Source organism: the organism of the source record quoted next, unplaced genomic scaffold (assembly GCF_019419815.1).
Source record: "Pyrus x bretschneideri cultivar Hongxiangsu unplaced genomic scaffold, Pyrus_bretschneideri_v1 Contig49, whole genome shotgun sequence".
Classification (NCBI taxonomy): Eukaryota; Viridiplantae; Streptophyta; class Magnoliopsida; order Rosales; family Rosaceae; genus Pyrus; species Pyrus x bretschneideri.
The window spans coordinates 2,661,676-2,714,462 of record NW_025999786.1 but is presented as its reverse complement, the minus strand read 5'-3'; the positions used below and the strand labels follow the sequence as shown (position 1 = coordinate 2,714,462).

At 37.4% G+C, this 52,787-nt stretch overlaps 2 protein-coding genes and 1 long non-coding RNA gene across 3 annotated transcripts in view; all 3 read left to right on the top strand.

Moving 5' to 3' along the window:
• Positions 1-18,097: 18,097 nt before the first annotated feature.
• Positions 18,098-22,882, top strand: LOC103946218 (26S proteasome regulatory subunit 6B homolog). The gene is made up of 7 exons (XM_048568769.1): positions 18,098-18,256; positions 18,919-19,456; positions 20,395-20,625; positions 20,824-20,982; positions 21,180-21,332; positions 21,743-21,826; positions 22,386-22,882. The coding sequence occupies exons 2-7, from the start codon at positions 18,956-18,958 to the stop codon at positions 22,518-22,520; spliced, it is 1,263 nt and encodes a 420-aa protein (XP_048424726.1). The 5' UTR covers positions 18,098-18,256; positions 18,919-18,955; the 3' UTR covers positions 22,521-22,882.
• Positions 22,883-46,768: 23,886 nt separating this feature from the next.
• Positions 46,769-47,913, top strand: LOC125470175. Its single transcript, XR_007252423.1, has 2 exons — positions 46,769-47,038; positions 47,367-47,913. It is a non-coding gene; the product is annotated as an uncharacterized LOC125470175 (long non-coding RNA).
• A 3,859-nt stretch (positions 47,914-51,772) lies between these two features.
• LOC103941469 (histone-lysine N-methyltransferase ASHH1) overlaps positions 51,773-52,787 on the top strand; it is an 11,839-nt gene continuing 10,824 nt past the window's right edge. Inside the window, 2 exon segments of the mRNA XM_009351663.3 lie at positions 51,773-52,064; positions 52,529-52,685. Coding sequence (XP_009349938.2) covers positions 51,919-52,064; positions 52,529-52,685 — 303 coding nt within the window. The 5' untranslated portion in view covers positions 51,773-51,918.

Below are 52,787 nucleotides of genomic sequence, written 5' to 3'. Positions count from 1 at the left end.
AGAAGATCGTGCCCTTTGTAGGGACTCATCGCAGGAATTGTGCCCCTCGAGGGACCAATCATGCTCTCCAATGCAAGAGGGTAAACCAATTCCCCAACATCATATGAGACAGCTCTCCAAAACGAGAGGATGAACTTTTCACTCCAAATATCCAGACGTGGATGAGCCTGGCTGCTCTAGTATAACTAGATACATGATGGCTTGCGCCGGGATTCCTAGAAGTAGACACAATGGCCTTTTTCAAGACTTAGCTAACTGAAGGATTTTGGGTCTCTTAGCCTAATCCGTGGGGAACCGGACCCTAGAGACGGTGGGGGCACATTACGCAGTACATCTAATGAACGGCTACCCTGGAACCCTAAAGTTGCTATCGAGTGCACTAAGGTAGCCTACAGTTTCCAGAAGACTACCTATGGCTTGCCCTTCGAGCAGTAAAGCCATGCTAGACTTTTACAACTGCACATTCTTGTGAAAGGTTAAACAAGCTAGCGTGGATATACGAAGCTTTATCCAATGCCGACATGCTATGTAGTCAATAAGCTTCACCTCTACCAAGCGCGGAACAACTTACACCAAGTCCTAAAGTGTGTTGTGATACTTGCTACACAACCTACGGAATTGGAAAAAACCAAGGTTAATAGCCTAGTGGTTACGCGGATTTGTCTGCTTCTGTAAGTAAGACATTCACTTGCCAACCCTATGGCTAACAACTTTGCAAAGTTCTATACCAACACATACGGCTGCATAGACTACGCGGGCCGGTCTGCTTATAGAAAAGTAGCACGTCTGCCACTGGTCTATAAAGTCTAAAGGTTAGGGCATGAACAAAAGAAGCGAAGGAATGATGTTTATAAACAACGTGAAAATGCCAATGGAGTTTAAGAAAAACAAGAGCTACAAAGAAAAACAAAGAAAATCCTAAAAGCTACTTAGAAGACTACACTTCAGCAATTTGGACATCCCACGACTACTTGGTCGTCACACCTTGAGTAACCGCGACGCTTTCAGCAGCAGCATCTTCCAGCACTTCACCCCCGGCTGCCCTAGCCTAGGCACTAACTTCTTCAACTACTTCACCAATGGAAGCCTCAAAAGTAAAAGCAACCAAGTCTTCCAAAGAAATAAAGAAGGTCTTGAAACCTTGAGCTCATCCTTCTCACCCTGCAGCTGCTCATTCTTTTCGAGCAGACCAACACAGATGCGCTGCAGCTCATCCACTTCCTTCTTTAAACTTTCATTGATCTTCAGTACACCTTGAAGTTCCAACACTTGGGATTCAAGCTTATCGACTATTCTTTTGAAATTGATCACTTGATTATATGCAGCAATCAACTCTTCATGCTTTGCAAAAACAACAAAATAAAGCTCAGAAACTGCAAACTCAAGATCTTGAATCAGAGGTATGTAACATCCAATCTCCTTCTCTGCACTTTCATACTTAACTCGAATTGCGTCAAGCCTAGTCTTCAAGACAACGATCTTTTGGCAAGCGGTCTCAAGCTGCAGAGAATTGGGGGCAAAAATATTAGACCCTTTCAAAGCAACGACTTCAAAGTCCAATCTCTTGATCTCCTCGGACAAGGAATAAGCTTCAGCTGCCATAGTCTTCACCACCTCATTGGCAGCCTTGTTATATATGCATCATAGCAAGCAGAACAGTCCTTTTATATTAGGTCGTATACTTCACAAATGAACTTGGGCAAACAAACTTTTTTAACGCCATCAACTAACTTGGCACAAATGTCCATGTCTTCAAGTAAATCTGGTTTCAAGAACACACATATCTCAGCAGCCTTCCTAGAAGCAAGCTTAATGGATTTCTCAAAGCTGCCCACGTGAGCAGTCTCCTCCTTCCTAACAGGCGAATCAGTCTCAGCAGCGGATGGAGTGGGCCTTAGCGCCACTTTAGCAGCAAAGTCCACCTTATCGCTCTTCATAATAGCAAGCCTTTCTGAATGAGATTCGGACTTAGCTTTCAACAGATGTCTTGGCATAGACCTCGGCACTAGGGGCATGACAAGACCTCTACACTGAGCAATACTATCAACAATTGAATTAGCCATTCTCAACATAGCAGGTGCCACAGGCTCAGATCTAGCAGCCTTATTTTTCTTCCCATTGGAAGAAGTCATGTCAATCACAGGCCTTTCGATAACAGGTGGACCCTCACGAGCAATGGAGGAAGTTTTCAGTTTTTTCTTAACTAGCATCTCTTGAGCAGACGGGAAAGACCTCTTCTTTCCACCTTTATTCACAGTAGGCTCCACGATAGCAATCAGATGAGCCAAAGAATCCGTCTTGATCTTCTTGACCTTTTCTAGAGAGAACAACCCACATTTCTCTCAGTGAAGAGAACTAAATAGCCAATGATATTCACGGTCCTAAGCAGGGGAACTCAACCCATACTGGTTTTTCCTTATTTTTTCTCTTAATCGCCAGCCTAGCCCGTGTCAAGTCCAACAGCCTAAAGGACATAAGCCATGCAACTCGCCTAGCACTGCGCCCTAGCGCCACAATTCGACACCACAGCCGCACAAGCTGCCCTTTGCTCTAGCCAAGCCGAGCAGCCTAAAGCAGTGGTCCCTGCCACAACACCTCCTAGCCCCTGCCAGTCGACGTACTGCACCACCCCGACGACTGCCCCACGACAACACTATCCAAGAAGAAGACAAGAAGAAATTAAGTTTTTATTACATTGGTGCGGCATGGAAAAGACGAAGAAAGCAACGAAAGACGGTCCTTTGCATGAGCAAGATGTAAAAGATTGCTAGAGAAGGGGGAACAAATATCCTCTAAGCTCTCTCTCTCTCTCTCTCTCTCTCTCTCTCTTGTAGGGTAGAATAAATCACTCTCCAAAGTTAATTTAATAACCCACTTAAGGTGGACTTAAATAGGTTTTGAGAGAAATTTATTTCCCTTTCCTAGAATGATCTAATTTCTTATTAAAGAAGGAATCTATATCAAAATAGGAAGCAGTCCAAAGTTTCCTAAAGCAAGAAAATCTCTACACCTGTTGCCCTTTTCTGCGAGCAGCCTAACAGGTGTGGGGGCATTTGTGGAGCCAATAATAATCACAAGGCAACACGTGGATTTTTGGACGTAAGAGGACAAAAATACCCTTGAGACATAACAGGATTCCTACGCGCGAGCAGCGGACAATCATACTTCAACCAAGTCAAAAGTGCCCAAAGTAGGCAACAATTCAAAGCATATCTCATCAAATCCCTTCTACAAGGTAACTCCGAAAACCTATTTCATTCTATATATTTTTTACCTCACTTTCCCCTTTTTAGCTAATAAATTAGCTATTTATTTAATTCATTCCATAACCTCCAAAATTATTCCTTCTAAAATGTGTTAATTGACTAATTAATGGATTAATTACCTAATTAATATTAATCCATTAATTGCCAAATAAATCACCCATTAACCACAAAATGCACCCAAAAACATCCCAAAGGCCGGCCACTTTTTCTCCAAAGGGGACCGGCCATGCCCTATATATACTACCAATTTTCTCTAAAAACAAGAGTCTTCACTCTTGCTAAAATTCTCCAAAACTCTCAAACACTTTTCTCTCTAAATTCTAATTTTGGCATCGAAAGTTCTTCGGCCAAAGCCCCCCCCCCCCCCAAAAAAAAAAATCATAGGCGCGTGAGATTATTGGCCTTGACCTAAGGTTTTATTTGTTTTGTAGGTACAATTTTGTTTAAGATCAAGGAGGAAGAAATTTTCATCCACAATTATCACGTTGTTCAGGAACGTGTTCAAATGGGTACTCCTAGTTTATTTCATTTGTTGATCCACCTGATTGTGTCCTTAACAAAGGCCTATCCCCAGCTCGGTTCATCTTCCTTCGGACCAAACTTGTCTTTCCACAGCCATCAAGTTTGAGGAGGGATGTTAGGAAAGAAAATAAAATTTGGATTCTCCTTGCCTTTAAAAATTGATTTGGAAATTACATTTCTTGATTTTATATTTATTATTCTTGTATCAAAAGGAATGTTACTTGTACTCCAAATCTATAACTTGTATATATTGTACCCTACACATATCAATGAAATCATTCGATTCAAACTTTCTACACCACACTTTATCATAGATATGGAGATATGAGTGGCTTAGTAACTTTACCTTAATTTACATTTTATGCACATTTAAGCCAATATTCAGCTTATGCACATTCGAACTCATGTTGAGTTATATGCATCATGACGAGTGAGATGTGCTTCAGTCAATCTCATTGGACGATTGGTGTTGTTGAAATATCTCACATCGACCATGTTTCTAAGAAAAGAAAAGTTTAAATATCTTAACCCCACTACAACTAATACCGAGGCCTTTTGTGATAAAACCATACACCTGACAGATTATGTAGGTGGTAATTACCAAGTTGGGGACAATATCAGTGATGTTGGAAGTGGACTTTGACTCGTTTCTCTGATAATTCCATATGGTATCAGAGCCAGGAAGCAGGCTCATACTACCACGTGATGGGTGGGTCCTCTTAGCCCCGCGCGATGATGGTGGGTCCCTTGGCCCCTCGTGTAAGGTAAGTCTCCTTGGCTCCATGTGGTTGTTAATGTGTAGATCTTTCACGTGTGACCCACTAATTAGGTCCCACGTGAGGGAGCATGTTGAAATATCTCACATCAAACGTATCTCTGAGAAAATAGGAATTTAAGTATCCTAACTCCACTCCAACTAATATTGAGGCCTTTTGTAATAAAACCTCACACCAGACGGATTGTGCAAGTGGTAATTAGCCAATTAGAAACAATATCGGTGTTGTCGGAAGTGGACCTTTAACCCATCTCTTTGATAATTCCACAGGCTTGCGGTTATTATGTGGTAGTTAAATTAGTAAACAGTTATAGGCATATAAGGTTTGCTATATCGATCATTGCTTCGTCCTCTTTCATTTTTGTTACAAGGGAGGTCAATGCTCTCAGTCATTATTGTTACAGCGCTCCATGCACGTACATTTTTTTTTATTTAGTTCAGCACTCACTAAGATCCTTGTAGTTATGTATAATTAATTAAGAGTCTAGTGATGGAGCCAGATACCTAGTAACTGAATAGTGATGGTGTATCCAATGTTGTTATACAACTTGACCAACTGGAGTCTGGTGGATATTGTAGTAGGAAGCTTCACCCCATTAGAACTCAATGCTTTCTCACATACACCGATGTCGTCGGAGACCCTTGCGACGGTATAGTTGGCCATGGTGTCCTCTTCCTCTACCTCATCTTGTGTGCCTCGGAAACACGAAGCAACTGATCCGTACGATTGCGCACACTGTTGAATTCCTTTGGTTTCTTTGCTGCTCTTGATCATGGGTTGATAACTGTTAAGCAACTGTTGGGCGTCTTTAGCAGTTTCTGCTGCTACCTCAAGAATATTTATAGCAAGTTCTTTGAGATTATTGGATGCAGCTGACGATCGAATTCTAGCATCTGACCAGAGAGTTTTTACGCATAGAGTGTAGTTTTGACTGAAAGAGTCTCGGGTTGCCTTGCAAACACTCCGAACTAATGGAGACGCTCTTGCATCTGCCGGTGTAGGAGAAGAAGAGATAAATATCCCGAGGAAGCAAGCGAAGAGCAATACATAATTAGAAAGTGGGGACTCCATTTTTCAAGACTAGCTAGTTAATTGAAAAGGCTAAATAAATTTGTAATTAATTGTTTACTTTGGTGAAGCAATGAATGAATGGAGTAGTACATATATAAGAACCCTAGGCTGGTATGTGACTAAAAATAGAAGGGTACGTAGAAGGTGGGGAACCATCTAATTTTTTTCTACTAAAGTTGATGATCGGTTTTTGGTTTTTTTTTTTTTTTTTTTTTTTTTCCTTTGTTATTTTTGTTATGAAAGCTCGTTTATTGTTACTGAAGCTTCGATTTCATATTTACCAAAAGAGAGAGAGAAGCTTCAGTTAATAGAAACCAACGTAGTCAAATTTCTGTTTCAAATTGTTTCTTTTGTGTGTTCTCGTGTGCATATATAGGGTGTAAGTTGTAACTTTCCCACGCCCCATTGGCTTTGTTCACGGTCTACCTATACATCTCAAAATATAGTCTATGACCCTTTTGCTGCAATCCATACTACACAACTGATTCAAAGACCACTTATATTTCAATCTGCACTTTGTAACAGTATGATGTATTTGGTAGAACAAAACCAAAATCGAATTGCTTCCAATCATCTAGGGCAAATTTAACATAATCAGGCATTACCTTGTGTTTTGATTTACCTTTATGACACAACTTGATTAACTTAAAATACCAGTATGCCTTCACGGTAAATTATGATCGAAATTATTTTCCTAAACCAAAAGCTAGGTTGTTTAAAGTATGGGTGAAAAAAATACTGAAAATTCTGAAACAAGTCGAAGCAGTATTAAAAAAAAAAACCAAAAAAGGCCAAACCAAAAGTACCCAAAAATTCGGTACCCAACCAGACTGATACCGAAATTTTTAGTGCGTAATTCAGTGTGAAACTTGGGTTTGTTCGGTAAGACTGAACCGACTCACCTCATTTAGATGCTCACTTGACTTTCTGCCCAACCTTGGATCTCTCCTCCTTCCCGATCTCCCTCTCTTCTCTCTCTCCTCCACACACACAGTGGGCTCTTTCTTTTCGTTGCAAAAAAACCCTCAATCATAATCTCACTTTCTCTCTCTAGAAACCAAAGAAAACGGGGCTAAAACCATTTTCGTAGTTCTCGACTGGAGCACCACTCCCGACTCCTGCAAAGTAGCCGTTGCGTTCCTCGAATCGGTGTTCTCTCTTTTATTTCACTCTCTAGAAAACTTTACCTTGTGCTTTATTAAAACTATTAGTTGTTTTTCTCTCTCTAGATGTGGGGATTAAAGGGTGGAATTAAGATTTGAAAATCCCTAATTTTAATTACGGCTTGATTTCTTTGTATCTGGTTTCAATTTTCTGCTTTTGATTGAGGGGATTCTTCGACCTTCGTATTCGATTGCCGACTATCTGATTTTTGGGATACAGAACTGAAAAATCAAAATAATTTTGGTACGGAATTTCGGGAAAACCAAAATTTAGGCGTCGAGAATCGGAGTGATGTATATTTGCTGCTGATTTACGTTGTAAATTAAAATAATAATTAAACTTTCTACAAAACTTTGAACTAAAATTAAAATATAAATAAAACTTACTTGAAATTTTTTGCTCTGGAAATGAGTGCACTGCCACTGCCACTCGCCTACCTCTCGAAACTCCTTAGGTAGACTTGTAGGAGCTGCATCAAGAGAAAGTCTTGTAGTAGCAGTACAACTTGTACTTCCACTCCTTATATCGCTCCCTCCATATCCGATTTATGTATTTAGCGGTCCCCTTGTCTTGCAGGTGATCTTGAAGTTGCCTTGAATTAGGAAAAAAATAATAATAATAATCGAAACCAAATTATTAAACCACATTAATTAAACTAGCCTTCATGCATGCGCTCATGTGCATGCAGAAGACATTTTTTGAATCATGACTTGCTACTTGCGATTTATACGTTTTAAATGTATTTATATGCGTAAATTGACAAAAGGAAAGTCAAATATTTGAAGTAAATGAATAATTTTAGATCATGCTAGAAGAAATCCCTCATAAACCAATTAAAGTAGCTGAATTTACATAATAAAATCGGTATCTGTAGAATTTACATTAAGAATAGAGAAAATAATCTCTACTAAATAATAAAACACTAATTGTCAATCAAAACCCTATGAAATTACTAGTTTAACCCTCTAATTAAAACAGAACATGAATAAGAAATATAGGCAAAAATGTAATTTCACACAACCAAATTTTACCTTTTTTTTTTTCAAAGCCTCACTTACATGTAATCCTAACATATCTCTAATTAAAAAAAAAAACAAAAAAAAAAAACTTTCACTCCCACATTCTCTATCATTCTCTTCCTCTCTCCTTCTATTTCAAAAACAAAAATAAAAAAATTTCTCACACACTTTGTGTGTACCCATATGCTAGTATTATCTACACTAAGGGGGAGGAGATGGGTTTAGCCTATTGTGAGGCTAAACCCACCCCCTACCCCTTAGTGTAGATAATATCGTTTATTTAAAAAAAAATCATTTGACAATTAATTTAATCACATTATTATCCATGTGTGAAAAAATCTTTTTTATAACCAGCATTACACACCTCTTAAAATGTTTTAAACATGTTTAAAAATAGAGAAAATAATATTTAATAAATAACTGATTGAATCAAATTATTGATAGTCATTGTGAGGCTAAGCTCATCCCCTTCCCTTAGTGTAGTTAATATCGTTTGTTAAAAAAAAAATTATCATTTGATAACTTATTTAATCACATTGTTATCCGCGTGTGAAAAATCTTTTTTATAATCGGCATTACATGCCATTTAAGATGTTTTGAACGTGTTAAAAAAAAAATTGAATATTATTGCTAGCTTATTGTGAGGTACAGTTGACCTTAAAAACTACTAAGTCTACGCGGCGCGTAGGCCAAGTAATCAATAAGCTAACTACGTCATTCGGTTGTGTGCGGGGGGTGCCAACTCGTTAACCTAGCTCGGCCGAGGAGTAAAATGTGTTGATGTTGCGTTGAGCACGTTGCTGACTTCTTAATCTTGCGACTGCGGCCAAGGAAGGAACACATCTTGGCCTTCAAGTTCTAGAGCATGAAGACAAGGTTACGAGTCTTGCAAAGTTCACGAATCGTCGGTGCTAGGTTCAGGTCACGGTGATTATATTCATAAAAGTATAAGCACGTTGAACCGACACCAAACTATATGACACAAATACTTAAAGGAGATGTATGTCTTGATGGTAAATGTGGTTCATCCATCAAAATGCCAAACTCTAAAGCTTACTTGTGAATATCCAATCATGAAACAACTCGGCGTTCAATGTGTCAAGCCTAAGTAATGTTTAACACCTCACTTCGCCAAGAAGACTAATGAGATGACCTTTGCCAATAAGATTTGAAAATCCTTCTCGACCGAGACTTGGATAGATAACCAGTCGATCTCGACCAAGTGCTGTTTATCCAAACTGTAGGTGCTCCGCGGTCGGCTGATTCTACGGCAACAGTGCTTGTTTATCCAAACTAAAGATGTTCACCGATTGCTTTCATAGTGCTGTTTATCCAAACTGAAAATGTGTTGGCGGAAAAAGAAAATAAAAATTTCAAGGTTTTTGAGAGGTTTCGCGTAGAGCAAGAGTTTGCGCAGGGCAGTTTGTGTGTTGAATTAGAGAGCGTCAATGTTGCCTGCGACTCTGTATTTATAGTGGCTATAAACCCATTGGATGATGTGCTTTTTTTCCAACCAAAACTTTGTCTGTCGAGTTGTATGCGCAGACGCATCTATGCAATTCTATAAAGAATTGCAATTCAATTACAATTCTTCCCTCAACCCATCGTCTAGTCGCTCATCTCCTCCAATGCACGCATAATATTTCATGATGAGGCCACATGCTTGCTTGATGAGATGTATTCTATCTCAAATGGAACTCTAGGTTGATAATAAAGAGCCACGTGGGCTTGTCTCTACCTCAGATGTTGCATGCATGGCTATCTCCATGCAATCTTTATTAATTCAAATAGAAAATCACAAACCAACTCAATTTGATTGTGAATCAATCCAATCATCACGTGCTACATGCTTCTCAAATCAGATATGCTTAGTTCAATCCCTTATCCAAGCAAAAAAGACATGTTAATCCCATTCATAATCCATCCCGATCTCTTCAAACTCAAAACATCTCTCTCAAGATAATTACCATGATAAAATTGATAGTAATATCAAGAAAAATCTGTTTAGTTTTGGAGTCATTTAATGGTTTCAATGCAATGGGTCGATAGTGTAAAATCGGGATCCAAACAAGTACAAATTAAAAAAAAAAAAAAGCACCAAAAAGTAAATTATTAAAGAAATACTGTTAAAATGATGAAAATGCTCCTACCTTATTTGATGTATTATTTTGGAACGCGTTTGAAGTTTTTTGTTTTGGGGGCATTTTTGTCCAAATTTTTTGTTGAAGCATGGTGACACCAAATCACTATTCACCTTTCCATTCACTTTATATATAACTAGCCTTCATGCACGAGCTCATGCGCATGCATAAGGCTTTTTTTTTTAATCACAGCGTACTACGCACGATTTACACATTTTAAATGTATTTATATGTGTAAATTGATAAAAGAAAAGTCAAATATTTGAAGTAAATGAATAATTTTAGATCATGCCAGAAGAAATCTCTTATAAACCAATTAAAGCAGCTGAATTCATATAATAAAATTGATCTCTATAGAATTTACATTAAGAGTAAAGAAAATAATATTTAATAAACAATTGATTGAATTATATTATTGCTAGCCTATTGTGAGGTTAAGGCCACCTCATTCCCTCTTAGTGTAGATAACATCGTTTATTTAAAAAAAAAAAAACAATCATTTGACAATTAATTTAATCACATTATTATTCGTGTGTGACATACCTTTTTTATAATCGGCATTACACGCCTTTTAAGATGTTTTGAACGTGTTTAAAAATAGAGAAAATAATATTTAATAAATAACTGATTGAATCACATTATAGCTAGCTCATTGTGGGTCTAAGCCGACCCCCTCCTCCTTAGTGTAGATAATATCATTTGTTAAACCAAAAAAAAAAAAAAAACAAAGAATCATTTGACAACTTATTTAATCACATCGTTATCCGCATGCAAAAAAACCTTTTTCATTCTTTTCTCTCTTCCCATTTATATTTATATTATATTTTATGATAATCAAATTACCAAATTACCCCTGCATTATTTGATATATTACATTGGGCTGCTTTTGGATTTTTTTTGGTTGAGGGGCAACTTTGTTGTAATATTTTTGTTGAATGGCGTGACTCCAAATTTTTGTCAGCATGCATGAGCCTCCAACTTCCTATTATATAGATAGATAAGTAAAACATTAAATAAGTAAAGGTAAACAAAATAATAAATTAAGAAAGTTCTATATTTATTGAAATATGTCTCAAATCTCAGCAAGGACCTGGGGTGTGTGGTCTTCCCCCAATCATTGACCATGGGGCACTTGGTGCTGTGATGGCACCCATGTTGTGAGTCAACAAGCTGTTGACTTTATGCTCGCTTGTTGATGACTATGGTAATCAACCTGGATTTGAGACTGTGATACTTGGATAATCAAGTTGCTCACCAACCCTTTACAGATCCCCTATACTTTGCTTTTCAGCCAGGTGGGAGGTTCCCCGTCTCCCACCTACTACACAACTGCATAATCAGCCTCTACGCAAGCAACAGGGTGGGCTAGAGCTGTCACAGGTTCTTAGCAGCTACGGCTATGAGGCCACTTAGCAAATTGGGCCACCTGCCCTCGATGACGCATAACTATTGGTACTAGCTGTCAACTCAGTTATGGTCGCTGAGGTGGCGCTAAGGGCCGAATGCTCATCCTGATTAAAAGCAGAGGCAAGGCGACAACCATTGGTGATCAAGCGCAATGACTTCTATAAAATATATATATATATATATATATAATTTCATAAATTTCCTACAATTTAAATTATTTCTAGAATTTTACCAAATTTTCATTTTTTTTTTCCACAAATTTTCACATATTTCTAAAATTTTACCAAACTTAATCATATTTCCTACATTTTTCACATATTTCTACAATTTCACAAATTTCAAACTTCCACAATTTTATCAAATTTTCACATATTCAACTTTCTCAATTGTATGACATAAATCATAAATACCAATTTAACAATTTAACAATGTCATAATTTCATGATTTAATAATTTCACAATTTCACAGTTTTACCACATAAAACTACCTAAAACTTCTACAATTTTACAACCTAAAATAACTACCTCGAAACGCCCACTATCCCCACAACTCGTCCCCTTAACGTCCTTACACCCAACCACCACGGTCCCCACAGTCCACCACCACCATACCCACATCCTAACAACAGTCCTAATAACAAAGGGAGTATTTTTGCTCACCACCATTTAGTGTGGTGTATGTTCATCATCCTATTTATCACTGTTATATGAGTTTGAATTTCGAGATTCGTATAGTAGATAGGCACAAATCTCAAAATTCAAACTCATCTAATGGTGATAAATAAAGTGGTGAGCATACACCACACTAAATGGGGGTGAGCAAAAATGCACACAATCCTAACAACAATCTTAAATATCACACAAATCACACATCACACAATCCTAATAACAAATCACACAATCCTAAATTCAAAAATAAAATTAAAATAGAGAGAGAGAGAGAGAGAGAGAGAGAGAAAGAGAGAAAGAGAGAGAGAGAGATAGAGAGAAAAAACATGAAGTGGTGGTGGTGGCGGCTCACGGGTGAGAGAGATCGAGTTGAGAAAGAGATTTGAGAGAGAAAAAGAGAATAAAGATCAAGAGGGATGTGTTAGAGAGCAAAGGTTTGTGAGTTCGCTGTGCGAAAAGGAAGAAAGAAGAAGGCTCTGCAGTTATGACATTTCAGGAATTTGTCCAACAGAAGGTTCATTGGGCAAAGGTTTCTAAAATTTTGACAGGTGCTAAAAAACCCCAAAATTTCATTGGGCAAACCCTAAGGGTTTGTCCGGCAAAGGTTGCCTGAAATATTTTATTTTGACAAAAAAATGATGGGAGATAAATCATCAAAATCGGAGTTAAAACGACATGAACTTTCGTTTCTAACCTTCGAAGGATTTCGCTCCGTTATCTAATCTTAGAACACTTGTTTTTGATAACTTTTGACGTATCAGATCTCAAAGTATATACAAACAAGTTTGATCGTTGAATCGTAGAAACAAGTTTAATAGTTAGCAAGTGAATAATTGCTCTCTACATTTAAAGAGTCATTATCCCTTTTGATATTATAGAAAATCTTTTACATCATCTCTTGGAGATGCAGTTTTTAATCTTGGTTCTTTACTATGTAATTTTGGTTGCTTTATAGAGATTGGAGATGCTCTACCTCCATATGCATTCCCTTTATCCACTGTAAAGTAGTTTTTTTAATTGGCTAGTAATAGGGTAAGGATGTTAATGTTCATTGAAATTGAAGTTATTGAGCTTTGAGTCGTAACTGTATGAGTTACCAAACTTTAAGTTTATTATCATGTTGGATCTGAAGATGATACGATGTTAAAATAAAAAAATTAAGCAAATTACGGATTAGTTGTCATCATAATTAGGTCCAACAAAAAAATTTAGGAAATTTTAACGAAAAGTTCCTAGTACAGTTCATTTTAACAAAAAATCACATTTTTACGCTAAAAAATCAATCCTGGTACTATTCACTTTACCATTTATTTTGTCCTTATCGTTAAAACTTAAAGTTTTCAAACATTTTTTTTATTAGTTTTTCTAAAAATGTATTGTAATTGGGCTAAAAAGTTGAAAAAATGGACAAGAAAAATAGACACTGCGCACAGTAAAAATAAACTGTGTGTACAGTAGGACTAAACTACTAGAATCAAACTGTTCATTGTTGGTTTGGTTTGGTTCAAGTTCCATAAGTAGTCAAAATCGAACCAAACCATTACATTGTGATTGGTTTGGAATGTTTTGCTGAAGTAATCCATTCTAAATGTGCCCACACTTTATGATAGACTAGCCTTCATGCACGCGCGTAATGCACACGCTCACGTATGTGCATAAGATATTTTTTAAATCACGACGTGTTACGCGCGACTTACACATTTTAAATGTATTTATATAACTGAATTGCTTCATAATTTTTTTATGACAAAAAAAAAGTCAAATATTTGAAGTAAATAAATAATATTAGATCATACTAGAATAAACCCCTCATAAACCAATCAAAGCAGTTGAATCCATATAATAAAATTGGTCTTTCAATTTCCATCTACATTCTATTAAGTTTACAAAATAGAGAAAAATAATATTTAATAAACAACTGATTGAAGTACATTCTTGCTAACCCATTGTGAGGCTAAACCCACTTCCTCTTAGTGTAGATAACATCGTTTGTTAAAAAAAAAAAAAGATCAACTGACAACTAATTGAATCACATTATTATGCGTGTGCGAAATACCTTTTTTATAATTGGCACTATGTGCCTCTTAAGTGTTTAAAAATAGAGAAAATAATACAACTGATTGAATCACATTATTGTGCGTGTGCGAAAGATTTTTTTTATCACCAACGGTACGTGTCTCTTAAGATGTTTTCAACATGTTTAAAAATAGAGAAAATAATATTTAATAAACAACTGATTGAATCACATTATTCCTAGCCTATTGTGAGGTTAAGCCCACCCCTCCCCTCAGTGTAGATAATATCGTTTGTTCAAAAAAAAAAAAATCATTTGACAACTAATTGAATCATATTATTATGCGCGTGCGAAATACCTTTTTTATAACTGACACTACGCGCATCTTAAGATGTTTTAAACATGTTTAAAAATAGAGAAAATAATATTTAATAAATAACTAATTGAATCACATTATCGCTAGGGCCGTTTCTGAGATTTTGGGGTCCCTGTGCGAAATTTATAAAAGGGCCCATTTTTAAGATAGTTTTTAATTTTTTTTTAAGTAGGACAATATATTGGTTCTAGAAAATAATAACTTAAATCAAAACAACATTTAGGACTCACTCATTGTAAGTTTACAAATGTCATTAAATAAGTAAAAAGAATTACAAACATAACCTTCACTAAACAATAAAAAACTATTCAATCTTAAGCAACCAAATAAAGAAAAAAAAAGCTTCAAATACTCTAACTTTAAAGTTTCACTTGAATATATAACATTATTATATAATAAAATTGAAAAGAAAATCGTTTTTTAAGGTGTTATTATTGGCACTCCTATTATCTCATTGTGCACTTCAAATTTTTACATTTAGAAAGAAAAAAAAATTTACTTATAAAAAGTACACTATAAGATTTTAAAGCACTAATAAAAGTATATTTTTAATATATAACAATATTACATATAAATATAAGATACCAAAAGTTTTTGGGGGCCCTGTGTGACTGTACCTTTCACTCCCCTCAACGCCGCCTTTGATTCTCGCTAGTCCATTGTAAGGGTAAGCCTAACCCCTCCCTCTTAGTGTAGATAATATCGTTTGTTCAAAAACAATAAAAAAACAATCATTTGACAACTAATTGAATTACATTATTGCTAGCCCATTGTGAGGTACTAATTATAAAAATTAAAAAAAAGACTGTACAAAAGAATTAATTATTAAAAAAAAAACATTGTATATATGACAAAAATACCTCTGCATTATTAGTGCATTATTTTGGGATGCTTTTGAACTTTTTTGTTTTGGGGGTATTTTTATTCGAATTTTTTTGGTGAAGCAGTGACCCCAAAAGGGACCTGCTGGCTTTATATATACAGATATGTAGATACGGGTGGGTTAATCACCAATTCACCTTAATTAACACTTTATACATATTTAAGCCCATATTCAACTTATGCACATCCGAACTCATGTTGAGTCAATTATGTCCTTCAAACAAGTGAGATGTGATTCAGTTCTCATCGGATGATTGGTTTGAAGTTATTATGAAGACATACAGATACGTATGCTGTATCGATCATTGTTTCTTCCTCTTTCATATTTGTTACAAGGGAGGTCGATGCTCTCATCAGTCATTATTGTTACAACACTTCATGCATGCACGTACATCTTTTTCATTTATTTCAGTACCTTCTAAGATCCTTGTAGTAGTTAAATTAGTAATCAGTTATAGACATAAATGGTTTGCTATATCAATTATTATTTCGTCCTCTTTCATTTTTGTTACAGGGGAGGTCAATGCTCTCAGTCATTATTGTTACAGCGCTCCATGCACGTACATTTTTTTTATTTAGTTCAGTACCCCCTAAGATCCTCGTAGTTATGTATAATTAATTAGGTTTCTAGTGGTGGAGCCAGATACTTAGTAACTGAATAGTGATGGTGTAACCAATGTAGTTATACAACTTCACCAACTGGAGTCTGGTAGATATTGTAGTAGGAAGCTTCACCCCATCAGAACTCAATGCTTTCTCACAAACACCGATGTCGTCGGAGACCCTTGCGACGGTATAGTTGGCCATGGTGTCCTCTTCCTTTACCTCATCTTGTGTGCCTCGGAAACACGAAGCAACTGATCCGTACGATTGCGCACACTGTTGAATTGCTTTGGTTTCTTTGCTGCTCTTGATCATGGGCTGATAACTGTTGAGCAACCCTTGGGCATCCTGTGCAGTTTCTCCTGCTACCTCAAGAATATTTATAGCAAGTTCTTTGAGATCATTGGATGCTGCTGACGATCGAATTCGAGCATCTGACCAGAGAGTTTTTACGCATAGAGTGTAGTTTTGACTGAAAGAGTCTCGGGTTGCCTTGCAAACACTCCGAACTAATGGAGACGCTCTTGCATCTGCCGGTGTAGGAGAAGAAGAGAGAAATAATATGAGGAAGCAAGCGAGGAGCAATAAATGATGAGAAAGTGGGGACTCCATTTGCCAAGACCGGCTAAATAAATTTGTAATTAAATATTTACTTGGGTGAAGCAATGGATGAAAAGAGTAGTACATATATAAGAACCCTAGTCGGGTATATCTGACTAAAAATAGGAGGTTACGTAGAAGGTGGGGAACCATCTCTTTGTTATTCTTCTAAAGTTGTTGATCAGGTTTTGTTTTCCTTTCATGTTTTTGTTCTGAAACCTCAATTTACTGTTCCTGAACTTCAATTACATATTTACCACACAGAAAAAGAGAGAGAAGCTTCAATTAATAGAAACCAACGTAGCCAAATCTCGACCTGTTTCAGTTTCATATTGTTTGTTGTGTATGTATATTTTACGGTGTAAAGTTGTAATTTCCACATGTTCATAACTGAATACCATGAGTAGTTATATGTTAATAGTTACATGCCCAATTGGTTATTTTTATTTTTATTTATTATTTATATTTTTATTTCTTTATTTCTTTTCACAATATACCTATACTTCTAAAAAAATATAAAATCTACATACCTTTTGATGCAATCCATACTACAGAACTGATTCGAAGACCAATTATATTCAATCTGCACTTTGTAACAGTGTGATGTATTTGGTAAAACAAAACCAAAATCGAATTGCTTTCGCTCATGCCGCAGCACGAGCATAGTAAATAGAATACAAGTGTAAACCTAAGAATTGGAAAGCTGGTATCCACCAGTTTAATTCTTGAATGTTTATTAGGCAAAAGGCTTAATCTGACTTAAACTCACTTCTGCAAAGCTCAGAGGTCTTATTGGCATTGAATGACATAAATCAGATGAAATTTGGAAAAGTTCGATTTTTATTACAAACTTTAAAATTTGGTTTTGAAAGTCTAAACTATCGACCTCGGATGGCTAAAATCCATCATACTTCACAGCAAAGTGATGTGTTTGAACCGAGACATCTTTTCGGAAAAGTATTATGCGCTCGAAAAAGAGTTTGACTCCAAATCTGTAATATCTCCCCACATCCTTGTGCCTTTCTTCGGTCATTTCGTCCTCAATCCACTCGGCTATCTATTCTACATCAACTCATCTGTGCCAAACTTAAGATAATCCTGCATTATTTTGTGTTTTAATTTTGATACATGACATAATGTGATTAACCTGAAATACTACTACATCTCCATGCTGAATTATGAGGGAAATTATTTTCCTAAACTAAAAGCTAGGTTGTTTAAACCTTTCCATCTTTATATTCCAATCGTGCTTGTAGTTACAATTGTAAGAAACACTTTCTTTTACAAGCACAAATGTTTTTTTATTTTTTTTTAAATAGATCCAACGTGTTTTTGCAAAATTCATCACAATTTTTTATTAAAAATTTAAATGCATTTGTGACCGAAAAATATTTTAAATTTTTGAACCAAACGTAGTCAGAAACATTTTGATTATAAAAAAAATTTGTCTCCAAAAGAGGTTGAAATTTTTGGACAAATTTTTTTAAATGATGGGCCTAGTGTAATACCAATTAAAAAATGTTTTGGGCTGGTTTATGAGCCTAGCGGTGGCGAAACACAGGAAAACGTCGTCGTCTTTCTAACTGGCAGTTAAATCGCAGTCGGAAGTTTACTTTCGTGAGGCTCACTCCTTCTCTCTCTTCTGTCTCTCCTCGATCTCCTCCGCGCTCTCAATCTTGGCTCTCCTCCCCCACCATCTTCACCGTCTCTCTCAGACTCATTCAGACAAAGAAAGCTGCCAGAAAGGTATGATGTTAATTTTGGGGTAAAATTTAAATTAGGGTTTATTCAATTAGATTTGGGTTGATTTTCTTATTTGTGCCCTTTTGAAATTAGGTAGCGCTTTGCTGCATAAAAATTGAAGGGACATTGCAAAATTCATCAATTAGAACTTTTGATTTGAACACTTTTTTATGTTTGTCTTTACCTGGGAACTGGAACCCTAATTGTCAATGATCATTTCAATTTCTAATGTAGTGTATTATATTTGGCTTTCAAATACAATTTATTAATTATTTATGTCCAAATCAGTAGCCAATATGCCCTGTAACATTGTTTGATGAACTAAAAATTGGTTAATGACAAACGTAGTCCTGTTAATAATCCCAGTTGGTCTGCAATCCTCGGTGTGTTGGGGATTACTCGTCAACTTCAAGACCTGCTAACCATGCCAGTTCGTATCAGTCGCTTATTAGAGTGTATAGGGTGTACTCTATTTGTATAAGTATAAAATGGTGATTTTTTTTGTTTAATGTTCTTTTTAAATCAGTAAATTGTATTTAATTGCTGTCATTGAATTTTACCCGATGAATGGTGTATATTTGCTGATGTAAGCTATCCTGTAAATAGATCGGAGTCGAAATTTTTAATTAACCTCCCTTTCTCTCTCTCTCTTCGCTTCTCCCCAGAGCGAACCAGAAGAATCGAAACTCCGAGAGTGCAACAATGTCAGGATCAGCCATGGTGTTGGATCCGAAACCTTTGACTGAGCCACCAGCTTCAATCCCCTCCATAAGATTGGACCTTCAGGGCTACACCGACCAAAACCAGGCCTCCGATGAGGACGATCTCTACAGCCGCCTCAAGTCCTATCAGCGACAGCTCGAGTTCATCGACATCCAGGAGGAGTACGTCAAGGACGAGCAGAAGAATCTGAAGCGTGAGCTCCTCCGCGCCCAGGAAGAAGTCAAGAGGATCCAATCGGTGCCGCTCGTCATCGGGCAATTCATGGAGATGGTCGACCAGAACAACGGGATTGTGGGCTCCACCACTGGCTCCAATTACTATGTTAGGATTCTCAGCACCATTAATCGGGAGCTCCTCAAGCCTTCTGCTTCCGTTGCCTTGCACCGCCACTCCAATGCCCTCGTCGACGTTTTGCCTCCGGAGGCCGACTCAAGTATTTCCCTCCTCAGCCAGTCTGAGAAGCCCGATGTCACCTACTCTGTAAGTTATGCCCAATTGAGTGATTAGGGTTACGACTGAATTAGGGTTTTTTTTTCATGTGTTTGACACCTACTATCAATTGTTGCAACAAATGCTTAATTGGAATCAATAGATTACCATTAGGGTTTTGGATTTATGGAATTTAACGATATTCTGGCGCCACTTCTTGAGGATAAAGTTAGCTATTCTGAAAAACTCACTCTATCGGTGCCATTTGAGTGTGTGGATAACTGATTCTCTTTACTCAATGGTCTTTATGTTACTCAATTTGCCATGCTTAGCGCCGAAATTCTGAAGCTTTAGGCTTTATAAAGTCTTTTCAAGCAGGAGATGTACAGCCTATTATATAATTGATCCTATTTGACGGTTTGTTGTCTAAACTAGGAAACTCATTAATCTTTTCTAATTTATACCTGGAAAGAACTGGTTGCTATTGTTGTCTAAACTAGTTGGTTCTGAGAATTAACCAATTAGGTTTAGTTTGCTTTTATTGGTTGGTAGCCAATTTCAACACAACAAGAATGCTATGGTGTGTAATATGCTTTAATTTTCTTATTAAGTGTCATGGGGACACGTAACATTTCAAGTATTGGCTCACCACCCCCACCCTGATTTTATAATGTCTAATTCTTGAATACATTGCCTATTATTATTTCTTATAGGAATTGGCTCGTCAAAGTTAGTGTCCTATTTTGTTGAGGATTGTATTAGGAAAGAAGTAAGTTTCCTTATACAATTAGCTATGTAATAGAAGCAATTCGCTATGTGTTTTGCTCTGTCAAATGCAATCAAGTCGGTTATTCAGTGAAGCTTTTTGTGCATGTGATTAATCTGTTTGCCTCTGCCTCTGAGCTAAATACCCATAGGCACATTGACTTAATTATAATCTATATGTTAATCCCTTTTCTTTTTTTTTTTTTTGGGTTGTGGTGCATCAGGATATTGGAGGATGTGACATTCAGAAGCAAGAAATCCGTGAAGCAGTAGAACTGCCACTTACCCATCACGAGTTGTACAAACAGATTGGAATAGATCCCCCACGTGGTGTATTGCTTTATGGTCCACCTGGAACTGGTAAAACCATGTTAGCAAAGGCCGTGGCTAATCATACAACTGCTGCCTTCATCAGAGTTGTTGGTTCAGAATTTGTTCAGAAGTATTTGGGAGAGGTATATAACATAGTCCTATTTTTTGTGTGTTATCTTTTTCTTACATTCAACAGATCCTTATTGTTTTTTGGAATAACAAATATTGTGGGCAAGTGTTGCAAGGGCACTGTGATATTTTCTTGTTGCCTCACGCTCTGTTTTATTGACTAAGTTAGAAACAGTGTGAGTTCTTAATTCTTTTTGTTTTCTTTGTCAAAGGGTCCACGAATGGTTCGTGATGTTTTCCGTCTTGCCAAGGAGAATGCACCTGCCATCATCTTTATTGATGAGGTGGATGCTATTGCTACTGCAAGGTTTGATGCTCAAACTGGAGCTGACAGAGAAGTTCAGAGAATCCTTATGGAGCTCCTTAATCAGGTAGGCCTGGAAGTTTTGACTTGAAATAATTTGTAATCTGAATGAACTAAAACTGTAAATAAACCAGAACTTGGATGTTCAATGCATCGCTGTGGGGGTGGAGAAAATATTTCAACAGACGTCGGAAAGTTTAACCCTGAAACGTTCCTTTTCTGCTTTCTGTTCTCAACGTTGTTTTTTGCTTAATATCTTTTCAGATGGATGGGTTTGACCAGACAGTGAATGTTAAGGTTATTATGGCTACTAACCGAGCAGACACCTTGGATCCTGCACTTGTGCGTCCTGGAAGGCTTGATCGGAAGATTGAGTTTCCTTTGCCTGATAGGAGGCAGAAAAGACTTGTTTTTCAGGTAAATAACATGATTAAAGTATCTTTCAATGAAAGAATTGTTATTGGTGAAATGTTGTTTGTAAGCTGTGAGGTATTCATTTTTCTCATAATCACAAGTTTTGTAGCTTGTGCTATGTCCATTCAGTGCCATCCATATTAGTGGACCTGTTACTTACCCCCTATGTCTGAGATTCGGACTGCACAGAAGTCGGACACCTCAAAACACATCTGCACCCAATTTCTACTATGAGATTATCCCATTCAGCCCTCTGTTATCCTTATGTCTTATGATATTTATCAAACTTGGCACCAGTTTATTATATACCCTTTCTTCTATATTTTCTTTTGCAATCATGATTTCTTACTCTTGTGGACTTTTGACAAGCTAATGCAATTACTATAATGTCAATGGACCTACCTGTTCTGCAGGTTTGCACCGCTAAAATGAACTTGAGTGATGAGGTAGACTTGGAAGATTATGTCTCTCGGCCAGACAAAATCAGTGCTGCTGAGGTGAGACACTAATTTCTTTTGGGAGAGAATATGCTTATCGTTCTCATTCTTCTACCAATGTTAAATCCTGTTAGTATTATGTTGTGTTTTTTAATTCTCTATTTTAATTTAATTCGGGGTTTTGGTTGGGGCGCTGTTGGGCTTGTGCTATGATCTTGAAATACTAAGAAATATTTGCTTAAAGCTCTTGGTTAGAACAACAGTCACGATGTTAGACATGTACATGTATGTTTGTTTAGAAGAATTATGGCTTTAAGAATATACATGTCTTATATGGGACGGATCTGTAAATAATGCCAGCATTGGGGACAGTAACATCGTCAAATGGGGTTGAATTTAGCCTTTTAATGATCGATAACAAAGACCTTCTCATAGTGAATCTCCAGTAAAATTTGTTCTGACGAATGTGAGTTCTCGTATTTGACGTCAGCTGTAGTATTCTGTGTCTGATTGCTAATATCATCGGGGCTCTGCTGGTGGTCTCAGATCTTTTATCGTTTTATATAAAAAAAAAAATTGATTGTGTAGTAACTGTCGTAAATGGTTTGGGTTTGTACAGATTTCAGCTATATGTCAAGAAGCAGGAATGCATGCAGTTCGGAAGAACCGATATGTCATACTCCCAAAGGACTTTGAGAAGGGTTACCAAACCAACGTGAAGAAGCCCGACACTGACTTTGAATTCTACAAATGATGGGTGCTGGAAGCTCGTATACTACAGACTGGTCTTTTATGTTTAATTTGGTCTTATTGCGCAAGCTCGCATCCGAAGGTATGGTATCTTTGAACAATTTAATAGGTCAATCGAGGGATGTTATTGTAGGTGATGACGTATGATGTGAAACCGTATGGCCTCAACTCGAAAAGGTTTATTTCTTTGTAACACATGAACTATGTCAACTGGGGCATGGGTTCATAGGGATGTTCCATCGAGGGCTAAAGGTCTTTATCAAGAATCACACACATGTATCTATCTGTTGTCTGTAAGACTGACCACAAGGTGTTTGTCCTTTTGGGGTTCATGGATCGTTCAATACATCAGTTCATCAAACATGATTCAACTGCCTCTTTTAATAGACATATTTCAAAATTTAAACTCACGTAATAATAGGATGGTAATTTGTTGTAAGGATAACCTATAAATGATATTTGCAATAAATAGACAAACTCAAAATCACTAAGACATTCATTTGAAGTGAAGAAAGATGAACGAATACGATTCTACAAGTAAACTCAAAATCCTTAATCCCATGGTTATATGGTTCTAGTTTTTGGGGGTGTTTTTGTTGATATAACTTTGAAGAAAGATCCAAAAGATAGATGTTTCAGATCGTTGAAATATGTTACAGAATGAACTCACAAAATCATCTGCGTACAAAAGTGGTGTTACTGATTCGTCACCTTTTAAGCATACATAAAAAGGTTGTACCTTTGCTAATTAGTTACTATTAGGACCATATTTTGTCAGGAACATATAACAAAAACCTTATATATCTGTTGACCCTACAAAACTACCAAACCCATGTAACGTGCGGTTGAATAGCTAATGAGTTATCCTTCGGTTGAATGTGGGGCATGCCAACTTGGCAATTGAGCTTAGTCGGTGAGTAGATGAATGTGGCATTGGTGTCAAATGTGTTGTTGACTTTTTATCTGAGTGATTGGAGTTGAGGAAGGAACTCGTTTGGAGCTGAGAAAGGAACTCGTCTCGGCCTTTGGGTTCTACAGCCTAAAGGTAAGATTGCTAGTTTCTGCGAAGTTCAACAAATGTTCAACTTTTAAAGTGTCGAATGATGTAACTTGATAACACCTCACTTCGTCGAAAAGGTTGATGAGATGACCTCTTTCAACAAATCCTCAAAAAACCCTCATTGATAAAGACTTAGATAGGTAGTCAACTGAACTTGGAGTAGAGATGTTAACACAAACTGAGAGATGTTCCTCGATCGCCTGGCTCTACGGCTCCAGAGTTGCTTAACACAAATTAAGAGATGTCGCTAGTTGTCAATTACAGAGCTGTTTAACACAAGCTGAGAGGTATGCTTGATGAAGTTAGGGCGGTCAGTTGGATTTCATACAGAGCGAGAAATTGGGTAGGGCAAATTTGTGTATTTCCTCAGCATATCTTGATCCAATAACAAATCATCCTATCATCTGGGTTGGGCTCGGTCACTCCCACCAGACTTGGGATTCTAAACCTAATCATTCCTTTGTATTTAGTTCATTCCTTGTGCTGATCAAATTCACACTTCAATCTTTGGAATATTACAAATCTTATTATGCAGTCCTGATCTTTGAAGACTTCTAATTAAATCAGGACTTAGCCGAATCCAATCTCAATCCTTATGGAATCCAGCATTTATTCAAATTCGGCTTTTCCACCTTGGGTTGGCCTTCTATCTAAACAGACAGGGAATTAGGATTGTCTAACTCTGGGCTGAGCCCATAACAATACTCGGCCCAAATCCATTATTTTGGGTACAAACAATATCCAAGCACAAATTATTTATATCGTTGACAAGTCTATCATTTGCTGTTTCTTTCGTATATTTTTACGTCCATCGTGTTGAAAGTGTGTAAAGCTGCACCACTTTGTGTTATACTTGTGAATGGAAATGGAAGTTTACGTCTTTCTCACCCCACACCCTCCCAACCACACCCCACCCCCACCCCCTTTCCCACCCGCCCCCGCGCCCGCCCTCCCCGGGTGGCGGCGGGAACATGTATTCGAAGGCTTTGTTGATCTCCGAGAAAGTAGCTCGATCAATGAGTTATAAACTTTCCTACTACCGACTTTTGTATGAAAGATGATCAAAATTACAATCTACAATCTCGAAGATTCAAACACCCGAAAAAGTATTCAAAACTTTCGAAGAAAATCAGGTTAGATACTTTGTTCATCTCGTTCGTGTACAAAGCAATTGTATGAGTGATTATAAGAACAAGGAAGTAAAGGGTTCAACCCAACGATCTTTCCCCAAAAGCAATTGCCTTATCATGTAGCTGGCCTTGGTTAGCACACCTTCTAACTTTTCCTCTTAATAAAACAAGCAATTGAAACCGTCTCCAAAATGCAATGTAGAAGACGAAACACCCATTCAATTTCGACGTGTTATAACTGCTATCTACAACTTCAAGACACAACCCTTAAATCTCACATTGTATCTTATTTAAAAGCACGATTAGACTATTTGTCCGGCAGTCAATGATTTGGTTTTTTCACTTGGAGTTATTGATATACGAGATTACCAAAAGGAAAAGGTTAGACTTCATTTTTTTTTCTTCAAAAAGAACTTATTCATGTTAGACTATGTGTGAATGACAATGAGATAACAACTAGATTTCTTGAATTACACGTAAACTCATTATGCGAGTTGTGTGGTTGAAGGAATCTGAGATCCTTGATATAATAGGAATTGTGGAGTTTAATTATTGTGCAGCCAATTTAACAGGAGTACTTATCAAGTATTTACTGAGAGATAAGAATCACAATGGAACTTGAACTTGTTATGAGGATAGAGTTTATCACTACTTCTGATAATAGGCCGGTATTAATGGATCTCTAAGAGGATATTTTGGTATATATATACATATTGAAGAAGTCCCTATGTGGGCTGTCTAGGCGCCACCTAATACCCTTGCTGATTTCTTCAACGATTTTGGTTTAATCGTGGTAGCGAACCACTGTCTAGCGCCAATGCCGATTTTTAGAACACTGCTCACACGTAGAGGTGGGGCTTGCCCTAGCTACTATATTGAGAGTTTAGACCGTCTTTAATTTACCCTCAACAAGAACCAGTCACTTTAATGTCGTGATTAGTTATAAGCTCATTTGCAATTTATTTTCTACCCTGTAGTTGGTCACACTATTTCCATTTCTCCTCTCAATTGCCTTTGAGATTTGGGACTTATACATTCCTTCGTACAAAACGAGCCATGGATGTGAACGAATCGTTAGTTATACTTGACACCTGCACAGTTATATTACTGTCTTTTATGCCTATTTTATTTGTTACGTAGCTAGCACGCAAGATTGAGACTTTAAGTTCTTGAATTCACATGTTATAAAATTCTTAATTTTATATAAAGACCCGCAACACTTATAGTCATGTACTTTAATCCGTCATCATAGTGGGAACATGTACAAAACAATTTTAATAAAAGACTCCAGACCTGTTGCCATTTACTTTATGAAAGTTGACAATTCGCTAGTTTGTAGTTCCATCTTCTGGATCTAGTTGTCATAGAAACCAAGTCAATTAATTATTAGGGAATTGGGCTTACTAGCCATTTTATAAATGCACCAACAAAAATTAGTCTCTCCCTCAAAATTAAAGACTGATAGGGTTTCATCGCTTAGAAAGCATGCATTTGTTTGTATATGACCCCAAACAGAGAAGGGAAAAAAAAATATTATGCTCACGGGTTAGGTTTTTATTTTTTGTTAAAATATGAGCACTTGTCTTCGCACGTAACACTTCAAAAGCACATTCACTAGTTTTACGATTAGAAACTAATAGTTTGAAAATGATACAAATAAATGGATGAGATCAGCTATTTTACCAAATCTTATGTCACTTGAATGAGATCAGCCATGTTCATATAAATGAAAGAGATGAGAAACTGACAGATGAAGTTAACTAATATTAATTCAAAAAGACTAAGAAAATGTCAGAACATGAGCTAGCTAGTGATTAAATTCTTATAAATAGGAAAGCAGGTTTTGAGCTAGGGATCACACTCACAGCAAGCAAATTCAATCATCAAGAGAGAAGACAGAAGAGAGATTTTCCCAATCCCAGTTATACCATACAACATGGCTCCACCTGTATTACCAAGCCCATTTCTGCTGAAAGCAGAGACCAACAACAAATACTTGCGCTACCAACTTGATGCAGAAAGCGACATTAATGAGATTGTTCAATTCTCTGAAGACAATCCTGACAGCCGATTCGTAAAGTTCACCACTGAAACACCAAACAATGAGGACTATGCCGATAAGCATTATGTGCATATCAAATGCTCCTACAATGGCAACTACTTGAGAAGGGTGGACCAAAACAGGCTACTGGTCCTGGCCGCAGCTACCGACCGAAACGAAACCAAAGACAATTGGGCTTGCACATTGTTCAAGGTCGAGCCTGTCGGACCACCCGATAACAACAACCAAATCACGCGCTGCCGATTACGCACTTGCAAAGCGACCTTTTAACAAGGCCGTTCATCGAAAATAGATTCGAATTACGCCTCCACCAAAAAACCCCCGACTCGCAAGGGGTGGATATGTACTCAGTCTCCGGTGGTACATGTAAATATTAATTATCATTATACATGATGTTTGTGGGTAGCGTCTTTGGAAACCCTCACGAGACTTCACTCGTCCCATTTAGGTCACCTATGGGTTTAAAAGACTTGTTGCATGCGCAAATGCAATCGTGTTCCCCGCAAAAGTGGCACTAGACTTCATCACTACCTTTTCTTTGCTTTTTTGTTGTTTTAATTTCGCTGTAATCCGTGTGTTTATATCAATAATAATAAACTCGTATCAGATATGTGTGTGGGGATGGCCCTAGCCATTTGCATGTGTATTAGTGGCTTTAATTCCATGGGTCACTACTTCTCATAGAGACCAAGTCAATTAATTAATGGTTGAATGGTCTTGTATAGAATTAATTTTTGCAAGCATGTGGTAGGCAATTTGATTGTTGAAATTCATTGTGACTCTATATAACTAGTTGATTCTGGATCTTCGTTCTAGTATTTCTTAATAGTTCATGTATTTTAATACATTAGTACGAAAAATGTAATAGACGGTGAAAAATTGTAGTCTCTAGGGAAAAATTGTCATTTGAGTGTCGTGTTTTGCCGAAAATTAAAAGACAGCAAGTAACCGTTGTCGTATAATCACTCCTTCCTACATTACTTCTCAAGGAAAATTGGCAAACATCTTCCCCAAGCCTTTTGGAAGAGGTAACTTTAAATTCTCTCAAAAGTAAGTTCAAATTTCTTGATATTCACTCTCTATATGGCTATAACACATAGACCATTTTGACATTTAATTTACATGAGTTTTGGCTTTATTTTTCTTTAATGAGCATTGTATTCACGAGTAGCAGAATTGGCAATGTGGTTTGACAAGGTGTTGACCCTAAAAACTACCAAGTCCTACATGGCACACAAGCCGAGTAATTAATAAGCTAACTACGTCATTTGGTTGTGTGCGGGGCATGCCAACTCATAGGCCGAGCTCAGCCAGGGAGTAAAATGTGTTGATATCATGTTGGGCGCGCGCCGAGGAAGGAACACGTCTCGGCCTTTGGGTTCTAGAGCCTAAAGACAAGACTGCTAGTTCTGCGAAGTTCAAATATCGAATTCGTCTTTCAATGTGCCGAATGTAGTAACCTTTAACACCTCACTTCGCGCGAGAAGGCTGATGAGATGACCTTTACCAACAAGGATGAAAATCCTTGTCGATTGAGACTTGGACAAATAACTAGTCAGTCTCGAAGTAGTGCTGTTTATCCAAACTAAAGGTGCTCCTTGATCGGCTGATTGTACGGCTTCAGTGCTGTTTATCCAAACTGAAGATGTCGACGGTTGCCTTCATAGTGCTGTTTATCCAAACTAAAGATGTGTTGGCGGAAAAAGAAAATAAAAATTTCAAGGTTGTTGAGAGGTTTCGCGTCGAGCAAGAATTTGTGCAGGGTAGTTTGTGTGTTGAATTGGAGGGGGCTTCTTCCGTTGCCACTGCCTCTGTATTTATAGGGACGTATTTACCTCAACACGGCCTGATAATTTTATAGAGTTCATCTGCAACTCAAACTAGCGAAGCTGATCCGTGCCATAGGCTAAGGCCTATCCCCCTATTCGAAACTTATCACGACACCATAAATAAACATGTTAATCTCCCTGAAATCACTTCACCAATCGAATCCATCATGCATATTTCTCCTGACGAAGACCATGTACATGCATGATGATTCCTTCATCAAATTAAACTCTGAAAAGTAATTCCAATTGATGAAATATAATCACCATATCTCAAGATAAAGCCACGTGCTACAACCCCATTCACTCCAACATGACCATGAATTCCAAGCCAATTTGAATTGTACCACCCACTTCCATATCAGAGATAGGACTTAGGTTTCGATAATAATTAGCCACGTAGGAGATTGCATGCACCTGGGGCTTGATATGATAAGCTATTCGAACGTCTTTGTGCAATCCTTTGATGACGGATCAGATCATCTCTTTTCAAAACAACTAGCTGGATATACCTAATATTAGGTTTAGATATCCTAATATACATTAAGAGATGCTATCATGATTAAAATCAATATATTATTTCTTAATAATTGTTGAAAATCATCTCAACCACTTTGTCATCCAACAGTATAAAACTCTACTCATCCAACAACTTTGATTGCTCGGGCCGATAATGTAAAATTGGGTCCGAACACAAGAATACAAGCAAATCAATGACATCAGCTATATATTTACCAAATCTTGAGTCACGCCAATAAGATCAACCATGTTCATATGCTCAATATTGTCCTCGTCTTGTGCTTTATGAAAGTTGACAAATCAATCGTTCATTTAGTCACACTTCGAGTTTCTCGAAGAGAACAAATTGCCGCTGTGAAGCCAACCTAATACTGTCATTTATAAACAAATGGTAAAAGAGACCGACCTAATATTGTCATTTTGTGGTTCCAAGATGATATTGCTACTCACGTAAGGGTGGGACTTGCCCTAGCTACTACCCTGAGAGTTTAGATCATTTTTAATTTGCCCTCAACAAGGGGTGAAGGTGAATATCTTTCCCCCTTGGTTTCTCCTTTATAAAACCAGTCACTTTAATATTGTGATTAATCATAAGCTCATTTGCAATTCATCTTCTACTCTCTAGTTGGTCATACTATTTCCATTTCTCCTCTCAACTGCCTTTGAGATTTGGGAGTTATACATTTATTCTTACAAAACGAGCCATGGATGTGAACGGATCGTTAGTTATACTTGACACCTGCACAGTTATATTACTGTCTTCTATACCTATTTTATTTGGTATAGCAGGTAGCACGCATGATCGAGACTTTAAGTTCTTGAATTCACATGTTATAAAATTCTTAATTTTATATAAAGACCCGCAACACCCATAATCATGTACTTTAATCCCTCACGATAGTCGGAACATGTACAAAACAAGTCTAATAAAAGACTCCACACCTGTTGCCATTTACTTTATGAAAGTTGACAATTTGCTAGTTTGTAGTTCCATCTTCCGGATCTAGTTGTCATAGAAACTAAGTAAATTAATTATTAGGGAATTGGGCTTACTAGCCATTTTACAAATGCACCAACAAAAATTAGTCTCTCCCTCAAAATTAAAGACTGATAGGGTTTCATCTGCTGCGAAAGCATGCATTTGTTTGTATATGACCCCAAACAGAGGACGAGAAAAAATATTATGCTCACGGGTTAAGTTTTTATTTTTTGTTATAACATGAGCATTCGTTTTCGCACGTAACACTTCAAAAGCCTTTTCACTAGTTTCACAATTAAAATGGTCCATATGTTTTAATCATTGGGTCAATTTAGTCATTGTGTTTTCAATTTGGCCTATTTGATCCTTGTGTTTATATTCATCAGCTAATTGAGGACGTTTCCATTTAATTTCTGTAAAAAAAAATTATAAATTATTGTAAACTTATTTACAAATTGTTTATTTGATTTAAAATATTTTAAAAATGACATAAAATTAAAAATTAAATGAAAAATCATTCTCCTCCCAACTCCCCGACCTCCTCCTTAACATTACCCCTCTCTTTTCTATGTCACAACCATAATCATTTTTCAGATTGGAAGTTTTATCTATTATATGTCACATCCCAGCCCGGGTGGGACCACTTTCCGGGCCCGCTCCACCACCGTAGCACGATATTGTCCGCTTTGGGCCCCGACCACGCCCTCACGGTTTTGTTTCTGGGAACTCACATGAGAACTTCCCGATGGGTCACCCATCCTGGGAGTGCTCTCGCCCCCTTCTCGCTTAACTTCGGAGTTCCTACAGAACCCGAAGCCAGTGAGCTCCCAAAAGGCCTCGTGCTAGGTAGGGATGGGAATATACATTTAAGGATCACTTCCCTGAGCGATGTGGGATGTCACAATCCACCCCCCTTAGGGGCCCAACGTCCTCGTCGGCACATTTCCGGCCAGGGATAGGCTCTGATACCAATGTCACATCCCAGCCCGGGTAGGATCACTTCCCGGGCCCGCTCCACCACCGTAGCACAATATTGTCCGCTTTGGGCCCCGACCACGCCGGGCGAGAGCACTCCCAGGATGGGTGACCCATCGGGAAGTTCTCATGTGAGTTCCCAGAAACAAAACCGTGAGGGCGTGGTCGGGGCCCAAAGAGGACAATATCGTGCTACGGTGGTGGAGCGGGCCCGGGAAGTGGTCCAACCCGGGCCGGGATGTGACATTATATGTGTCATTTCTCATTGATTTGCATTTTTCTATAAAGAGAGGGTAATTATATCTCATATAATTTTTCATATGAATTTTTTAAAAGAGATTGAATAAAATGTCCTTAATTGATTAACAAAGACAAACACGAGGACTTAAATTAGCCAAATTGATAACACGGGAACAAATTGGCCATATGACTATAACACAGAGACCATTTTGACATTTAATTTATATGAGTTTTGGCATTGTTTTTCTTCAATGAGCATTATATTCACGAGTGGCATAATTGGCATAGTGGTTTGACAAGGATAAAAACAAATCAACCAGATCAGCTATATATTTACCAAATCTTGAGTCACGCCAATAAAATCAGCCATGTTCATATGCTCAATATTACCCTTGTCTTGTGCTTTATGAAAGTTGACAATAGATCAATCGTTCATTTAGTCGCACTTCGAGTTTCTCAAAGAGAATAAATTACCGCTGTGAAGCCAATCTATTACTGCCATTTATAAACAAAAGGTAAAAGAAACAAACCTAATACTGTCAGTTTGTGGTTTCAAGATGATTTTGCAACTCACACGTTAGGGTTGGGGCTTGCCTAGCTACTAACCTAAGAGTTTAGATCGCCTTTAATTTGTCCTCAACAAGGGGTGAAAGTCAATCTCTCTCCCACTTGGTTAATTTTTTATATAACCAGTCACTTTAATGCCGTGTTTTGTTATAAACTCATTTGCAATTCATCTTCTACTCTCTAGTTGGTCATATTATTTCCATTTCTCCTCTCAACTGCCATTTAGATTAGGGAGTTATTCATTCCTTTGTACAAAACGAGCTATGGGTGCGAACGGATCGTTAGTTATACTTGACACCTGCATAGTTATATTATTGTCTTTTATACCTATTTTATTTGGAACGGTAGGTAACACGCATGATTGAGATTTTAAGTTCTTGCATTCACATGTTATGAAAGTCATATTTTTATATAAAGACCCGCAACACCCGTAGTCATGTATTTTAATCCATCACCATACTCAGAACATGTACAAAACAATTCTAATAAAAGACTCCACACCTGTAGCCATTTACTTTATGAAAGTTGACAATTTGCTAGTTTGTAGTTCCATCTTCCGGATCTAGTTGTCTTAGAAACTAAGTCAATTAATTATTAGGAAATTGGGCTTACTAGCCATTTGCACCAGCAAGAATTAGTCTCTCCCTCAAAATTAAAGACTGATATAGTTTCATCTGCGTAGAAAGCATGTATTTGTTTGTATATGACCCCAAACAGAAGGGAAAAAAAAAATATTATGCTCACGGGTTAAGTTCTTATTTTTTGTTATAATACAAGCACTCGTCTTCGCACCTAACACTTCAAAAGCACATTCACCAGTTTCACGACTAGAAAGTATTAGTTTGAAAATGATACAAATAAATGGATGAGATCAGCTATTTTACCAAATCTTGCGTCACTTGAATGAGATCAGCCATGCTCATATAAATGAAAGAGATGAGAAACAGACAGATGAAGTTAACTAATATTAATTCAAAAAGACTAAGAAAATGTCAGAACATGAGCTAGCTAGTGATTAAATTCTTATAAATAGGAAAGCAGGTTTTGAGCTAGGGATCACACTCACAGCAAGCAAATTCAATCATCAAGAGAGAAGACAGAAGAGAGATCTTCCCAATCCCAGTTATACCATACAACATGGCTCCACCTGTATTACCAAGCCCCTTTCTGCTGAAAGCAGAGACCAACAACAAATACTTGCGCTATCAACTTGATGCAGAAAGCGACATTAATGAGATTGTCCAGTTCTCTGAAGACAATCCTGACAGCCGATTCGTAAAGTTCACCACCGAAACACCAAACAATGAGGACTACGCTGATAAGCATTATGTGCATATCAAATGCTCCTACAATGGCAACTACTTGAGAAGGGTGGACCAAAACAGGCTGCTGGTCCTGGCCGCAGCTACCGATCGAAATGAAACCAAAGACAATTGGGCTTGCACATTGTTCAAGGTCGAGCCTGTCGGACCACCCGATAACAACAACCAAATCACACGCTGCCGATTACGCCACTTGCAAAGCGACCTTTTAACAAGGCCGTTCATCGAAAATAGATTCGAATTACGCCTCCATCAAAAAACCCCGGACTCCCAAGGGGTGGATATGTACTCAGTCTCTGGTGGTACATGTAAATGTTAATGACCATTATGCATGATGTTTGTGGGTAGTGTCTCTGGAAACCCTCACGAGACTTCACTCGTCCCATTTGGGTCACCTATGGGTTTAAAAGGCTTGTTGCATGTGCAAATGCAATCGTGTTCCCTGCGAAAGTGGCATTAGCTTTCATCACTACATTTTTCTTTGTTTTTTTTGTTGTTTTAATTTCACTGTAATCCGTGTGTTTATATCAATAATAATAAACTCGTATCAGATATGTGTGTGAGGAATGCGGATGGCCCTGGCCATTTGCATGTGTATTAGTGGCTTTAATTCCATGGGTCACTACTTCTCGTAGAGACCAAGTCAAATAATTAATGGTTGAATAATTGTATAGAAATAGTTTTTGCAAGCATGTGGTACGCAATTTGATTGTTGAAATTCATTGTGAATTGGGCCCCATAATTAGACCTTATATTTTACGAACAGAGGGAAGAGATCTCTATATAAATATAATAACAAAATTGATGTTAACTGTCGACGTTTAAGCACGAAGTCCCTTTTGTAAAATGGTTCAATTAACTCAGCTGTTAGGGCAAAGAATTGAAGCGGTTTGCTCTTTTATGATGCATGGTAGATATATAAAAGAACTTGGGATAAGAGTCATCCTACCAGAACCAGTTGATTCTGGATCTTCGTTCTAGTATTTCTTAGTAGTACATGTATTTTGATACATTAGTACAAAAAATGTAATAGACGGTGAAAAATTGTAGTCTCTAGGGGAAAAATTGTCATTTGAGTGTGGTGTTTTGCCGAAAATCAAAAGACAGCAAGTAAACGTTGTCGTATAATCACTCCTTCCTACGTTACTTCTCAAGGAAAATTGGCAAACATCTTTCCCAAGCCTTTTGGAAGAGGTAACTTTAAATTCTCTCAAAAGTAAGTTCGGACTTCTTAATATTCACTCTCCATATGACTATAACACATAGACTATTTTGACATTTAATTTACATGAATTTTGGCTTTATTTTTCTTCAATGAGCATTGTATTCACGAGTAGCAGAATTGGCAAAATGGTTTAACAAGGTGTTGACCCTAAAAACTACCAAGCTTACTTGACGCGCAGGCCAAGTAATTAATAAGTTAACTACGTCCTTTGGTTGTGTGCGAGGCATGCCAACTCGTCAGCCGAGCTTGGCCTGGGAGTAAAATGTGTTAATGTCGTGTTGGGCACACTGTTGACTTTTTGAGACTTTTTGATATCGTGACTGGGGCCGAGGAAGGAACGCATCTCGGCCTTTGGGTTCTAGAGCCTGAAGACAAGGCTGCTAGTTCTACGAAGTTCAAATATTGAATTCGTCTTTCAATGTGCCAAATGTAGTAACCTGTAACACCTCACTTCGCCAAGAAGGCTGATGAGATGACCTCTACTCGAAAATCTTTGTCGATCGAGACTTGGACAAATAACCATTCAGTCTCGAAGCAGTGTTGTTTATCCAAACTGAAGGTGCTCTTTGATCGGCTGATTCTACGGCTCCAGTGCTGTTTATCCAAATTGAAGATGTCGCCAATTGCCTTCACAGTGCAGTTTATCCAAACTGAAGATGTGTTGGCAGAAAAAGAAAATAAAAATCTCAAGGTTGTTGAGAGGTTTCGCGTAGAGCGAGAATTTGCGCCGCCACTCCAATGCCCTCGAACGTTTTGCCTCCGGAAGCCGACTCAAGTATATCCCTCCTCAGCTGGTCTGAGAAGCTCGATGTCACCTGCTCTGTTAGTTATGCCTAATTGAATGATTAGGGTTATGATTGAATTAGGGTTTTTTTTTTCGTGTGTTTACATCTACTATCAATTTTTCCAACAAATGCTTAATTGGAATCAATAGATTGTTGGAGAACAATTCAGAAATAAACAAAAAATAACAAAAATAAACAGAACTTGAAATTCTAATATTTTATTAACCTAAAATACTTGATGTGCAGAATGAAATTATACAATAAATACAGAAACTAATATAAGAATATCAATGATACTAACTTGATCACAGAAGGTAAAGGCTAGCGTAAAAGCTATGTCATTCGAATAGTATTTTCGTCCCACTCTTGTGCTTTTGGTTCTACATCTGCTCGATCAGGATTCAACTACCTAATTCTACAATCCGCACTGGATTCTAGAATTCTAGCGAATTTGCTTTGTGTGCTTACTCTCTGGAATTTGTATAGAAGAAAAAGAGGAAGAAAATATGATCTCACTTGGATACTATGATTGCAAATATATAAGTTGTTTCACACCCTTTCAAATACATGTTCAGTGTATTTGAAAGTAAACAACTCTTTCTAATAGCTGTGTCTTTTAATCAAAACATTTTTTTAATTAATAAATTAATTAAAAAACTTAATCCGAAAATTAAAATTAATGAATTTGATTAATTTTAAATTCCAAGGCCCTTGTCTTGATTAATTAATATTAATTGTATTTAGGCTATATTATATTCAAGCCTAATCCACATAACCATAAGGCCCAAGCCTTCAATCCATTTCCAAATGGTCCAAGTTCTAATTACTAAGAAAAAGGAATAAGCCTATATAAAGGCTAGTGAAAAAATACTGTCGATCAATGTGGGACAAGAGGGTCTCAAACTCCTACAAGACCCCACATTTGAGACGACTCTTTGGTCCTAGAAACACTAAGATACGAGAGTCAACAATAGATGTGACATACATCAGGAGATGTGTCTTTTGGACTTGAACCTACCTTAGTATATACTTATCGGATTTACTAGATGATGCAGTGAATATAAAATTTTGAACTGTTCATCTCCGTAGTAAACCAAGACAATAAGCAAAACATATGCCACATTTACACATCACAAATTCATACGTTTGTGTTCTTTTTTGTTCTAAACAAATCCTGGATTCATGAGAGCTTTAGAGAATGTAGCCATGTAATTCTCATAAATGCGATCCCACATTTACTCTCATATAGGTGATATTGATTAAGAATAGGCTGCTACTATTCCACTTGATTTACAAGTATCAATATCATTAAACTAATGTATCCAACATCATCAGCAGTCACCACACTTCTTCCATCATAAGAATGGGTATGTAAGTGTGTTTCTTCTTGAATCTAGCCAAACCAGTTTGCCTATTGAACCTAAACCATGGGATCTCCAATCAACTAGGTTAGGTTTCTGTTTGATAGTTTCATTTTACTCTGTTGGCTTTAAACTCATTCCCCTCGATGTATGCTTAACTTGCTCTCTAGACAAACCTTTAGTAAGCGGATCCGCAATATTATCTTTTGACTTAACATAGTCAATAGAAATTACACCACTAGAGAGCCATTGCTTTATTGTAATATGCCTTCGTCTAATTTGTCTAGGCTTCCCATTGTATACACTATTTTTAGCTCGATATTGTGCAGCTAAACTATCACAGTGTATACATATTGCCGTTACAGGTTTAGACCATATGGGAACATCCTCCAAAAAATCTCTTAGCCACTCAGCTTCTCCTCCAGAGATATCAAGAGCGATAAATTCTGATTCCATAGTTGATCGGGCTATGCATGTTTGTTTAGAAGATTTCCAAGATATTGCTGCTCCTCCAAAAGTAAATACATATCCACTTATGGCTTTTGTATCATTACTATCTGATATCCAATTCGCATCAATAAATCCTTCAAGCACACGAGGGTACCTCGTATAATGCAATCCATAATTCATTGTATGCTTTAAGTATCTCAATAGTCGAATTAAAGCTTCCCAATGATCATGCCTAGGATTGCATGTATATCTACTTAGTCTACTCATTGAGTATGCTATATCAGGCCTTGTATAGTTCATAATGTACATAAGACTTCCAATAACTTGTGAGTATTCACGTTGAGATATATCATCACCTCTATTTTTCTTAAGTTTGCTATTGGCATCAAAAGGAGTAATTGCATCTTTACTTTCCAAATAACCATATTTTCTAATTGTAGCTTCTATATAATGGGATTGTGTAAGAATATATCCTTCTTGGTTTCCTTTTATTTTTACACCAAGAATCATATCAGCTAATCCAAGATCTTTCATATCGAAACTTGATTTCAATATCTTCTTGGTCCAATTTATTATCTCTTTGTTAGTTCCCATTATAAGCATATCATCTACATATAAACACAACATAACACAAGCATTATTTTGAGCTTTTGTGTAGACACACTTATCACACTCGTTTATCTTAAAACCGTGTGTTATCATAATATGGTCAAATTTTTCATGCCATTACTTTGGAGCTTGTTTAAGCCCATATAGTGATTTCACAAGTTTACAAACTTTGTGTTCTTGACCTTTAACCATAAATCCCTCGGGTTGTTCCATATATATTTCCTCATCTAAGTCTCCATTTAAGAATGCAGTCTTTACATCCATTTGATGTATTTCCATGTTATGGAGTGCAGCTATAGCAATCAACAATATTATTGACGTAATTCTCGTTACAGGCGAGTATGTATCAAAGAAATCCAAACCATGTTTTTGACGGTATCCTTTAGCTACCAAACGAGCCTTATATTTGTCAATCGTACCATCAGGTTTTAATTTCTTCTTAAAGATCCATTTGTACCCAATTGGCTTATTGCCAGGAGGCAAATCGACTAATTCTCATGTATGATTTTGCATAATGGAATCTATCTCACTGTTAACTGCATCCTTCCAAAATGGAGCTTCATGAGTGGACATGGCCTCTTTGAATGACTGAGGTTCTGTCTCGGTTAATAAGGTCACAAAATCAGGCCCAAAGTCCTTTCGAATTTTTGTCCTTTTACTCCTTCTAGGTTCAAGTTCTTCTTCTTCTTGAACTCTAGACGAGGATGAACCATCATCATGTTCTCTAGGTTCGTCATTAACCTTAGATACATCATCATGTAATCTCTTTTTCAATAAATTAGACTTGCCTATTTTGTATGGAAATATATCCTCAAAAAATATTGCATTTATAGATTTTATAATAGTATTGACATGTATATCACTGACGTCGGAATGAAAAACTAAGAATCTATAAGCTGAACTATTAGATGCAAAACCAATAAAAACACAATCTATAATTTTAGGCCCTAATTTTGTTCTCTTTGGCAATGGGACTTGTACTTTTGCCAGGCAACCCCACACTTTAAGCAATTTAAACGTTGGGGTTCTTCCTTTCCATAATTCATATGGTGACTCCTTTCTCATTTTAGGTGGAATTCGATTCAAAATTTTATTTGCAGTAAGTAAAGTTCACCCCACAAATTGTGTGGAAGCCCAAAGCTATTCAGCATAGAATTGATCATGTCTTTAAAAATCCTATTTTTCCGTTCGGCAGCACCGTTTTGTTGCGGTGTATAAAGGGTTGTTGTTTGATGAATTATGCCATGTGTGGCACAAAATTCAGCAAAGGCATGGGACTCATATTTTCCTCCCCTGTCGGATCTTAAGACTTTAATCTTCTTGTTAAGTTGATTCTCAACTTCTGCCTTATATGTCTTAAACATATCCAAGGTCTCATCTTTACTATGAAGTAAATAAACATAACAATACTTACTGAAATTATCTATAAATGTTACATAATAGTTCTTTCCACCACGAGTTGGATATGATCTAAAATCACACAAGTCACTATGAATTAAATCTAATAAATCATTAGACTTTTCATGCACTGATTTAAAGCTTTGACTCGCAAATTTCGATTTTGTACAAGTCTCACATTTAACATTATCTAGATAATCAATTTTGGGCAGCAAACCTAAACTATGCATTCTAAAAAGTGAACAAAAATATACATGTCATAACCTAGAGTGCCATAAATTAGACGAATCAACAATATAAGCAGAAACATTATTTATTTCATTCATAGCATTAGCAAGTACATTTAGTTTGAATAATCCATCAGCAAGGTAAACCTTCCCTACAAACATTCCCCTTTTAGTTAGTACAAACTTATGGGACTCAAAAACTAGTTTGAATCCTTTATTACTAAGGATAGGACCAGAAACAAGATTCTTCCTTATATCGGGGACATGCAACACATCAAGGAGGGTTAATTCCTTTCCAGAAATGAATTTCAAAACACATTTCCCTATTCCAGCCACAACAGATGCATATGCATTTCACATAAACAGCTGGTCGTTTCCCTCGATTTTCTGGTACGAAGAGAATATATTTCTGTCATGTTGAAAAAAACCCCGCACACTGGACCTTGTTCTTTGATGTAACCAACGGCAATAGACTAAACTAGCAAATATAGAAAACTTGGAAACACACAAGAATTATACTGGTTCGGCAGAACTTATGCCTACGTCTAGTTGTAATTTCCCTAGGTAGAGAAATCACCACTTCTTTGATTAATAATAGAGATTACAGAACTTATGCAAACCCTAGAACTAATCTCAAACACTCTCTGCTGTTTGGCTGTTTTCTCTCTGCTGTTAAACAGCATTGCCGCACCCTATTTATAGATATAGGGTTGGTTTACATGTCCTTTACAGATTATAATTCCTATTCTAAGTGGAATATGAAATTAGACTTCCTTTCCAATTCCAAATAGACTTCTAGGATTTCTAATCTAAATTGAATCAGGAAACTAAGATTCTTTCCTAGCCCTTTTAGGAGAAAAATTGGTGCACCCTTTCCCTAAAACAATCCTAAACAGAAAAGGACACAAATTGACGAGCCAAAAACTAACAATCTCCACCTTGGTGAGTCAAACCAAGTCTTGATCGTTTGCACCCCAGAGTATCTTTGAACCTTCTTGAAGTAGCTCTGGAAAACTTTAAGAGTCTTCACCTTGGCAACCTCCTTCTTGCCTCATTGCACCTTAGGTGAGGAGGTGCTCCACTTTAATCAATCAACGAGATTGATCAAGTTCAAACAATGCTTGAACTTCTTGGCCGGCACTATCTTTGTAAGGAAATCTGCGACATTGTCATCCGTATGAACCTTTTCAATCCAAATTTCCTTACACTCCACCCAATCTCTGATTCTGTGATACCTTGCTTCAATGTGCTTTGATCTTCCAGAAAAAACCTGATTCTTTGCCAAGTGAATGGCACTTTGACTATCACACTTAAGCTTCACACAATCTTGAGTGATTCCCATTTGACTTACCAAGCCACTAAGCCAAATTGCTTCCTTTCCAGCTTCGGCCAATGCAATATACTCTGCCTCTGTGGTCGATAAAGCTGTAATTGGTTGCAGTAGTGCCCTCCAACTGATTGGTCCTCCTGCGCATGTAAACACATAACCAGAAGTTGACCTTCTCTTGTCCAAGTCCCCTGCATAATCGGCATCCACATATCCTAACACCCCTGCATTTTCCTTTTGCTTCTCAAACATAATCCTTTGTCGCCAAGAACCCTTCAAATAACCCAAAATCCACTTGACTACATCCCAATGTTGCTTTTCTGGATTTGCCATGTATCTGGAAACGACACTGATTGCTTGAGCTATGTCAGGACGTGTGCATACCATTGCATACATGAGGCAGCCCACAACATTAGCATAAGGCACCTTCTTCATTTCTTGTTGCTCTTCCTCGGACGTAGGATACTGTTGTCCACTTAACCTAAAGTGAGCTGCCAAAGGAGTCGAAACTACCTTTGCTTCTTGCATGTTGAACTTCTCAAGAACCTTTTGAATATACTTGGCTTGTGATATCCAAATCCTTCCGGCGATCCTATCTCTCTGAATTTCCATGCCAAGGATCTTCTGTGCGGCACCTAGATCCTTCATGTCGAACTCCTCGCTCAACATCCTTTTCAAGTCTTGAATTCTAGACTTGTCTTGACAAGCAATTAACATGTCATCCACATATAGCAATAGCAATATGATCATCCCATCTTGGAACACATGATAGTACACACAACAGTCATACAAACACCTTCTAAAATTAATTTTCAGCATGAATGAATCAAACCTCTTGTACCACTGTCTTGGAGACTGTTTCAGGCCATACAGGGACTTCCTTAGCTGACATACTAGGTTTTCTTTCCCATATTCAACAAACCCTTCTGGTTGAGCCATGAATATCGTCTTCTCTAAATCCCCATGAAGAAACGCTGTCTTCACATCCATCTGCTCAATCTCCATGTCATGTTGAGCTGCCATTGCTAAAAGCAATCGGATAGAAGTATGCTTGACTACAGGTGAAAAGATCTCATCATAATTCACCCCTTCCTTTTGTGAGTACCCCTTAGCCACGAGCCTTGCTTTGAATCTCACGGCATCTTGTTCATGTAGTCTTTCTTTTTTCCTAAATACCCACTTGCATCCAACTAGCTTTCTGTCTTTGGATTTAGGAACCAACTCCCAAACAGAGTTCTTGTAAAGAGACTCCATTTCCTCTGTCATAGCACTTATCCAACTATCTCGCTCATCACTTGCTATAGCTTCTCGATAAGTAGTCGGATCTCCTTGACTAATATTAAGAGCATAATTAACTTCGTTTTGGTCAAACCCAAACCTGTCAAGTTTCTTCTTGTTCCGCTTAGGTTTGTCCAGTGCTATGCATCTTTGGAATGCTGGTGGATTGTTGGGTGGAGTTTGACTCCTTTGGGATATCTGGCGGATTGGAGTACCTTCAATCTGTCCTGTTTCTTGCTCCACCTGATTCCTAACTGGTGAATGATGCTGATGCTCTTCTTCTTCCTCAAAACCATCAGATTCGGCCTCTTGCTCAATTTGCTTCACCTGAGCTTCTTCTTCATCTGAACTGATTAACGGAATCTTTGTTGCTTCAATTTCAGCATCATCCTTCTTCTCCCTACTGCTCTCGACTTTATTCAGAGGCATGGTTGTCTCATCAAAGACAACATCTCGACTGACAACCTTTTTCCTGTTGTTGAAATCCCAAAGCTTGAAACCCTTCACTCCTTTCTCAAAACCTAGGAATATGTAAAGTATAGACTTCGGTTTTAGCTTGGACCTTTCATCACTTGGAATATGTACATAAGCACTGCAGCCGAACACCCTGAGCTTGGAATAATCCACCGGCTTCTTAGACCATACCTCTTCTGCACTCTTAAAACCGAGAACTGTAGATGGTGATCTGTTAATCAAATAACTTGCATGATTAACAGCCTCTGCCCAAAAACTATCAGGCAATCCTGCATGAAATCGCATGCTCCTTTCTCTCTCCATTAGAGTTCGGTTCATCCTCTCAGTAGCTCCATTTTGTTGGGGATTCTTCTTTACTGTGAAGTGCCTTATGATGCCTTCCTGCTTGCAGTAATCGGTGAACTCCTTACTTGTATATTCACCTCCATTGTCACTTCTCAGATCCTTGATCTTTCTTCCAGTTTGATTCTCGATTTCTGTTTTCCATTCCTTGAACTTTGCAAAAACCTCGGATTTCTGCTTCATGAAATAAATCCAAACCTTCCTAGAAAAATCATCCATGAAAGTAACAAAATACCTGGCTCCACCATTTGATTTAGTTGGAGCAGGACCCCAAACATCTGAGTGAATATAGCTGAGTCGCTCCTTACTTCGGCTATCTGCACTGCTACTTGCGAATGATACCTTTCTTTGCTTCCCAAGAACACAGTATTCACAAAAGTCCAGTTTGCAAGCTGACACGCCTTCCAATAGACCTTGCTTGTGTAATTCTTGCAATCCCTTCTGGCTTATGTGCCCGAGCCTATGATACCATAGTTCAGTCTTGTCTTCTATACTTTGATTTACAGAAACAGCTGCTCCCCCGACTATAGTGGTCCCAATTAACTTATACAACTTATTGGGTTGTAGGTCACCCCGCATTACCACTAGCGATCCTTTGGTTACCCTGAGTCTTCCTTTTTTAGACTTGTACCCATAACCGGCCTCATCTAAAGTACCCAAGGAAATCAAATTCTTTCTTAGTCTAGGGACATACCTGACGTTCCCCAAAGCTCGTATCATCCCATCGAACATTCTGATTCGAACAGTGCCGATTCCTCTTACAGGACATGAAGAATCATCCCCCATTAAGACTTCCCCGCTGCTGACTTCTTTGTAAGTATCGAACCATTCTTTTACTGCACACATATGAAACGTGCATCCAGTATCCAAAATCCAATTGAAAGCCTTGGAGCCCGATGTTACCGAAAGAAGTTCCCCGTCACTCTCATGTTCGGTGACTGCACTAGCGGAACCTGAGCTTCCTTCCATCTTGGCTTTCTTTTCTTTCCAAATCTTGCAGTTCCTCTTCCAATGATCGGCTGAACCACATTCGAAGCAACCTTCCTTCTTTTCCTTTTTCTTCTTGGATTTTGACCTACCTCTGCTGCCAGTTTTCTCTTCCCTTGTCTTTTCCCGCCCCCTCTCCTTGCCTTTGGCATAAAGGCCTTGAGAGCTTTCAGTTATATCATCTAGTTTAGCATATGACTGAAGAGCTTGAATTACGTCTGCAAGCTTCAAGGACTCTTTTCCAAACATTAAAGTTGTTCGAAAGTGCTTGAAAGACGAAGGTAGAGACCTTAGCAGGATGATAGCCATATCATCATCTTTGTAAGTTTCTTCGACTTTCTGAAGATTAGCTATGCAATTCTGGAACCTGCATACGTGATCTTCAATATCACCTCCTTCTTCTAGTCGAAGCCCGAATAGTTCATCCTTTAGAAAAAGTTTATTGGACACGGTTTTTCCCATATAAACATTCTCCAATTTTTCCCATGCTTCCTGGGCAGACATCTTTTCGGTGATGTGTGACCGAACTGATCTTGTGAGATGGATCTCGATGGAACTCTTGGCCTTCTTGAGAACCTTATTCCATGCTGCTTCTGTCATGCTTTCCGGCTTCTTACCATTAAGTGCATCATCCAAATCCTGCTGTATCAGTACGTTCTTCATCATCCTTTGCCAGTCCGTGAAGTCATCCTTGCCGTCAAAGGGTTTTAATGCAGGTCTTTGATCCGCATTCATCTTCCCTTTTAACATCGTAGAACACCTTGATCCTAGCTCTTGATACCAATTGTTGAAAAAAACCCCGCACACTGGACCTTGTTCTTTGATGTAACCAACGGCAATAGACTAAACTAGCAAATATAGAAAACTTGGAAACACACAAGAATTATACTGGTTCGGCAGAACTTATGCCTACGTCCAGTTGTGATTTCCCTAGGTAGATAAATCACCGCTTCTTTGATTAATAATAGAGATTACAGAACTTATGCAAACCCTAGAACTAATCTCAAACACTCTCTGCTGTTTGGCTATTTTCTCTCTGCTGTTAAACAGCCTTGCCACACCCTATTTATAGATATAGGGTTGGCTTACATGTCCTTTACAGATTATAATTCCTATTCTAAGTGGAATATGAAATTAGACTTCCTTTCCAATTCTAAATAGACTTCTAGGATTTCTAATCTAAATTGAATCAAGAAACTAAGATTCTTTCCTAGCCCTTTTAGGAGAAGAATTGGTGCACCCTTTCCCTAAAACAATCCTAAACAGAAAAGGACACAAATTGACGAGCCAAAAACTAACATGTCATCATACACATGGCGAGTTGCACCAGTATCTATCCACCAATCAAGGTGACCAGATGCAAGGTTGATTTCAGAAATCATTGCAGCCAAGGCATCCACATTGTTTTCAATCAAGTTCGCACGGTTGTTGTTGCCTTGATTTCCAGGATCTTGATCCCTTCGATGGCGACATTCTTGAGCCTTATGGCCTTGCTTTCCACAAACCCAGCAACTTCCCTTGATTTTCTTGAAGTCTTTGCCTTTTGCACCAGGGGCAAAGTGTTTTTCCTTCTTCTTAGTTTTCTGGAACTTTGGCCTTTGCTTTGATGAACTTCCTTCAACAACATTCGCCTTGGCTTCCATACTCGAAACCAGGCCCTTCTGATTCTTTCTGTTATCTTCCTCTATTCTCAGCCTGACAATGAGATCCTCAAGGGTCATCTCCTTACGTTTGTGCTTGAGATAATTCTTGAACTCTTTCCAAGAAGGTGGCAGTTTTTCTAAAGGACGTCACTTGGAAAGACTCATTAATCACCATCCCTTCAACATGAATGCCATGGATGATTTTCTGGAGATCTTCAATTTGAGAGACAACGGACTTGGAATCCACCATTTTGTAGTCCAAAAATTTGCCCACGACTAATTTCTTGAAACCAGCATCCTCAGTTTTATATTTTTTTCTCAAGTGATTCCCAAAGTTCCTTGGTTGTTTTGCATACTACATAGACATCATACAATGAATCATCTAATGCATTGAGAATATAGTTTCTGCAGAGGAAATCATTATGATTCCAGGCATCTATAGCTGTTAAAATTTCTACAGAAAAAGTATTTTCTCCATCTGCAATAGGTACAGTCTCACGCAGAACATTAGCCAAATTCAAGGTTGTCAAATAAAACAGCATCTTCTGCTGCCATCTTTTGAAGTCTTTGCCCTTAAATTTCTCAGGCTTCTTAGAATGAGGTTTAGTTCTTGATTGTTCCATACTGTTCAAAGATTGTTAGAGAACAAATCAGAAATAAACAAAAAATAACAGAAATAAACAGAACTTGAAATTCTAATATTTTATTAACCAAAAATACTTGATGTGCAGAATGAAATTATACAATAAATACAAAAACTAATATAAGAATATCAATGATACTAACTTGATCACAGAAGGTAGAGGCTAGCGTAAAAACTATGTCCTTTGAACAGTATTTTCGTCCCACTCTTATGCTTGTGGTTCTACAACGTCTGCTCGACCAGAATTCAACTACCCAATTCTACAACCCGCACTAGATTCTAGAATTTTAGCGAATTTGCTTTGTGTGCTTAGTCTCTGAAAATTTCATACCGAAGAAAAGATGATTTCACTTGGATACTGTGATTGCAAATAAATAAGTTGTTTCACACTCTTTCAAATATATGTTCAGTGTATTTGAAAGTACACAACTCTTTCTAATAGCTGTGTCTTTTAATCAAAACGGTTTTTAATTAATAAATTAATTAAAAAACTTAATCCGAAAATTAAAATTAATGAATCTGATTAATTTTAAATTCCCAGGCCCTTGTCTTGATTAATTAATGTTAATTGCATTTAGGCTATATTATATTCAAGCCTAATCCACACAACCATAAGGCTCAAACCTTCAATCAATTTCCAAATGGTCCAAGTTCTAATTACTAAGAAGAAGGAATAAGCCTATATAAAGTCTAGTAAAAAAATACTGTTGATCAATGTGGGACAAGAAGGTCTCAAACTCCTACATAGATTACTATAGTGTTTTGGATTTGTGGAATTTGACGATATTCTGGCACCACTTCCTGAGGATAAAGTTAGCTATTCTGAAAAACCAACCCTATCGCTGCCATTTGACTCTGTGGATAACTGATTCTCTTTACTCAATGGTCTTTATGTTAGGAGAAGTACAGTGGAGACCAAAATTTTACCCGTTTCTCAAGTTCTTTGAGTCTAAGATTGAAATTAAATGTTGTGTATGCTTATATTTATGCCCAATTTGACATGCTCAGCGACGAAATTCTGAAGCTTTAGTCTTTATAAAGTCATTTCAAGCAAGAGATGAACAGCCTATTATGTAATTGATCCTATTTGACGGTATTGTTGTCTAAACTAGGAAACTCATTAATCTTTTCTAATTTATACCTTATTGGAAAGAACTGGTTGCTATTGTTGTCTAAACTACCTGGTTCTGAGAATTAATCAATTAGGTTTAGTTGGCTTTTATCGGTTGGTAGCCAATTTCAACACAACAAGAATGCTATGGTGTGTAATATGCTTTAATTTTCTTAGTAAGTGTCATGGGGAGACATAACATTTCAAGTATTGGCTCACCACCCCCACCCTGATTTTATAATGTCTAATTCTTGAATACATTGCCTGTTATTGTTTCTCAAATTTGATAGGAATTGAATAGATGATGCAGGTGAGAAGAAAGAAAAAGAGGCTTTGGATGACTCTATGGGTCAACTACAACTTGAGAATGCCCCGCCTACTTTAAAGAAGAAGAAGAAGAAGAAATGTCGCCGTACTTCCAAGTGTTCAGTTTGCCTTCGGAAGGGTTGTGACCAAAGTATGTGCCCCTATGGGTCTAGGATCCCGCCTGGCGTGACTCTGGTTGGTGAGGGCTATGAACTAGCTTGTAGGCGCTGTATTCGCAAGGATAATATGTGTGGGCACAATATGTCATTTGCTCTGCCATTTGCTGTGTTAATTGTAATGACTATGGCCACCGTGTTCTTGACTGCCCGATGCCAAATATGATAACATTGATTCCAGGCTAGACGTAGACGAAGTGACTTACCACCTGCCCGTATCGCACAAGTCATACGACTCATCCATTGTTTAGTAATGACTGCATATGAGCCTGCTGAAGCTGAGGATTTCCTGGAGTTTTGCTTAATTTTCTCTTTATTATTTTAGTTGTATGTTGTGAATGCTTCAGTAGTTACATATAATGCATACATGGTATACGGAATGTGGTTAAGTTGATTGATCCTTGTGTTCTTGGCTAGTGTATTAATCTTTAAGTCTATGTTTTCTCTTACATAATAAAGAGGAAAAGGTATGCAGATGTTAGGGGCAGAGCGTCTGTTAGGCGCCGGGTGCAGATGTTTGAGCAATAGAGACCTTAACTTATTGAGTATATACATTTTCTTCGCCCTTGTTGAATAAATGGTTAACTCTTACAATCTGCAGAAGGGGTGTGGATTTCATTTCCCTTCCTCATCTTTTAGAATCAACACTGTATATATAGATGCTATACAATCCTATTACCGGATAGTATGCTGATTACTGCTCATCCCAATCCCAATCCCAATCCCAGACTCTAATCAAAGGCTGAAGTGAATCCTTGGGAGATATCAACCAATCCAAACGCCATTGACTCGTCAATGAGGCTCAAATATTAATAGCAGATGGCAATTACAACATATTTTTCAATCAAGTTAAAAGTGTTACCAAGGATTCTAAGATTGTGTGACATACAAATTTGGTATCAGCGGAGTTGTGTTTTTCACTTTTGGTTCCACCACTTCCCCAATGGCCCAAATTCCACCACCTTTCACGTTATCCAAGCAGTGCACGAATTCATTTTTCACCTTTCCGGAAGAAAATAACTTCGAGATCACGAATTCCACTATACCTCCAGGAAGAACAACATACACGGTAGGGCTGACGATGAAGAAGATGCAATGGGCTATTTGGGTCGTTTAGATGAGGCAGCTAAAAATTGTGAAGACTTTCTGCCACAAGTGAATATGCAGCCAATGGATATTGCGAGGAAGGTTTTCAAAATACATTTGCAGTCTTGAATCTGACACAAGTAAATTGTATTATTTTAAAATTTTAGAATATGGCACATTAATTTTTTTTTAGAGAATGACTCATGATTTTCTTTAATGATATATGTTTAACAGATACTCAAAGTATATCGTGTCTACGTACAAATACAATATAACCCCGAATGTAAATTACTTAGTTGGCATAATTGTCCCTGTTGTTCAACCCGTTTACATGGATTTACAAAACTAAAGCCGGGAATATGTGTGTGTGCGCGCGTGCGCGTTCTAGGTAGCGGATTGAAACAAGCAATTGAGTTTTTTTGTTAGATCGTAAGAGGATTAGCCCAGACAAAATCATTGGTTATAAAATTGAGGATTTGAAGTTAACGACTAGTGTGGATGAGGTAAAAAAGCGAATTTGGTTGGCTTTGAAGGCCTCTGCTTTATCCGATAAGTTTACTGGAATTTCATTCAGAGGTCAGTCTAGTTATTTTGTATTTTATTTTTGGGGTTTTTGAGCATTAGTCCCTTTTACAAAAGATTAAATTTTTTTTTTAAAAAAACTTGGTGTTAGATTACATATTCAATTTAATCCCTTGAAGTGTACTTTTATCAAAATTTATATTCAATTTTTGTTATTTAATGTGTATTTTTATTTAATCTCTCCACATTAAATTTTAATTTTATTAATGTGCACATATTTAGTTCTTTAATTATAAATGAACATAAATGAGAAAATATTAAAAGAAATTTGTGATACAAAAATATATAAATACATAAGTGTACAGAAATGACTATGTCAAAATATATAAAATTGACTTTTTTGTACCAAAATATTTGTACCTACATGATTGTACCGAAATATATTATAATGAACCTAAATGTATGTACCAAAATGTATTATATTGAATTAATGTACCTAAATGTCAATACCGAAATGTATGTACCAAAATGTACGTACCGAAATGTATGTACCAAAATGTACGTACCGAAATGTATGTATTGAAATATAGTATATTGAATTAATGTACCTAAAAGTCAATACTCAAATGAAAGGTATTAGATTCGAATCTCGTGGATAATGAATTCGATACCAAATTAAGTTGTCCATTATGTGGCTTAGCCGAACGTCCCTCGCCTTAATATAAAATATAACGTTGTACCTATATGTTTGTATTGATGGATATACCGAAATATTCAAATGTATTAATGTACCTAAATGAAGAACATACAAAATTGTTATTGGACTATAAATTATAAAAAAATTAGTTGACTAAATGTAGACATTAAAATATACTATGATAAATGAAATGAAAATTAAATTTAAATATAATTAATACATTAAAATAGGAATAAAAAGATAAATAAAGCATCAAAATATAACTAATAAATGAGATGATTAAATGTACTAGGGACTAAAATTGGATTTTAATCTTACACAATGTTATAGTCTAAAACTCATCTTTTTCAAGGATTAAAATGAAGTTTTCTATTTGACTTAACTTTGAATTGATTGAGACATAATTTCTGAGAATATTTGGAATTTTTCTTGTATCACTTTGCACTATTAAAACAGATTGAAATCATTCAATTGAAGGGTGTAGTTTTCTTAGACTCCACTTTTAGTTTTGCCTCTACAAAGATGACAACCAATCAGTTTATCTAGTACATCGAAATATCCTCGCACGGTACGTGTTCAGCTTCCCTTCGCAAGGGCTGTAACGAAATTATGTGCCCCTATTGAGATAGGATCCCGCTTGGCCTGACTATTGTTGGTGAGGGTTTGACAAAATCTCCAACTTCTAGTCTCTTTTTTTCTTTTTTTTTTTCTTTCTTTTTTTGTCATTATTTAAGCTTGGAGGTGAGGGAAGCGAACTTGGGTGAGGTGGGAGTTTCTTTGGTTCTAGTGCCACTGCACTAGGCCCCCATCCTCTTAGGTTTCTAGTCTTTTGAGTATGACAAAAATTGTTGTTTTTCCTTTTTGAATATGGGAGAATAACCCTTTAATTAGTTTCATATCCCTAATTTTGTTTGTGTACTTTCCTATAAAGATACGTTATGCCATTCGTTTTAATTAGTTGCATATGGGCGTGGGTTAAGGTGGTAGTGCGGATCTCGTTATGGACATGTGTAACAAACTTTACAAGTAATTATTTTCCTTATTACTTTACATTCATTTGTTTTTGCATGTTTGTGAAGCAGTCGTATATATTGGTGCCGTTTGGAGTTTTTGGTTGTTCAGTTCAAGTTTACATCAAGTGATCATGCAATCGTGTATATATAGTTAGTTAGTTACTAAACCCTGTTGTTGAATTTCCTTATTGTGTACTTTCCTACAAAGATACGTCAGTCCAGTCGAAACCCCTCAACGGACGAGGTCACCTTGTAAGGGGAAAACGGGATACTCAACAACTTGTCATACAAGCTAAGAAAAATGAGAATGACGCAGTAGTTGGTGGACGGGGGGAAAGTTAGTGAAGTGATGCACAATGTTGAATCTTTTAATTACGGGATAAAAAGATTTCAAAATGTATGTTTTGTGAAATGACTATTTACAGTTAAGCTTGGGAAGAGAAGATATTTTTCAATTTACTCAAAACACGTGTAATTATACAAATTATGATATACTTGCTTAAAAAAAAAATCAACTTAATAAAATAAAATTTCACATCACTCAAGTTGGATGCACTTAAATTTATAAATTATATTATATGCCATTGACAGCATATATGGTTCGGACGGGTTCTTTATTTAAATTTGGACAGATTGCCTTAATGTTGTACTAGCAGATGCTGTTGCATCTGGGCTCGCGCGCCTGCATTTCTGGGCTTGGGGTCATGCTCCTGGACCAGCACGGGCTAGATTGGGCTCCTGGATGGGCCTGCTCGCCTGGGTGTTTTACTAGTGGAGATGTGCGGGGGTGGGGGCAGTATGGTCAAGTCACATAAAAAGTTCTCATAAAGAAACAGAAGAGAAGACCCAGGAAGAAACAGAACGGAGGGTTTTGGCTGAGGGAGACAGACGGAGAGGAAGAGGAAGAGGAAGAGGAAGAGGAATTTCAGTAAGAGGGAGGGAGGGAGGGGGAGAGAGAGAGAGAGAGAGACGAGAGAGAGAGAGAGGAAGAAGGAGGGTACCAAACACAGTGTCTCGACCAGAAACCAAGCGACCGAAAAGAATCGCAGCTTTCAGAAAGCTATGGAGTCAGAGGCAGATCACGCACACACCGAAATTGACCAGATTGAAGAACACTGTGCGCGCCAGCTGCTCTGCTTGACGGAACAGTGTACCGGACAAGGGCCGCGGTACACCCACATTGAGCAAAACGAGTTCTTGCATAGAAGGTAAGTTACAATCACTGTCTCTCTGTTAGTTTTTAGCTTTAGCTTCGGCATGAGTTTTGTGCAATTGGGTTTGTGGAAATCGAACTGCATTGGTTGATGACTTACCAATTTGTCTTCTGGGTTTCTCAATTTGTTGTCTTTGCCTGTAATTTGGGCTCCGTTAAGTGTTTTAATTGCCGGATGCAGTTGGGAGGATTGATGGACTGTTTCATTTTGTTTTGAATCTACAATGCGAGGTTTAGGGTTTAAGATAGATGGTATACAATTATTTGCTCACTTGAAAGTAATATCAGCCTGAGAGGACCAATGAGACAGAACACTGTTTAGTTACAACTTTTACCTGCTAATCGGTTCAAGGAAAGGTTTTTGTAGTTGGTTATCGTTGGTTGGTTATTTGCATTAGCAGTTGACAATTTGAAATTATATAACAAGGTTTCTTTCTCCCTCTCTTTGTTTATTTGCAGACACAAGATACAGACGGAGGAAGATATTGCCATATGTGAATGCAAGTATGATGAAAATGATCCTGAAAGTGCATGTGGAGAGAGGTGCTTGAATGTACTAACCAACACGGAATGCACTCCTGCGCATTGCCCTTGCGGTGTCTATTGCAAGAATCAGGTAAATATTTTTTTTCCTCTGGTGTTGTGTGTGTGTAGGACCAAGCGCAATGGCGTTCTAGGATTCATATAGCCGACCCCACTTAGTGGGAAAAGGCTTTGT

Excerpts from the sequence above, each read along its gene's own strand:
- LOC103946218 (XM_048568769.1), top strand. The coding sequence starts at position 18,956 with ATGTCAGGATCAGCCATGGTGTTGGATCCGAAACCTTTGACTGAGCCA. Across the intron at positions 19,457-20,394 it reads AGCCCGATGTCACCTACTCT|GATATTGGAGGATGTGACAT; the intron begins GTAAGTTATGCC and ends GTGGTGCATCAG. Across the intron at positions 20,983-21,179 it reads TTATGGAGCTCCTTAATCAG|ATGGATGGGTTTGACCAGAC; the intron begins GTAGGCCTGGAA and ends ATATCTTTTCAG.